At 39.3% G+C, this 72,089-nt stretch overlaps 1 long non-coding RNA gene and 9 other non-coding genes across 10 annotated transcripts; all 10 read left to right on the top strand.

Annotated features, from left to right (window-relative positions):
• Nucleotides 1-684: 684 nt before the first annotated feature.
• Nucleotides 685-803, top strand: LOC145659745 (5S ribosomal RNA). The gene has a single exon (XR_014125868.1). It is a non-coding gene; the product is annotated as a 5S ribosomal RNA (ribosomal RNA).
• A 3,012-nt stretch (nt 804-3,815) lies between these two features.
• LOC145659746 (5S ribosomal RNA) lies at nt 3,816-3,934 on the top strand. Its single transcript, XR_014125869.1, has one exon. It is a non-coding gene; the product is annotated as a 5S ribosomal RNA (ribosomal RNA).
• A 2,992-nt stretch (nt 3,935-6,926) lies between these two features.
• On the top strand, nt 6,927-7,045 carry LOC145659747 (5S ribosomal RNA). Its single transcript, XR_014125871.1, has one exon. It is a non-coding gene; the product is annotated as a 5S ribosomal RNA (ribosomal RNA).
• Nucleotides 7,046-10,065: 3,020 nt separating this feature from the next.
• Nucleotides 10,066-10,184, top strand: LOC145659748 (5S ribosomal RNA). The gene has a single exon (XR_014125873.1). It is a non-coding gene; the product is annotated as a 5S ribosomal RNA (ribosomal RNA).
• Nucleotides 10,185-13,200: 3,016 nt separating this feature from the next.
• LOC145659749 (5S ribosomal RNA) lies at nt 13,201-13,319 on the top strand. The gene has a single exon (XR_014125874.1). It is a non-coding gene; the product is annotated as a 5S ribosomal RNA (ribosomal RNA).
• A 2,984-nt stretch (nt 13,320-16,303) lies between these two features.
• LOC145659750 (5S ribosomal RNA) lies at nt 16,304-16,422 on the top strand. Its single transcript, XR_014125876.1, has one exon. It is a non-coding gene; the product is annotated as a 5S ribosomal RNA (ribosomal RNA).
• Nucleotides 16,423-19,410: 2,988 nt separating this feature from the next.
• On the top strand, nt 19,411-19,529 carry LOC145659754 (5S ribosomal RNA). The gene has a single exon (XR_014125881.1). It is a non-coding gene; the product is annotated as a 5S ribosomal RNA (ribosomal RNA).
• A 3,005-nt stretch (nt 19,530-22,534) lies between these two features.
• On the top strand, nt 22,535-22,653 carry LOC145659775 (5S ribosomal RNA). Its single transcript, XR_014125913.1, has one exon. It is a non-coding gene; the product is annotated as a 5S ribosomal RNA (ribosomal RNA).
• Nucleotides 22,654-25,686: 3,033 nt separating this feature from the next.
• LOC145659756 (5S ribosomal RNA) lies at nt 25,687-25,805 on the top strand. The gene has a single exon (XR_014125884.1). It is a non-coding gene; the product is annotated as a 5S ribosomal RNA (ribosomal RNA).
• Nucleotides 25,806-44,870: 19,065 nt separating this feature from the next.
• Nucleotides 44,871-48,431, top strand: LOC145660282 (uncharacterized). Its single transcript, XR_014126533.1, has 3 exons — nt 44,871-45,021; nt 47,796-47,888; nt 48,349-48,431. It is a non-coding gene; the product is annotated as an uncharacterized LOC145660282 (long non-coding RNA).
• Nucleotides 48,432-72,089: the final 23,658 nt, after the last annotated feature.

Here is a 72,089-nt window from a genome sequence, read left to right on the forward strand (position 1 = left end):
TATTTATGTGACCTACAGGACATTGTTGTGCTGCGCTTAACATTACACAGCACAATATAGCAACTTAGATTTCCAGATGAAATTTTTTTTTTACTAACGGACCTTGAGGGGAGGAGAGTCTGCCAGTCTCTCTCTCTCACATGCACACACACGCACGCAATTTCATTTTTCCATGTTTTTACAGTAAAGGTTCACAGACCCAGTACTGCCGCTTGCCTCGTGATGTTAACAGTGCCAGAACAAAACGCAGCATCACAGCGAGTAGACGGAATTGTCGGGGTACACAAGCTGGCTTGGTATTGTGAAACAGTGCGGTTGTGCACAGCTGGATCTCTTGAGTTGTCGCGTATTTGTTCACTGAACGTATGGATGGACAGGTAGCTAGCTCACGTTAGTTGTAGGAACTAACCACAGCTTAGCTTGCTCTAGCTAGAAGTGTCCAATACAGCGATACGCTGTATAATGATCCCATAAACTAAACTTCATATCATTTTAAGCAACGGATCATCCAGCATATTGCAGAGAGGAAGAGCATGTTAAAGCAATGAAAAAAAGAAAGCAAAAACATGAAGGCATTGTGTAAGGCATTGTTTTATCGCTTCGACAAGAGCTTAATCGGGTGATTGTGTCTGTAGCCACGCTGTCGATGTATTGCATAAAGGCGCATTTTTCGCCGCTTTCATCGCTTACGGCCATACCACTCTGAACACGCCCGATCTCGTCCGATCTCGGAAGCTAAGCAGGGTCGGGCCTGGTTAGTACTTGGATGGGAGACCGCCTGGGAATACCAGGTGCTGTAAGCTTTTCTTCTTAGCTATGTTTCTTTTCATTTTTGCCTCTTTTCACGTACAACGTGGCTTCATTTCTTTAGGGTTTTATTTTATGCTTTCTTTCTTGCTTTTAGGTTTAGAACTGTAGCATTTTGGAACTTAGTAAGTGCACCGGGTTCTCATAAACGTATGTATGTTTGTCTTATCAATTTCACCAAAACAACTCCATGTTTCTTTACTTTTACATCTTTCTCTTACCTTCATGTATTATGCCGTTTGTGTGTGCGAACACTTTCGGAGCAATTATCTAGGTGCGTTGGACCGCACGCCACTCAAAGCTTTTATTAACGGAACTGGAGGTTGGTTGCGTCGAGTTCAACTCCGTCCAATCATTTTGGGATTAGAACATGGTTTTACTCTTGAATCCCTTTCGACATTATTTGTGCTATGTACATTTTAATGGGTGTTGTTTTGGGAAGGGATAGACTAATTTTAGTTACTGCAGCCTTTCTTTCGTTTGCTAACTATATTCATTCTGTTCCTTCTACCAGGGGAGCCAAGTCTGTCTCTCACTCATACATACACACACATACACACACACACATTAACAAGCAATTGATTTTTTACATGTTTATATATCATCACAGGTACAGAGATATTATTTTTTATTTTATGTTTCTTTTGAAAATGTTAGTTTGCTAATCGCAATGTAATGAAATCTTGTATCCTGTGGAAAAGCACAGTGGAAAAAAATATTATTTCTTAATAAAAGTGAATAAAGTCACCACAGTATTCATAAGCATAACCATTTTTCCCATCTTTGAAAAACACTGCAACAGTCTTAAAAACATCTCAACATAAACATCTCATGTCCTATTTGGTTTATTTAAACATTGACTGAAATCAACCTGTTTTTTGACACTAGTAGACCTCCAAAACCATTACCTACACATCAAAAACAGATTAGATGAATGAATGAACCACACAAAATCATATTAAGGTGTTTTTATTTCTATTGTTGGCAGTGACTATTCCCATGCTGTCACTGGTGCAAAACAGCCAAGAGATCCATCACAAATAGTTGAAATGACAATAAAGGTTTAGCCAGCAGGGGGGTTTGTGTGCACATGAAGCCTCCAGATATGAACCTTTTTTTGAACCAATTGGATGGAAAGCTTCAAGGATTCATCTGGCAATCACTACAAAAACAAACAAAAATGTTTTAGAAAATAGAATTTAGCATTTACAAGTTACAAGTTCAATAAAAGAAAATCAGCAATCATAAATTCTCCAAAATAAGTCAACATCAAAACTCCACTCTTGAAATTTCCTTTGGAAACTAATACAAGGAAAAACAGGAAATTGGGTGATGTCACTTCCTGTCTTTAAGCAGGACAATTCCCCATAAAGCTCCCCTTCAAAGACAACATGGAAGACTCTCCACAAAAAAATCACAGGTAAGTTCATTTTTTCTTAATATACTTTTGTTTTACCTACTTTGTTAAAATATACAAACTTTTCTGTGTTAATCCTGTGTTTTAATTTACATACATATATAAATATATATACACACAGCATATGTGCATTTCAAACCCACAGTCCATGAACACACTGTGGTGGAGGGTAACTATCACAAGACATTACACTCATACTGTGTGCATCTGCGCCTGTGTCACTCCACCACACAGAAAACAGCATGAAAAACCTTTCCCAGTTTCCAAAGATTTCCAACTTTAATGTGTTGATTTGTACAGAGACTTCTACATGTGTAACTTGTAGAACAGCGTGTATCATATGTACAGAAATAAACTGCAGCTGAAGAGTCCTTTAGCATCATTTATTGTGCATGTGTTTTTTTGGGGGACTTCTCACTGGTGCTCACAATTTATTATTACATGGGTAGTACACACACACACACACACACACACACACACACACACACACACACACACGCACACACATACTAACAAGCAATTTTTACATGTTTATATGTCATCAAAGGTACAGAGATATTATTGTTTATTTTATGTTTCTTTTGAAAATGTTACTTTGCTAATCGCAATGTCATGAAATCTTGTATCCTGTGTAAAAACCCCAGCTGCTGTGGTTGCTATGGTGACAGCGATGCTTGTTAATGTTAGCGCAGATCTTTTCGACATGTTATTATGTTGTTTTTTGTTGTTGTGATTTTCTATCTTTCATTGGTTAAATGATAGAATATGGGTTTTCTGGTTAAGTTTCACTTTCTAAATGTTTACTCGATTTGTAATCAACTCGTTATTTTTAGTATTTTAACATGCTGTTTGTAGTGGTTGATCATTCCTGTTCATATTTGTTATTATGACATTAGGCTACTTACGTTATTTATGTGACCTACAGGACATTGTTGTGCTGCGCTTAACATTACACAGCACAATATAGCAACTTAGATTTCCAGATGAAATTTTTTTTTTACTAACGGACCTTGAGGGGAGGAGAGTCTGCCAGTCTCTCTCTCTCACATGCACACACACGCACGCAATTTCATTTTTCCATGTTTTTACAGTAAAGGTTCACAGACCCAGTACTGCCGCTTGCCTCGTGATGTTAACAGTGCCAGAACAAAACGCAGCATCACAGCGAGTAGACAGAATTGTCGGGGTACACAAGCTGGCTTGGTATTGTGAAACAGTGCGGTTGTGCACAGCTGGAGCTCTTGAGTTGTCGCGTATTTGTTCACTGAACGTATGGATGGACAGGTAGCTAGCTCACGTTAGTTGTAGGAACTAACCACAGCTTAGCTTGCTCTAGCTAGAAGTGTCCAATACAGCGATACGCTGTATAATGATCCCATAAACTAAACTTCATATCATTTTAAGCAACGGATCATCCAGCATATTGCAGAGAGGAAGAGCATGTTAAAGCAATGAAAAAAAGAAAGCAAAAACATGAAGGCATTGTGTAAGGCATTGTTTTATCGCTTCGACAAGAGCTTAATCGGGTGATTGTGTCTGTAGCCACGCTGTCGATGTATTGCATAAAGGCGCATTTTTCGCCGCTTTCATCGCTTACGGCCATACCACTCTGAACACGCCCGATCTCGTCCGATCTCGGAAGCTAAGCAGGGTCGGGCCTGGTTAGTACTTGGATGGGAGACCGCCTGGGAATACCAGGTGCTGTAAGCTTTTCTTCTTAGCTATGTTTCTTTTCATTTTTGCCTCTTTTCACGTACAACGTGGCTTCATTTCTTTAGGGTTTTATTTTATGCTTTCTTTCTTGCTTTTAGGTTTAGAACTGTAGCATTTTGGAACTTAGTAAGTGCACCGGGTTCTCATAAACGTATGTATGTTTGTCTTATCAATTTCACCAAAACAACTCCATGTTTCTTTACTTTTACATCTTTCTCTTACCTTCATGTATTATGCCGTTTGTGTGTGCGAACACTTTCGGAGCAATTATCTAGGTGCGTTGGACCGCAAGCCACTCAAAGCTTTTATTAACGGAACTGGAGGTTGGTTGCGTCGAGTTCAACTCCGTCCAATCATTTTGGGATTAGAACATGGTTTTACTCTTGAATCCCTTTCGACATTATATGTGCTATGTACATTTTAATGGGTGTTGTTTTGGGAAGGGATAGACTAATTTTAGTTACTGCAGCCTTTCTTTCGTTTGCTAACTATATTCATTCTGTTCCTTCTACCAGGGGAGCCAAGTCTGTCTCTCACTCATACATACACACACATACACACATACACACACACACATTAACAAGCAATTGATTTTTTACATGTTTATATATCATCACAGGTACAGAGATATTATTTTTTATTTTATGTTTCTTTTGAAAATGTTAGTTTGCTAATCGCAATGTAATGAAATCTTGTATCCTGTGGAAAAGCACAGTGGAAAAAAATATTATTTCTTAATAAAAGTGAATAAAGTCACCACAGTATTCATAAGCATAACCATTTTTCCCATCTTTGAAAAACACTGCAACAGTCTTAAAAACATCTCAACATAAACATCTCATGTCCTATTTGGTTTATTTAAACATTGACTGAAATCAACCTGTTTTTTGACACTAGTAGACCTCCAAAACCATTACCTACACATCAAAAACAGATTAGATGAATGAATGAACCACACAAAATCATATTAAGGTGTTTTTATTTCTATTGTTGGCAGTGACTATTCCCATGCTGTCACTGGTGCAAAACAGCCAAGAGATCCATCACAAATAGTTGAAATGACAATAAAGGTTTAGCCAGCAGGGGGGTTTGTGTGCACATGAAGCCTCCAGATATGAACCTTTTTTTGAACCAATTGGATGGAAAGCTTCAAGGATTCATCTGGCAATCACTACAAAAACAAACAAAAATGTTTTAGAAAATAGAATTTAGCATTTACAAGTTACAAGTTCAATAAAAGAAAATCAGCAATCATAAATTCTCCAAAATAAGTCAACATCAAAACTCCACTCTTGAAATTTCCTTTGGAAACTAATACAAGGAAAAACAGGAAATTGGGTGATGTCACTTCCTGTCTTTAAGCAGGACAATTCCCCATAAAGCTCCCCTTCAAAGACAACATGGAAGACTCTCCACAAAAAAATCACAGGTAAGTTCATTTTTTCTTAATATACTTTTGTTTTACCTACTTTGTTAAAATATACAAACTTTTCTGTGTTAATCCTGTGTTTTAATTTACATACATATATAAATATATATACACACAGCATATGTGCATTTCAAACCCACAGTCCATGAACACACTGTGGTGGAGGGTAACTATCACAAGACATTACACTCATACTGTGTGCATCTGCGCCTGTGTCACTCCACCACACAGAAAACAGCATGAAAAACCTTTCCCAGTTTCCAAAGATTTCCAACTTTAATGTGTTGATTTGTACAGAGACTTCTACATGTGTAACTTGTAGAACAGCGTGTATCATATGTACAGAAATAAACTGCAGCTGAAGAGTCCTTTAGCATGATTTATTGTGCATGTGTTTTTTTTGGGGACTTCTCACTGGTGCTCAGAATTTATTATTACATGGGTAGTACACACACACACACACACACACACACACATACTAACAAGCAATTTTTACATGTTTATATGTCATCAAAGGTACAGAGATATTATTGTTTATTTTATGTTTCTTTTGAAAATGTTACTTTGCTAATCGCAATGTCATGAAATCTTGTATCCTGTGTAAAAACCCCAGCTGCTGTGGTTGCTATGGTGACAGCGATGCTTGTTAATGTTAGCGCAGATCTTTTCGACATGTTATTATGTTGTTTTTTGTTGTTGTGATTTTCTATCTTTCATTGGTTAAATGATAGAATATGGGTTTTCTGGTTAAGTTTCACTTTCTAAATGTTTACTCGATTTGTAATCAACTCGTTATTTTTAGTATTTTAACATGCTGTTTGTAGTGGTTGATCATTCCTGTTCATATTTGTTATTATGACATTAGGCTACTTACGTTATTTATGTGACCTACAGGACATTGTTGTGCTGCGCTTAACATTACACAGCACAATATAGCAACTTAGATTTCCAGATGAAATTTTTTTTTTACTAACGGACCTTGAGGGGAGGAGAGTCTGCCAGTCTCTCTCTCTCACATGCACACACACGCACGCAATTTCATTTTTCCATGTTTTTACAGTAAAGGTTCACAGACCCAGTACTGCCGCTTGCCTCGTGATGTTAACAGTGCCAGAACAAAACGCAGCATCACAGCGAGTAGACAGAATTGTCGGGGTACACAAGCTGGCTTGGTATTGTGAAACAGTGCGGTTGTGCACAGCTGGAGCTCTTGAGTTGTCGCGTATTTGTTCACTGAACGTATGGATGGACAGGTAGCTAGCTCACGTTAGTTGTAGGAACTAACCACAGCTTAGCTTGCTCTAGCTAGAAGTGTCCAATACAGCGATACGCTGTATAATGATCCCATAAACTAAACTTCATATCATTTTAAGCAACGGATCATCCAGCATATTGCAGAGAGGAAGAGCATGTTAAAGCAATGAAAAAAAGAAAGCAAAAACATGAAGGCATTGTGTAAGGCATTGTTTTATCGCTTCGACAAGAGCTTAATCGGGTGATTGTGTCTGTAGCCACGCTGTCGATGTATTGCATAAAGGCGCATTTTTCGCCGCTTTCATCGCTTACGGCCATACCACTCTGAACACGCCCGATCTCGTCCGATCTCGGAAGCTAAGCAGGGTCGGGCCTGGTTAGTACTTGGATGGGAGACCGCCTGGGAATACCAGGTGCTGTAAGCTTTTCTTCTTAGCTATGTTTCTTTTCATTTTTGCCTCTTTTCACGTACAACGTGGCTTCATTTCTTTAGGGTTTTATTTTATGCTTTCTTTCTTGCTTTTAGGTTTAGAACTGTAGCATTTTGGAACTTAGTAAGTGCACCGGGTTCTCATAAACGTATGTATGTTTGTCTTATCAATTTCACCAAAACAACTCCATGTTTCTTTACTTTTACATCTTTCTCTTACCTTCATGTATTATGCCGTTTGTGTGTGCGAACACTTTCGGAGCAATTATCTAGGTGCGTTGGACCGCAAGCCACTCAAAGCTTTTATTAACGGAACTGGAGGTTGGTTGCGTCGAGTTCAACTCCGTCCAATCATTTTGGGATTAGAACATGGTTTTACTCTTGAATCCCTTTCGACATTATATGTGCTATGTACATTTTAATGGGTGTTGTTTTGGGAAGGGATAGACTAATTTTAGTTACTGCAGCCTTTCTTTCGTTTGCTAACTATATTCATTCTGTTCCTTCTACCAGGGGAGCCAAGTCTGTCTCTCACTCATACATACACACACATACACACATACACACACACACATTAACAAGCAATTGATTTTTTACATGTTTATATATCATCACAGGTACAGAGATATTATTTTTTATTTTATGTTTCTTTTGAAAATGTTAGTTTGCTAATCGCAATGTAATGAAATCTTGTATCCTGTGGAAAAGCACAGTGGAAAAAAATATTATTTCTTAATAAAAGTGAATAAAGTCACCACAGTATTCATAAGCATAACCATTTTTCCCATCTTTGAAAAACACTGCAACAGTCTTAAAAACATCTCAACATAAACATCTCATGTCCTATTTGGTTTATTTAAACATTGACTGAAATCAACCTGTTTTTTGACACTAGTAGACCTCCAAAACCATTACCTACACATCAAAAACAGATTAGATGAATGAATGAACCACACAAAATCATATTAAGGTGTTTTTATTTCTATTGTTGGCAGTGACTATTCCCATGCTGTCACTGGTGCAAAACAGCCAAGAGATCCATCACAAATAGTTGAAATGACAATAAAGGTTTAGCCAGCAGGGGGGTTTGTGTGCACATGAAGCCTCCAGATATGAACCTTTTTTTGAACCAATTGGATGGAAAGCTTCAAGGATTCATCTGGCAATCACTACAAAAACAAACAAAAATGTTTTAGAAAATAGAATTTAGCATTTACAAGTTACAAGTTCAATAAAAGAAAATCAGCAATCATAAATTCTCCAAAATAAGTCAACATCAAAACTCCACTCTTGAAATTTCCTTTGGAAACTAATACAAGGAAAAACAGGAAATTGGGTGATGTCACTTCCTGTCTTTAAGCAGGACAATTCCCCATAAAGCTCCCCTTCAAAGACAACATGGAAGACTCTCCACAAAAAAATCACAGGTAAGTTCATTTTTTCTTAATATACTTTTGTTTTACCTACTTTGTTAAAATATACAAACTTTTCTGTGTTAATCCTGTGTTTTAATTTACATACATATATAAATATATATACACACAGCATATGTGCATTTCAAACCCACAGTCCATGAACACACTGTGGTGGAGGGTAACTATCACAAGACATTACACTCATACTGTGTGCATCTGCGCCTGTGTCACTCCACCACACAGAAAACAGCATGAAAAACCTTTCCCAGTTTCCAAAGATTTCCAACTTTAATGTGTTGATTTGTACAGAGACTTCTACATGTGTAACTTGTAGAACAGCGTGTATCATATGTACAGAAATAAACTGCAGCTGAAGAGTCCTTTAGCATCATTTATTGTGCATGTGTTTTTTTGGGGGACTTCTCACTGGTGCTCACAATTTATTATTACATGGGTAGTACACACACACACACACACACACACACACACACACACACACACACACACGCACACACATACTAACAAGCAATTTTTACATGTTTATATGTCATCAAAGGTACAGAGATATTATTGTTTATTTTATGTTTCTTTTGAAAATGTTACTTTGCTAATCGCAATGTCATGAAATCTTGTATCCTGTGTAAAAACCCCAGCTGCTGTGGTTGCTATGGTGACAGCGATGCTTGTTAATGTTAGCGCAGATCTTTTCGACATGTTATTATGTTGTTTTTTGTTGTTGTGATTTTCTATCTTTCATTGGTTAAATGATAGAATATGGGTTTTCTGGTTAAGTTTCACTTTCTAAATGTTTACTCGATTTGTAATCAACTCGTTATTTTTAGTATTTTAACATGCTGTTTGTAGTGGTTGATCATTCCTGTTCATATTTGTTATTATGACATTAGGCTACTTACGTTATTTATGTGACCTACAGGACATTGTTGTGCTGCGCTTAACATTACACAGCACAATATAGCAACTTAGATTTCCAGATGAAATTTTTTTTTTACTAACGGACCTTGAGGGGAGGAGAGTCTGCCAGTCTCTCTCTCTCACATGCACACACACGCACGCAATTTCATTTTTCCATGTTTTTACAGTAAAGGTTCACAGACCCAGTACTGCCGCTTGCCTCGTGATGTTAACAGTGCCAGAACAAAACGCAGCATCACAGCGAGTAGACAGAATTGTCGGGGTACACAAGCTGGCTTGGTATTGTGAAACAGTGCGGTTGTGCACAGCTGGAGCTCTTGAGTTGTCGCGTATTTGTTCACTGAACGTATGGATGGACAGGTAGCTAGCTCACGTTAGTTGTAGGAACTAACCACAGCTTAGCTTGCTCTAGCTAGAAGTGTCCAATACAGCGATACGCTGTATAATGATCCCATAAACTAAACTTCATATCATTTTAAGCAACGGATCATCCAGCATATTGCAGAGAGGAAGAGCATGTTAAAGCAATGAAAAAAAGAAAGCAAAAACATGAAGGCATTGTGTAAGGCATTGTTTTATCGCTTCGACAAGAGCTTAATCGGGTGATTGTGTCTGTAGCCACGCTGTCGATGTATTGCATAAAGGCGCATTTTTCGCCGCTTTCATCGCTTACGGCCATACCACTCTGAACACGCCCGATCTCGTCCGATCTCGGAAGCTAAGCAGGGTCGGGCCTGGTTAGTACTTGGATGGGAGACCGCCTGGGAATACCAGGTGCTGTAAGCTTTTCTTCTTAGCTATGTTTCTTTTCATTTTTGCCTCTTTTCACGTACAACGTGGCTTCATTTCTTTAGGGTTTTATTTTATGCTTTCTTTCTTGCTTTTAGGTTTAGAACTGTAGCATTTTGGAACTTAGTAAGTGCACCGGGTTCTCATAAACGTATGTATGTTTGTCTTATCAATTTCACCAAAACAACTCCATGTTTCTTTACTTTTACATCTTTCTCTTACCTTCATGTATTATGCCGTTTGTGTGTGCGAACACTTTCGGAGCAATTATCTAGGTGCGTTGGACCGCAAGCCACTCAAAGCTTTTATTAACGGAACTGGAGGTTGGTTGCGTCGAGTTCAACTCCGTCCAATCATTTTGGGATTAGAACATGGTTTTACTCTTGAATCCCTTTCGACATTATATGTGCTATGTACATTTTAATGGGTGTTGTTTTGGGAAGGGATAGACTAATTTTAGTTACTGCAGCCTTTCTTTCGTTTGCTAACTATATTCATTCTGTTCCTTCTACCAGGGGAGCCAAGTCTGTCTCTCACTCATACATACACACACATACACACATACACACACACACATTAACAAGCAATTGATTTTTTACATGTTTATATATCATCACAGGTACAGAGATATTATTTTTTATTTTATGTTTCTTTTGAAAATGTTAGTTTGCTAATCGCAATGTAATGAAATCTTGTATCCTGTGGAAAAGCACAGTGGAAAAAAATATTATTTCTTAATAAAAGTGAATAAAGTCACCACAGTATTCATAAGCATAACCATTTTTCCCATCTTTGAAAAACACTGCAACAGTCTTAAAAACATCTCAACATAAACATCTCATGTCCTATTTGGTTTATTTAAACATTGACTGAAATCAACCTGTTTTTTGACACTAGTAGACCTCCAAAACCATTACCTACACATCAAAAACAGATTAGATGAATGAATGAACCACACAAAATCATATTAAGGTGTTTTTATTTCTATTGTTGGCAGTGACTATTCCCATGCTGTCACTGGTGCAAAACAGCCAAGAGATCCATCACAAATAGTTGAAATGACAATAAAGGTTTAGCCAGCTGGGGGGTTTGTGTGCACATGAAGCCTCCAGATATGAACCTTTTTTTGAACCAATTGGATGGAAAGCTTCAAGGATTCATCTGGCAATCACTACAAAAACAAACAAAAATGTTTTAGAAAATAGAATTTAGCATTTACAAGTTACAAGTTCAATAAAAGAAAATCAGCAATCATAAATTCTCCAAAATAAGTCAACATCAAAACTCCACTCTTGAAATTTCCTTTGGAAACTAATACAAGGAAAAACAGGAAATTGGGTGATGTCACTTCCTGTCTTTAAGCAGGACAATTCCCCATAAAGCTCCCCTTCAAAGACAACATGGAAGACTCTCCACAAAAAAATCACAGGTAAGTTCATTTTTTCTTAATATACTTTTGTTTTACCTACTTTGTTAAAATATACAAACTTTTCTGTGTTAATCCTGTGTTTTAATTTACATACATATATAAATATATATACACACAGCATATGTGCATTTCAAACCCACAGTCCATGAACACACTGTGGTGGAGGGTAACTATCACAAGACATTACACTCATACTGTGTGCATCTGCGCCTGTGTCACTCCACCACACAGAAAACAGCATGAAAAACCTTTCCCAGTTTCCAAAGATTTCCAACTTTAATGTGTTGATTTGTACAGAGACTTCTACATGTGTAACTTGTAGAACAGCGTGTATCATATGTACAGAAATAAACTGCAGCTGAAGAGTCCTTTAGCATCATTTATTGTGCATGTGTTTTTTTGGGGGACTTCTCACTGGTGCTCACAATTTATTATTACATGGGTAGTACACACACACACACACACACACACACACACACACACACACACACGCACACACATACTAACAAGCAATTTTTACATGTTTATATGTCATCAAAGGTACAGAGATATTATTGTTTATTTTATGTTTCTTTTGAAAATGTTACTTTGCTAATCGCAATGTCATGAAATCTTGTATCCTGTGTAAAAACCCCAGCTGCTGTGGTTGCTATGGTGACAGCGATGCTTGTTAATGTTAGCGCAGATCTTTTCGACATGTTATTATGTTGTTTTTTGTTGTTGTGATTTTCTATCTTTCATTGGTTAAATGATAGAATATGGGTTTTCTGGTTAAGTTTCACTTTCTAAATGTTTACTCGATTTGTAATCAACTCGTTATTTTTAGTATTTTAACATGCTGTTTGTAGTGGTTGATCATTCCTGTTCATATTTGTTATTATGACATTAGGCTACTTACGTTATTTATGTGACCTACAGGACATTGTTGTGCTGCGCTTAACATTACACAGCACAATATAGCAACTTAGATTTCCAGATGAAATTTTTTTTTTACTAACGGACCTTGAGGGGAGGAGAGTCTGCCAGTCTCTCTCTCTCACATGCACACACACGCACGCAATTTCATTTTTCCATGTTTTTACAGTAAAGGTTCACAGACCCAGTACTGCCGCTTGCCTCGTGATGTTAACAGTGCCAGAACAAAACGCAGCATCACAGCGAGTAGACAGAATTGTCGGGGTACACAAGCTGGCTTGGTATTGTGAAACAGTGCGGTTGTGCACAGCTGGAGCTCTTGAGTTGTCGCGTATTTGTTCACTGAACGTATGGATGGACAGGTAGCTAGCTCACGTTAGTTGTAGGAACTAACCACAGCTTAGCTTGCTCTAGCTAGAAGTGTCCAATACAGCGATACGCTGTATAATGATCCCATAAACTAAACTTCATATCATTTTAAGCAACGGATCATCCAGCATATTGCAGAGAGGAAGAGCATGTTAAAGCAATGAAAAAAAGAAAGCAAAAACATGAAGGCATTGTGTAAGGCATTGTTTTATCGCTTCGACAAGAGCTTAATCGGGTGATTGTGTCTGTAGCCACGCTGTCGATGTATTGCATAAAGGCGCATTTTTCGCCGCTTTCATCGCTTACGGCCATACCACTCTGAACACGCCCGATCTCGTCCGATCTCGGAAGCTAAGCAGGGTCGGGCCTGGTTAGTACTTGGATGGGAGACCGCCTGGGAATACCAGGTGCTGTAAGCTTTTCTTCTTAGCTATGTTTCTTTTCATTTTTGCCTCTTTTCACGTACAACGTGGCTTCATTTCTTTAGGGTTTTATTTTATGCTTTCTTTCTTGCTTTTAGGTTTAGAACTGTAGCATTTTGGAACTTAGTAAGTGCACCGGGTTCTCATAAACGTATGTATGTTTGTCTTATCAATTTCACCAAAACAACTCCATGTTTCTTTACTTTTACATCTTTCTCTTACCTTCATGTATTATGCCGTTTGTGTGTGCGAACACTTTCGGAGCAATTATCTAGGTGCGTTGGACCGCACGCCACTCAAAGCTTTTATTAACGGAACTGGAGGTTGGTTGCGTCGAGTTCAACTCCGTCCAATCATTTTGGGATTAGAACATGGTTTTACTCTTGAATCCCTTTCGACATTATTTGTGCTATGTACATTTTAATGGGTGTTGTTTTGGGAAGGGATAGACTAATTTTAGTTACTGCAGCCTTTCTTTCGTTTGCTAACTATATTCATTCTGTTCCTTCTACCAGGGGAGCCAAGTCTGTCTCTCACTCATACATACACACACATACACACACACACATTAACAAGCAATTGATTTTTTACATGTTTATATATCATCACAGGTACAGAGATATTATTTTTTATTTTATGTTTCTTTTGAAAATGTTAGTTTGCTAATCGCAATGTAATGAAATCTTGTATCCTGTGGAAAAGCACAGTGGAAAAAAATATTATTTCTTAATAAAAGTGAATAAAGTCACCACAGTATTCATAAGCATAACCATTTTTCCCATCTTTGAAAAACACTGCAACAGTCTTAAAAACATCTCAACATAAACATCTCATGTCCTATTTGGTTTATTTAAACATTGACTGAAATCAACCTGTTTTTTGACACTAGTAGACCTCCAAAACCATTACCTACACATCAAAAACAGATTAGATGAATGAATGAACCACACAAAATCATATTAAGGTGTTTTTATTTCTATTGTTGGCAGTGACTATTCCCATGCTGTCACTGGTGCAAAACAGCCAAGAGATCCATCACAAATAGTTGAAATGACAATAAAGGTTTAGCCAGCAGGGGGGTTTGTGTGCACATGAAGCCTCCAGATATGAACCTTTTTTTGAACCAATTGGATGGAAAGCTTCAAGGATTCATCTGGCAATCACTACAAAAACAAACAAAAATGTTTTAGAAAATAGAATTTAGCATTTACAAGTTACAAGTTCAATAAAAGAAAATCAGCAATCATAAATTCTCCAAAATAAGTCAACATCAAAACTCCACTCTTGAAATTTCCTTTGGAAACTAATACAAGGAAAAACAGGAAATTGGGTGATGTCACTTCCTGTCTTTAAGCAGGACAATTCCCCATAAAGCTCCCCTTCAAAGACAACATGGAAGACTCTCCACAAAAAAATCACAGGTAAGTTCATTTTTTCTTAATATACTTTTGTTTTACCTACTTTGTTAAAATATACAAACTTTTCTGTGTTAATCCTGTGTTTTAATTTACATACATATATAAATATATATACACACAGCATATGTGCATTTCAAACCCACAGTCCATGAACACACTGTGGTGGAGGGTAACTATCACAAGACATTACACTCATACTGTGTGCATCTGCGCCTGTGTCACTCCACCACACAGAAAACAGCATGAAAAACCTTTCCCAGTTTCCAAAGATTTCCAACTTTAATGTGTTGATTTGTACAGAGACTTCTACATGTGTAACTTGTAGAACAGCGTGTATCATATGTACAGAAATAAACTGCAGCTGAAGAGTCCTTTAGCATGATTTATTGTGCATGTGTTTTTTTTGGGGACTTCTCACTGGTGCTCAGAATTTATTATTACATGGGTAGTACACACACACACACACACACACACACACATACTAACAAGCAATTTTTACATGTTTATATGTCATCAAAGGTACAGAGATATTATTGTTTATTTTATGTTTCTTTTGAAAATGTTACTTTGCTAATCGCAATGTCATGAAATCTTGTATCCTGTGTAAAAACCCCAGCTGCTGTGGTTGCTATGGTGACAGCGATGCTTGTTAATGTTAGCGCAGATCTTTTCGACATGTTATTATGTTGTTTTTTGTTGTTGTGATTTTCTATCTTTCATTGGTTAAATGATAGAATATGGGTTTTCTGGTTAAGTTTCACTCTCTAAATGTTTACTCGATTTGTAATCAACTCGTTATTTTTAGTATTTTAACATGCTGTTTGTAGTGGTTGATCATTCCTGTTCATATTTGTTATTATGACATTAGGCTACTTACGTTATTTATGTGACCTACAGGACATTGTTGTGCTGCGCTTAACATTACACAGCACAATATAGCAACTTAGATTTCCAGATGAAATTTTTTTTTTACTAACGGACCTTGAGGGGAGGAGAGTCTGCCAGTCTCTCTCTCTCACATGCACACACACGCACGCAATTTCATTTTTCCATGTTTTTACAGTAAAGGTTCACAGACCCAGTACTGCCGCTTGCCTCGTGATGTTAACAGTGCCAGAACAAAACGCAGCATCACAGCGAGTAGACAGAATTGTCGGGGTACACAAGCTGGCTTGGTATTGTGAAACAGTGCGGTTGTGCACAGCTGGATCTCTTGAGTTGTCGCGTATTTGTTCACTGAACGTATGGATGGACAGGTAGCTAGCTCACGTTAGTTGTAGGAACTAACCACAGCTTAGCTTGCTCTAGCTAGAAGTGTCCAATACAGCGATACGCTGTATAATGATCCCATAAACTAAACTTCATATCATTTTAAGCAACGGATCATCCAGCATATTGCAGAGAGGAAGAGCATGTTAAAGCAATGAAAAAAAGAAAGCAAAAACATGAAGGCATTGTGTAAGGCATTGTTTTATCGCTTCGACAAGAGCTTAATCGGGTGATTGTGTCTGTAGCCACGCTGTCGATGTATTGCATAAAGGCGCATTTTTCGCCGCTTTCATCGCTTACGGCCATACCACTCTGAACACGCCCGATCTCGTCCGATCTCGGAAGCTAAGCAGGGTCGGGCCTGGTTAGTACTTGGATGGGAGACCGCCTGGGAATACCAGGTGCTGTAAGCTTTTCTTCTTAGCTATGTTTCTTTTCATTTTTGCCTCTTTTCACGTACAACGTGGCTTCATTTCTTTAGGGTTTTATTTTATGCTTTCTTTCTTGCTTTTAGGTTTAGAACTGTAGCATTTTGGAACTTAGTAAGTGCACCGGGTTCTCATAAACGTATGTATGTTTGTCTTATCAATTTCACCAAAACAACTCCATGTTTCTTTACTTTTACATCTTTCTCTTACCTTCATGTATTATGCCGTTTGTGTGTGCGAACACTTTCGGAGCAATTATCTAGGTGCGTTGGACCGCACGCCACTCAAAGCTTTTATTAACGGAACTGGAGGTTGGTTGCGTCGAGTTCAACTCCGTCCAATCATTTTGGGATTAGAACATGGTTTTACTCTTGAATCCCTTTCGACATTATATGTGCTATGTACATTTTAATGGGTGTTGTTTTGGGAAGGGATAGACTAATTTTAGTTACTGCAGCCTTTCTTTCGTTTGCTAACTATATTCATTCTGTTCCTTCTACCAGGGGAGCCAAGTCTGTCTCTCACTCATACATACACACACATACACACATACACACACACACATTAACAAGCAATTGATTTTTTACATGTTTATATATCATCACAGGTACAGAGATATTATTTTTTATTTTATGTTTCTTTTGAAAATGTTAGTTTGCTAATCGCAATGTAATGAAATCTTGTATCCTGTGGAAAAGCACAGTGGAAAAAAATATTATTTCTTAATAAAAGTGAATAAAGTCACCACAGTATTCATAAGCATAACCATTTTTCCCATCTTTGAAAAACACTGCAACAGTCTTAAAAACATCTCAACATAAACATCTCATGTCCTATTTGGTTTATTTAAACATTGACTGAAATCAACCTGTTTTTTGACACTAGTAGACCTCCAAAACCATTACCTACACATCAAAAACAGATTAGATGAATGAATGAACCACACAAAATCATATTAAGGTGTTTTTATTTCTATTGTTGGCAGTGACTATTCCCATGCTGTCACTGGTGCAAAACAGCCAAGAGATCCATCACAAATAGTTGAAATGACAATAAAGGTTTAGCCAGCAGGGGGGTTTGTGTGCACATGAAGCCTCCAGATATGAACCTTTTTTTGAACCAATTGGATGGAAAGCTTCAAGGATTCATCTGGCAATCACTACAAAAACAAACAAAAATGTTTTAGAAAATAGAATTTAGCATTTACAAGTTACAAGTTCAATAAAAGAAAATCAGCAATCATAAATTCTCCAAAATAAGTCAACATCAAAACTCCACTCTTGAAATTTCCTTTGGAAACTAATACAAGGAAAAACAGGAAATTGGGTGATGTCACTTCCTGTCTTTAAGCAGGACAATTCCCCATAAAGCTCCCCTTCAAAGACAACATGGAAGACTCTCCACAAAAAAATCACAGGTAAGTTCATTTTTTCTTAATATACTTTTGTTTTACCTACTTTGTTAAAATATACAAACTTTTCTGTGTTAATCCTGTGTTTTAATTTACATACATATATAAATATATATACACACAGCATATGTGCATTTCAAACCCACAGTCCATGAACACACTGTGGTGGAGGGTAACTATCACAAGACATTACACTCATACTGTGTGCATCTGCGCCTGTGTCACTCCACCACACAGAAAACAGCATGAAAAACCTTTCCCAGTTTCCAAAGATTTCCAACTTTAATGTGTTGATTTGTACAGAGACTTCTACATGTGTAACTTGTAGAACAGCGTGTATCATATGTACAGAAATAAACTGCAGCTAAAGAGTCCTTTAGCATGATTTATTGTGCATGTGTTTTTTTTGGGGACTTCTCACTGGTGCTCAGAATTTATTATTACATGGGTAGTACACACACACACACACACACACACATACTAACAAGCAATTTTTACATGTTTATATGTCATCAAAGGTACAGAGATATTATTGTTTATTTTATGTTTCTTTTGAAAATGTTACTTTGCTAATCGCAATGTCATGAAATCTTGTATCCTGTGTAAAAACCCCAGCTGCTGTGGTTGCTATGGTGACAGCGATGCTTGTTAATGTTAGCGCAGATCTTTTCGACATGTTATTATGTTGTTTTTTGTTGTTGTGATTTTCTATCTTTCATTGGTTAAATGATAGAATATGGGTTTTCTGGTTAAGTTTCACTTTCTAAATGTTTACTCGATTTGTAATCAACTCGTTATTTTTAGTATTTTAACATGCTGTTTGTAGTGGTTGATCATTCCTGTTCATATTTGTTATTATGACATTAGGCTACTTACGTTATTTATGTGACCTACAGGACATTGTTGTGCTGCGCTTAACATTACACAGCACAATATAGCAACTTAGATTTCCAGATGAAATTTTTTTTTTACTAACGGACCTTGAGGGGAGGAGAGTCTGCCAGTCTCTCTCTCTCACATGCACACACACGCACGCAATTTCATTTTTCCATGTTTTTACAGTAAAGGTTCACAGACCCAGTACTGCCGCTTGCCTCGTGATGTTAACAGTGCCAGAACAAAACGCAGCATCACAGCGAGTAGACAGAATTGTCGGGGTACACAAGCTGGCTTGGTATTGTGAAACAGTGCGGTTGTGCACAGCTGGAGCTCTTGAGTTGTCGCGTATTTGTTCACTGAACGTATGGATGGACAGGTAGCTAGCTCACGTTAGTTGTAGGAACTAACCACAGCTTAGCTTGCTCTAGCTAGAAGTGTCCAATACAGCGATACGCTGTATAATGATCCCATAAACTAAACTTCATATCATTTTAAGCAACGGATCATCCAGCATATTGCAGAGAGGAAGAGCATGTTAAAGCAATGAAAAAAAGAAAGCAAAAACATGAAGGCATTGTGTAAGGCATTGTTTTATCGCTTCGACAAGAGCTTAATCGGGTGATTGTGTCTGTAGCCACGCTGTCGATGTATTGCATAAAGGCGCATTTTTCGCCGCTTTCATCGCTTACGGCCATACCACTCTGAACACGCCCGATCTCGTCCGATCTCGGAAGCTAAGCAGGGTCGGGCCTGGTTAGTACTTGGATGGGAGACCGCCTGGGAATACCAGGTGCTGTAAGCTTTTCTTCTTAGCTATGTTTCTTTTCATTTTTGCCTCTTTTCACGTACAACGTGGCTTCATTTCTTTAGGGTTTTATTTTATGCTTTCTTTCTTGCTTTTAGGTTTAGAACTGTAGCATTTTGGAACTTAGTAATTGCACCGGGTTCTCATAAACGTATGTATGTTTGTCTTATCAATTTCACCAAAACAACTCCATGTTTCTTTACTTTTACATCTTTCTCTTACCTTCATGTATTATGCCGTTTGTGTGTGCGAACACTTTCGGAGCAATTATCTAGGTGCGTTGGACCGCACGCCACTCAAAGCTTTTATTAACGGAACTGGAGGTTGGTTGCGTCGAGTTCAACTCCGTCCAATCATTTTGGGATTAGAACATGGTTTTACTCTTGAATCCCTTTCGACATTATTTGTGCTATGTACATTTTAATGGGTGTTGTTTTGGGAAGGGATAGACTAATTTTAGTTACTGCAGCCTTTCTTTCGTTTGCTAACTATATTCATTCTGTTCCTTCTACCAGGGGAGCCAAGTCTGTCTCTCACTCATACATACACACACATACACACATACACACATACACACACACACACACACACACACACACACATTAACAAGCAATTGAATTTTTACATGTTTATATATCATCACAGGTACAGAGATATTATTTTTTATTTTATGTTTCTTTTGAAAATGTTAGTTTGCTAATCGCAATGTAATGAAATCTTGTATCCTGTGGAAAAGCACAGTGGAAAAAATATTATTTCTTAATAAAAGTGAATAAAGTCACCACAGTATTCATAAGCATAACCATTTTTCCCATCTTTGAAAAACACTGCAACAGTCTTAAAAACATCTCAACATAAACATCTCATGTCCTATTTGGTTTATTTAAACATTGACTGAAATCAACCTGTTTTTTGACACTAGTAGACCTCCAAAACCATTACCTACACATCAAAAACAGATTAGATGAATGAATGAACCACACAAAATCATATTAAGGTGTTTTTATTTCTATTGTTGGCAGTGACTATTCCCATGCTGTCACTGGTGCAAAACAGCCAAGAGATCCATCACAAATAGTTGAAATGACAATAAAGGTTTAGCCAGCAGGGGGGTTTGTGTGCACATGAAGCCTCCAGATATGAACCTTTTTTTGAACCAATTGGATGGAAAGCTTCAAGGATTCATCTGGCAATCACTACAAAAACAAACAAAAATGTTTTAGAAAATAGAATTTAGCATTTACAAGTTACAAGTTCAATAAAAGAAAATCAGCAATCATAAATTCTCCAAAATAAGTCAACATCAAAACTCCACTCTTGAAATTTCCTTTGGAAACTAATACAAGGAAAAACAGGAAATTGGGTGATGTCACTTCCTGTCTTTAAGCAGGACAATTCCCCATAAAGCTCCCCTTCAAAGACAACATGGAAGACTCTCCACAAAAAAATCACAGGTAAGTTCATTTTTTCTTAATATACTTTTGTTTTACCTACTTTGTTAAAATATACAAACTTTTCTGTGTTAATCCTGTGTTTTAATTTACATACATATATAAATATATATACACACAGCATATGTGCATTTCAAACCCACAGTCCATGAACACACTGTGGTGGAGGGTAACTATCCCAAGACATTACACTCATACTGTGTGCATCTGCGCCTGTGTCACTCCACCACACAGAAAACAGCATGAAAAACCTTTCCCAGTTTCCAAAGATTTCCAACTTTAATGTGTTGATTTGTACAGAGACTTCTACATGTGTAACTTGTAGAACAGCGTGTATCATATGTACAGAAATAAACTGCAGCTGAAGAGTCCTTTAGCATGATTTATTGTGCATGTGTTTTTTTTGGGGACTTCTCACTGGTGCTCAGAATTTATTATTACATGGGTAGTACACACACACACACACATACTAACAAGCAATTTTTACATGTTTATATGTCATCAAAGGTACAGAGATATTATTGTTTATTTTATGTTTCTTTTGAAAATGTTACTTTGCTAATCGCAATGTCATGAAATCTTGTATCCTGTGTAAAAACCCCAGCTGCTGTGGTTGCTATGGTGACAGCGATGCTTGTTAATGTTAGCGCAGATCTTTTCGACATGTTATTATGTTGTTTTTTGTTGTTGTGATTTTCTATCTTTCATTGGTTAAATGATAGAATATGGGTTTTCTGGTTAAGTTTCACTTTCTAAATGTTTACTCGATTTGTAATCAACTCGTTATTTTTAGTATTTTAACATGCTGTTTGTAGTGGTTGATCATTCCTGTTCATATTTGTTATTATGACATTAGGCTACTTACGTTATTTATGTGACCTACAGGACATTGTTGTGCTGCGCTTAACATTACACAGCACAATATAGCAACTTAGATTTCCAGATGAAATTTTTTTTTTACTAACGGACCTTGAGGGGAGGAGAGTCTGCCAGTCTCTCTCTCTCACATGCACACACACGCACGCAATTTCATTTTTCCATGTTTTTACAGTAAAGGTTCACAGACCCAGTACTGCCGCTTGCCTCGTGATGTTAACAGTGCCAGAACAAAACGCAGCATCACAGCGAGTAGACAGAATTGTCGGGGTACACAAGCTGGCTTGGTATTGTGAAACAGTGCGGTTGTGCACAGCTGGAGCTCTTGAGTTGTCGCGTATTTGTTCACTGAACGTATGGATGGACAGGTAGCTAGCTCACGTTAGTTGTAGGAACTAACCACAGCTTAGCTTGCTCTAGCTAGAAGTGTCCAATACAGCGATACGCTGTATAATGATCCCATAAACTAAACTTCATATCATTTTAAGCAACGGATCATCCAGCATATTGCAGAGAGGAAGAGCATGTTAAAGCAATGAAAAAAAGAAAGCAAAAACATGAAGGCATTGTGTAAGGCATTGTTTTATCGCTTCGACAAGAGCTTAATCGGGTGATTGTGTCTGTAGCCACGCTGTCGATGTATTGCATAAAGGCGCATTTTTCGCCGCTTTCATCGCTTACGGCCATACCACTCTGAACACGCCCGATCTCGTCCGATCTCTGAAGCTAAGCAGGGTCGGGCCTGGTTAGTACTTGGATGGGAGACCGCCTGGGAATACCAGGTGCTGTAAGCTTTTCTTCTTAGCTATGTTTCTTTTCATTTTTGCCTCTTTTCACGTACAACGTGGCTTCATTTCTTTAGGGTTTTATTTTATGCTTTCTTTCTTGCTTTTAGGTTTAGAACTGTAGCATTTTGGAACTTAGTAAGTGCACCGGGTTCTCATAAACGTATGTATGTTTGTCTTATCAATTTCACCAAAACAACTCCATGTTTCTTTACTTTTACATCTTTCTCTTACCTTCATGTATTATGCCGTTTGTGTGTGCGAACACTTTCGGAGCAATTATCTAGGTGCGTTGGACCGCAAGCCACTCAAAGCTTTTATTAACGGAACTGGAGGTTGGTTGCGTCGAGTTCAACTCCGTCCAATCATTTTGGGATTAGAACATGGTTTTACTCTTGAATCCCTTTCGACATTATATGTGCTATGTACATTTTAATGGGTGTTGTTTTGGGAAGGGATAGACTAATTTTAGTTACTGCAGCCTTTCTTTCGTTTGCTAACTATATTCATTCTGTTCCTTCTACCAGGGGAGCCAAGTCTGTCTCTCACTCATACATACACACACATACACACATACACACACACACATTAACAAGCAATTGATTTTTTACATGTTTATATATCATCACAGGTACAGAGATATTATTTTTTATTTTATGTTTCTTTTGAAAATGTTAGTTTGCTAATCGCAATGTAATGAAATCTTGTATCCTGTGGAAAAGCACAGTGGAAAAAAATATTATTTCTTAATAAAAGTGAATAAAGTCACCACAGTATTCATAAGCATAACCATTTTTCCCATCTTTGAAAAACACTGCAACAGTCTTAAAAACATCTCAACATAAACATCTCATGTCCTATTTGGTTTATTTAAACATTGACTGAAATCAACCTGTTTTTTGACACTAGTAGACCTCCAAAACCATTACCTACACATCAAAAACAGATTAGATGAATGAATGAACCACACAAAATCATATTAAGGTGTTTTTATTTCTATTGTTGGCAGTGACTATTCCCATGCTGTCACTGGTGCAAAACAGCCAAGAGATCCATCACAAATAGTTGAAATGACAATAAAGGTTTAGCCAGCAGGGGGGTTTGTGTGCACATGAAGCCTCCAGATATGAACCTTTTTTTGAACCAATTGGATGGAAAGCTTCAAGGATTCATCTGGCAATCACTACAAAAACAAACAAAAATGTTTTAGAAAATAGAATTTAGCATTTACAAGTTACAAGTTCAATAAAAGAAAATCAGCAATCATAAATTCTCCAAAATAAGTCAACATCAAAACTCCACTCTTGAAATTTCCTTTGGAAACTAATACAAGGAAAAACAGGAAATTGGGTGATGTCACTTCCTGTCTTTAAGCAGGACAATTCCCCATAAAGCTCCCCTTCAAAGACAACATGGAAGACTCTCCACAAAAAAATCACAGGTAAGTTCATTTTTTCTTAATATACTTTTGTTTTACCTACTTTGTTAAAATATACAAACTTTTCTGTGTTAATCCTGTGTTTTAATTTACATACATATATAAATATATATACACACAGCATATGTGCATTTCAAACCCACAGTCCATGAACACACTGTGGTGGAGGGTAACTATCACAAGACATTACACTCATACTGTGTGCATCTGCGCCTGTGTCACTCCACCACACAGAAAACAGCATGAAAAACCTTTCCCAGTTTCCAAAGATTTCCAACTTTAATGTGTTGATTTGTACAGAGACTTCTACATGTGTAACTTGTAGAACAGCGTGTATCATATGTACAGAAATAAACTGCAGCTGAAGAGTCCTTTAGCATCATTTATTGTGCATGTGTTTTTTTGGGGGACTTCTCACTGGTGCTCACAATTTATTATTACATGGGTAGTACACACACACACACACACACACACACACACACACACACACACACACACACACACACACACGCACACACATACTAACAAGCAATTTTTACATGTTTATATGTCATCAAAGGTACAGAGATATTATTGTTTATTTTATGTTTCTTTTGAAAATGTTACTTTGCTAATCGCAATGTCATGAAATCTTGTATCCTGTGTAAAAACCCCAGCTGCTGTGGTTGCTATGGTGACAGCGATGCTTGTTAATGTTAGCGCAGATCTTTTCGACATGTTATTATGTTGTTTTTTGTTGTTGTGATTTTCTATCTTTCATTGGTTAAATGATAGAATATGGGTTTTCTGGTTAAGTTTCACTTTCTAAATGTTTACTCGATTTGTAATCAACTCGTTATTTTTAGTATTTTAACATGCTGTTTGTAGTGGTTGATCATTCCTGTTCATATTTGTTATTATGACATTAGGCTACTTACGTTATTTATGTGACCTACAGGACATTGTTGTGCTGCGCTTAACATTACACAGCACAATATAGCAACTTAGATTTCCAGATGAAATTTTTTTTTTTACTAACGGACCTTGAGGGGAGGAGAGTCTGCCAGTCTCTCTCTCTCACATGCACACACACGCACGCAATTTCATTTTTCCATGTTTTTACAGTAAAGGTTCACAGACCCAGTACTGCCGCTTGCCTCGTGATGTTAACAGTGCCAGAACAAAACGCAGCATCACAGCGAGTAGACAGAATTGTCGGGGTACACAAGCTGGCTTGGTATTGTGAAACAGTGCGGTTGTGCACAGCTGGAGCTCTTGAGTTGTCGCGTATTTGTTCACTGAACGTATGGATGGACAGGTAGCTAGCTCACGTTAGTTGTAGGAACTAACCACAGCTTAGCTTGCTCTAGCTAGAAGTGTCCAATACAGCGATACGCTGTATAATGATCCCATAAACTAAACTTCATATCATTTTAAGCAACGGATCATCCAGCATATTGCAGAGAGGAAGAGCATGTTAAAGCAATGAAAAAAAGAAAGCAAAAACATGAAGGCATTGTGTAAGGCATTGTTTTATCGCTTCGACAAGAGCTTAATCGGGTGATTGTGTCTGTAGCCACGCTGTCGATGTATTGCATAAAGGCGCATTTTTCGCCGCTTTCATCGCTTACGGCCATACCACTCTGAACACGCCCGATCTCGTCCGATCTCGGAAGCTAAGCAGGGTCGGGCCTGGTTAGTACTTGGATGGGAGACCGCCTGGGAATACCAGGTGCTGTAAGCTTTTCTTCTTAGCTATGTTTCTTTTCATTTTTGCCTCTTTTCACGTACAACGTGGCTTCATTTCTTTAGGGTTTTATTTTATGCTTTCTTTCTTGCTTTTAGGTTTAGAACTGTAGCATTTTGGAACTTAGTAAGTGCACCGGGTTCTCATAAACGTATGTATGTTTGTCTTATCAATTTCACCAAAACAACTCCATGTTTCTTTACTTTTACATCTTTCTCTTACCTTCATGTATTATGCCGTTTGTGTGTGCGAACACTTTCGGAGCAATTATCTAGGTGCGTTGGACCGCACGCCACTCAAAGCTTTTATTAACGGAACTGGAGGTTGGTTGCGTCGAGTTCAACTCCGTCCAATCATTTTGGGATTAGAACATGGTTTTACTCTTGAATCCCTTTCGACATTATTTGTGCTATGTACATTTTAATGGGTGTTGTTTTGGGAAGGGATAGACTAATTTTAGTTACTGCAGCCTTTCTTTCGTTTGCTAACTATATTCATTCTGTTCCTTCTACCAGGGGAGCCAAGTCTGTCTCTCACTCATACATACACACACATACACACACACACATTAACAAGCAATTGATTTTTTACATGTTTATATATCATCACAGGTACAGAGATATTATTTTTTATTTTATGTTTCTTTTGAAAATGTTAGTTTGCTAATCGCAATGTAATGAAATCTTGTATCCTGTGGAAAAGCACAGTGGAAAAAAATATTATTTCTTAATAAAAGTGAATAAAGTCACCACAGTATTCATAAGCATAACCATTTTTCCCATCTTTGAAAAACACTGCAACAGTCTTAAAAACATCTCAACATAAACATCTCATGTCCTATTTGGTTTATTTAAACATTGACTGAAATCAACCTGTTTTTTGACACTAGTAGACCTCCAAAACCATTACCTACACATCAAAAACAGATTAGATGAATGAATGAACCACACAAAATCATATTAAGGTGTTTTTATTTCTATTGTTGGCAGTGACTATTCCCATGCTGTCACTGGTGCAAAACAGCCAAGAGATCCATCACAAATAGTTGAAATGACAATAAAGGTTTAGCCAGCAGGGGGGTTTGTGTGCACATGAAGCCTCCAGATATGAACCTTTTTTTGAACCAATTGGATGGAAAGCTTCAAGGATTCATCTGGCAATCACTACAAAAACAAACAAAAATGTTTTAGAAAATAGAATTTAGCATTTACAAGTTACAAGTTCAATAAAAGAAAATCAGCAATCATAAATTCTCCAAAATAAGTCAACATCAAAACTCCACTCTTGAAATTTCCTTTGGAAACTAATACAAGGAAAAACAGGAAATTGGGTGATGTCACTTCCTGTCTTTAAGCAGGACAATTCCCCATAAAGCTCCCCTTCAAAGACAACATGGAAGACTCTCCACAAAAAAATCACAGGTAAGTTCATTTTTTCTTAATATACTTTTGTTTTACCTACTTTGTTAAAATATACAAACTTTTCTGTGTTAATCCTGTGTTTTAATTTACATACATATATAAATATATATACACACAGCATATGTGCATTTCAAACCCACAGTCCATGAACACACTGTGGTGGAGGGTAACTATCCCAAGACATTACACTCATACTGTGTGCATCTGCGCCTGTGTCACTCCACCACACAGAAAACAGCATGAAAAACCTTTCCCAGTTTCCAAAGATTTCCAACTTTAATGTGTTGATTTGTACAGAGACTTCTACATGTGTAACTTGTAGAACAGCGTGTATCATATGCACAGAAATAAACTGCAGCTGAAGAGTCCTTTAGCATCATTTATTGTGCATGTGTTTTTTTGGGGGACTTCTCACTGGTGCTCAGAATTTATTATTACATGGGTAGTACACACACACACACACATACTAACAAGCAATTTTTACATGTTTATATGTCATCAAAGGTACAGAGATATTATTGTTTATTTTATGTTTCTTTTGAAAATGTTACTTTGCTAATCGCAATGTCATGAAATCTTGTATCCTGTGTAAAAACCCCAGCTGCTGTGGTTGCTATGGTGACAGCGATGCTTGTTAATGTTAGCGCAGATCTTTTCGACATGTTATTATGTTGTTTTTTGTTGTTGTGATTTTCTATCTTTCATTGGTTAAATGATAGAATATGGGTTTTCTGGTTAAGTTTCACTTTCTAAATGTTTACTCGATTTGTAATCAACTCGTTATTTTTAGTATTTTAACATGCTGTTTGTAGTGGTTGATCATTCCTGTTCATATTTGTTATTATGACATTAGGCTACTTACGTTATTTATGTGACCTACAGGACATTGTTGTGCTGCGCTTAACATTACACAGCACAATATAGCAACTTAGATTTCCAGATGAAATTTTTTTTTTACTAACGGACCTTGAGGGGAGGAGAGTCTGCCAGTCTCTCTCTCTCACATGCACACACACGCACGCAATTTCATTTTTCCATGTTTTTACAGTAAAGGTTCACAGACCCAGTACTGCCGCTTGCCTCGTGATGTTAACAGTGCCAGAACAAAACGCAGCATCACAGCGAGTAGACAGAATTGTCGGGGTACACAAGCTGGCTTGGTATTGTGAAACAGTGCGGTTGTGCACAGCTGGATCTCTTGAGTTGTCGCGTATTTGTTCACTGAACGTATGGATGGACAGGTAGCTAGCTCACATTAGTTGTAGGAACTAAGCACAGCTTAGCTTGCTCTAGCTAGAAGTGTCCAATACAGCGATACGCTGTATAATGATCCCATAAACTAAACTTCATATCATTTTAAGCAACGGATCATCCAGCATATTGCAGAGAGGAAGAGCATGTTAAAGCCATGAAAAAAAGATAAGCAAAAACACCAAAGGAATTGTGTAAGGCATTGCTTTATCACTTCGAGAAGGGCTTAATCAGGTGTCTGTGTCTGTACCGACATATTCTGGAGGAGGAGCGGACTGAATGCCACACCTGCCCTCTATACTAACTTCAACTCTCTATTGCAGCGTGAAACTTTTGAGCATGGCTCCATCCCCCCATGAATATTTCTGCTCCATTCATGATGCTGGGTATGAAACTGTGTAGGGTTATGCCTCCTAACATGACTGATATCAAAAATGGGCAGCTATCACATTTTTCTAGATGGCCCATGTTTTAAACCGTCTGACCGTTTCAATCGGTTATTCTGTCTGCTCTCTGCCTAACCTCATTTGGGAGGCTTACTTTCTCCCTTACAGGTCTGCTCAAGAATCTGAGCTGATGCTGTTGACCAGGGTCTGCCATCTACTCCGGGATCAGGTTGTCACCATCTACACTGATTCTCGTTATGCATTTGGGGTTGCTCATGACTTCAATAAGACTCGTCGCTCCGGGGGTTTTGTATCTTGGAAGGTAAGCCAATTTCTAATCCAGGACTAGTGTCTGCAATTTTGTCTGCATGTACACTACCAGCTTGGCTGGCTATCGTAATGGTCAAGGGTCATGACACAACCTCTGAGTCTGACACGGCCACTGGCAATGCTTTAGCAGATGAGATTCCACGTTGGGCAGCTGTTAATGCCCCCTCATGCCCGTACACTATATCCTCGATGTGTGAAGCTGTCGCCACGTTTTCTCATTGCTTTGTGCCGAATAATATCAATCTGCGTTTCTTACAAACTCAGAGTACACAACAGGACTGCTCTCACTGGGCTGATTAGGGCTGTAGTCCTGATTAAAATGGTCTAATCCGTGACCCGGAGGGGCATGTGACCCAGAGGGGCGTATCACCCTTCCTAAATCTATTTTGCCATTTCTTGTGCGCCATTTTCATGGGATTTCACATATTGCACAAAGGGGGAATGACGGCTAACATTCAAAAACAGTTTTGTATTCCTGCAAAACGTATAACTGTAAAACTCCTCCTAGTTAACCTGTGCCAGAAGCAACCAACACAAGCCAAATATGATGCCTTACTGGCTCAAGAATATTCCTTTCAGTGTCTACAGATAGACTTTATGCACATTCCACCTTGTGGTCAGTTGAAGTACTTGCTAGTGATTGTAGACAGGTTTTCCAAGTGCACTGAGGCGTTTCCTTGTTCTAAGGAAGACTTTTAACAGGCCTGTCATCCCACTGGAACTTACGCTAACTTAATTTAGATTTAAAAAACTGATCAAAATGTTTCCTCTTTCATTTAAATCATCACATCCGTGTTCAGGGAATTCTTGCATCTTTATGGGACTCCCAGGAAGTTCAAGAAACACGTGTAAGAGCCCTGCTGTTCATACTGCCTTGTGTAACCCTAGTCAGATGTTTCTATCAACAAGAATACAAAACAAAAAACAACAAAACTCCCCAAAACTGTGCAAACCATCATAAAACAATAAAACTGTTCTAGGTACAGCTGCAATTTAGCAATTCCTGAAAAATGTATTTTCATCTCGATCAGTTCCACTCCTTGGTCCTCTGTGTTTCTTTGCACCTATAAGGCTTGTCTTGTACATATTGTTTGTTGGTGGAGTTGTTTGTGTTTACACTGCTTGTTTACACTCACCTGCTGTCAGAGGGTATATGTATTTTTTCTGTCATTTAGGCATCTGATAAAGTGACAAAGGAATTAATCTACAAAACCAGAGTCGATCTACTAACAGGTGGTAGTGTTGTAACACTGACAGTGGTAGAAAAGAGAATAATTTTTTAAAACCAGAATTTATTTTTCACGTTACATTCTATATTAAATAAAAATAAATTTACTTCAGATCTCAGGGCAGAGCTGTGTACTGTATGGCAAATAGTAAATTGTTAATACATAGATTTAATTAAGTATTTAATGCAGATCATTCGTATTGACTGAATGAACCTTTCACTCTTCTGTCATGTCTATCTGCCTAACTATTGTGTGTGTGTGTGTGTGTGTGTGTGTGTGTGTGTGTGTGTGTGTGTGTGTGTGTGTGTGTGTGTGTGTGTGTGTGTGTGTGTGTGTGTGTGTGTGTGTGTGTGTGTGTGTGTGTGTGTGTGTGTGTGTGTTTCTCACTCTCTCACACACACACACACACACTCTCTCTCTCTGTCTCTCTCAATGTCACATTCTCTCACTCTCACTCTTGCATGCTGGCCTTTGGTAACATTGCCCTCCACCACCTGCACCTCCCGTTCTCCACCTGTACCTTGTGGCCTCTGCCCCCTGCCTTGCCCTGCACTGCCCTTCCACCCCACCTGGCTGACTGAGTGAGTACTTGGCCATTCCAGCCAATCCGAGCATCAGGGTCAGCTGTTACAGAGGACAGACGAGTGTCACACAGTACACTGTTCTAAGCCCTCTATTCACCCCTACACTGTTCTAAGCCCTCTATTCACGCCTACACTGATTTAAGCCCTCTATTCACCCCTACACTGATTTAAACCCTCTATTCACCAGTACACTGTAATGATACATTGCAAACTGCCCTGACTGCCTCTGTCTCAAATGCAGAGCTCCAGTGTAAGATCTGTCATCAACTCCACTAGTCAGCAGTCTGGCAGGAATGATCCACAAAGCATCAGCTATTATGGATCTCTGTATGGACCTCCATTCTCAGATGAGGACCATGGCAAGACTTTAAGGCCCATGCAGTCAAGAGTTTGCCAGTCTAAGACCACATCCTGTTTTATTAATGGACTAAACAAGGTACAGTTTGTTTGAGTCAAAACATCTGGTTTATGAAGCTCATGTGATACACCCATCATCTTTAACCCAAACTGGATCAACTGCACCAGTCGTTGAAGCTATGGTGGCATTCACGACAAATAAACAAAGAAGGATATATGACTGGAGGAGAGCGGCTCAAAGTGGTGTGTGTTCTACTGCTTGCGGTGAGCTAGGAGAGTGGTGGATGTTGTATAAAGGCTTCGTCCTAGAGGGCCTTTATGGTGTTTTTTTGCTAGCCATTCATACCATTCTATTACCATCCAGTGATCCTTTAACAGCTCCTCTGTGCAGTTGCTTCTAAACTTCCAAACAGTTTCCTTGTATGTTCTCCAGGCCCTCTCTATATGCTGGGTGTGAGCCCCTGTAGGAGCATCCATGTATGATATACTGTGGTTAACTGTGTAATGTCTATAGCCAAGCTGAGACAGAGCCTGCTGATAGACATGTCACTCACCACTGAGGATTGTGGATCCCCTCTTTACATGCTGAATGATAAGTGGCACTAGTTCCCTTCTGGACCTTCTCTGAACTAGGTGAAGAACTGGCTCTCTTTGTTTAGTGTGGACAGCATTTTCACCCAGCATCCCAGAGACCCACTGCCTCCTCCACAACGCCCCAGCCATCCGCCCTCTTCCATACTGTGTAACATAAAACGTAAAGCTTTATTACATTAATTAAGAACTATTAACAAGATGAAAGAATTAAAGGTATGAAGCATGAAGACTTGTATGTCCATTATACATTATTAAGACTATACAAAATTCTATACCCACATAAAAGATGCACCTGCATTTCTTCTATGCCTGAAGATACTCTCATCTATGACAGTGAACTGTCTGCATCCTCCTTTCCTTCTTCTGAGTTCTTCCATCGCCACCACACAAGCCTCTCTCACTTTCTTAGACATTTTTGACAAGAAACTTGAGAAAATCTGAAGGGACATAATAGTGCTAAATTTATTAAATAATTTAATAACTGTATTTAACACTTCCTTACTTAGATATTGAATGTACTCAGTAAACTTGTGAAGTTTATTCGTTAATTAAGTTAATTTGTTCATGTGAACTGTTCTGGTTATTTTGCTTCTTTTAATCAAACAATTGACTTGATTTGAATAAAACCAATTAACCTGCTTGTTACACATGGATGTTTGAGATTGCAACATTAAAATATTTTTACACTACAGAAAGTGTCTAGATGTGCTAACAAAAATCTGTTTGATTACAGTTCAAATGGCCACTCAGTTCACACTTGTATAAAGTAAGACACATAAGCCTGTGTGTGTTAGCTGCTCCCACCTGAACACAGATGTCATCCCTTTGAAGAGACACTTCAGAACACTAAACACAGAGTTGTGTCTGATTGATCTCCTCGTCTGCCTTCCCCTGAGCACAGCACGTTGACACCTCCTGTATGAAAACAATAATATGTACCAGGATAGCGATCTGTACAGAGAGTCTAACAATCTAGACCCAACGTTACATATGTTCTGCCTATTTAACACTGTTAAATTACTATTTGATGTTAGAATGTGCGAAAATCACAATGAAAAATGCTTGTAATTAATCTCTGCATTCTTTAAGGGACAACGTTATTTGATAAAGTCTACGTTAGCTAGAAAGTTTAATTTAAGATAAAGTTACAGTAAAACATCTAAGTAAACTCGTTAGCCTACCATTCATAGCAGTCCCAGCAGTCGCTGTTGTGTAGTTTCATTTTGTGGTGACAAAGATCGCGTTTCATCTTTCTTTGTAGTACTATTTTGCAGCCACTTTATTAATTTCAAATGTTTTCTTTTTGATTTCTTGCCCTCCATCAGCTTCCTCAATTTCTTCGGCATTTTGGCTCAATTAAAACCGGATGCCTCCCCTTTACATTTGTTATACTGGAATTTATGGCATTCCAGATTATCATCAAGCTTTTAAACTTAACAATACAATGAATAATACATATAAATGTTTTTTATATTGTACATGTTTATATTCAGCAGACCCATTAATATTTTCTGGACAAACAGCTCTTTGTGAATTTCATATAAACCATGAACAGTAAAGGTGGAGCGTTCGTGGACGTTGGAGTTCATTCAGGTCTGCGCCTCTAATGAGACGCCGGTACAGGTGTGTTTGGAGTCGGATGACAGTGGAGATCAGCACAGCACCTGACACTCCTCCACACAATACACAAAGAAGAAGAGAGTTCACAGTTCAGAGAGAAAACCAGGGCAAAAATCATCAAAAAACAAAACAAAACAGCCAAGACACTGGAGAGAAATAAAGATGGAGAGGCTGGAACAGGTCAATGCTGTACTGTACTGTAGCTACAGTGCAGCTAAACTAGCGTTAGCTAGAAATCAACATTAGCAGATGTGTTTTCAGTAGTTTTCTTGAATACTAACATTAGTGGGTTATGCTTGAACAACGCCATGGTAGTTCACCGTCTTTATGACCTTTAGTACATTTTATTCAGTATGAGTGGAATCTGAACACATCCGCTTTGTTAGATTACTCTGAAAGAAAGCTGTCGTACGTTAGCCAACTAGCTAGTAAACTAGCGCGACTGGAAAAGGTGCTGAACACCAGCTGACTGTCTCCGGATTACAGTGGAGATCAGCACAGCCGGTTTCTCCTGTTGTCTGAAGTTTAGCCCTTCGATCCGTTTTCGGTAGGTTTTACGGTCTGGTTCTTTACCTGGCTTTTATTCCCCGTCTACGTACGTCAAGAATGTAAAAATGAGATTTAATGGGCGAAATTAGCAGGCACAACCGACCGACCGAGCTAGCTCGCTAAATCGGTCGCTCGTCTCGGTCATTTCTGTGTAAAATTCAGAGTGTCTGACTATTTGGCTAGATGACATTAAAATGGATGATTAAATGCACCCAGTTAGCTTGCATGCGCGTCCGAAGTGGTGCTTCACAACTCGAGATCGACCGTATTGCTGTATTGTCTGTATTGTCTGTATTGCAGACGTGCAGCGGTGTACCGCGTTCATTGTACGTGTTCACTAAGCAAATCGCGACCGTATCGGTACTATTCTATATGTGGCACTGATGTGTGTGTTCTTCTTTCTACAGTTTGGGTATCGACTAGGGATTCAAGTAAGTAGCCTGTCAAAGATTTATGCGTGCGCATGTCGTATTTTGTCTCCACTTATATATCAGCCCTTATTTATCTCTGACCATCTTTCAGACTGGGTCACAATCATACTTCCTTTTGTTGAGTTTTAGCCAATTGAGCCACAAAAAGTGAAGCTAAACAAAACAGAAAAAAGACCAGTTTGTTTCATACTGTTGAAAAGTTCACAGATCAGGTGCAATGTCTACAACCAGCTTAAAACGTTTGACAACTGCAGAAAAACCTATGTTGTCAAGCTCAGTGAGGCCCACAACCGAAATGCATATAGAGATATGTGTGACGTGAATAACAGTACACAAAGGCTGATTTTTGTGAATTTTCATTGGAAGATACTGTACATAACATGTGACTGACAGATTCCCTAAAGAATGATTAGAACATTATTTGATGCCAGTTCTGTCGCCCCTTGTCTGGTATTCTCTGCCTTACTTCATTGTTCTCACATGTTTTTCTCATTTGTAATTGTGTATATATACCTTGTGTTTGTGTATATGCATATATATACTGTGTTCATATTGTGTATATACACAACCTATGTATATACTGAGGTAATAAAAAGAGTGTTTACAGGGAAAAGAGGTTTAACATTGAATTAGGCATATTAATAACATAAAACATAAGGGAGTATAGAGATTCTGTGTCCTCTCAGTGTAACGCGAGTGCCGAAGGGTGTGGAGCAGGATCCACAGACTCTCTCGACGTAGACAAACATTTATTTACATAAAATATAAAGACTATAGTGGCACTCCCATATAACACAAACAGTGAACATAGAGACACTTAACACTAACAATTTTTAACATTAATACAAGCTAGACAAACACGGTTATGAATGTTACATTTAGACATTAACTCACGAACAACACGCTACATCAACAATGACCAACAACACTGCACACACTGACGCAGGTTTAAATACACAAAGACAAACAAGGTGCAGGTGTGTGCAGGCATGGATACAAACAAAGATCCTCTCACTGCACGTGGCGGGCCAAACCACGTGACTCGCGAGAGGCGAGCATTCTGCTACAGAACCCCCTCCTAAGAGGCGCGGCTCCCAACACATCCTTCCAGTGAACGCGAGTCTCAGGACGCCGTGAACATGTACACACAAGCAGCCGCCTGGGAGAAAGGCAGCTTCTCTGTCTCTCTCAGGGCAGTCCGGTACGCCCCCAACAACGTTACGCCTGTAGATGTACAAAAGTTGTAAACACAAACAAACAATAGCACCCACACACAAACATATAAGGTGCTGTGACATGGTGCCCGCTGTCTGCGCAGGCACCTTGTACGTGTCCGTGGCCTCAATGGACATGCAGGGGTGCACGTCCGCCCCGGTTCCAGACGTGCTACCTCCCCCAGCGGTCCTCCACTCGCCTGCCACTCTAGGAGTATCCCAGCGACGGTTTGCTTCTGGGGCTTTGGGCAGACCCCTCCAGTCTCGCTGGTGAGCCTGCTGAAGGGAAGGGACACGGGCTTCAGCTCTGCCCCACTGGAGATCCCGATGGGTCCACCCAACCGCCCTCTTTCTGGTTGTTGTGGTGCACTTCGGTCTTCCTCGGCCCAGGCTCAAGGCCCGCACCCCCAAGAAATTCTTGGGGGTGTTCCCCTCCACTTCCGGGGTGGACACAGACACCAGTCACGGTCCTCTCCCCAATCTCCTGGGATCCAGGCAGCAGGGCGGGGGTGCCTACGCATCTCCCGCTAGGAAGTCTGTCTTTAGCTGAGGTGGTTGGTCATTCTGTAACGTGTTGGCCCGAGTGCTGAAGTACGTAGAGCAGGATGCACAGACTCTCTCGACGTGGACAAACATTTATTTACATAAAACATAAAGACTATAGTGGCACTCCCGTGTAACACAAACAGTGAACATAGAGACACTTAGCACTAACGATTTTTAACATTAACACAAGGTAGACAAAAATGGTTACGAATGTTACATTTAGACATTAACTCACACACCTCCTGCTAGGAAGTCCATCATTTGCCGAGGGAGCAAGTGTCCTGTGGTGGTTGGTCATTCTGTAATGTTGCTGCTGGCCTGAGCGCCATAAGGCGTGGGCCAGGACACACAGACTCCCTTGACTTTGTGAAACATTTATTAACATTAAACACAGAAAACACAGGTGGCAATCACATACAACTATAACAGTGAACATTATTAAACATTTAACACTAACGATCTACACATAATACAAAAACAGTGAAAACAAACACAGATGTTACTTGCTATGGGTTTTTTTTTACACAAGAGACTCAAGAGACTAAGCTAGAGACAATGACCAACAACGGTGCACACACTGACAGGGGTTTAAGTAGACAGACAGTAAACCCTGTGCAGGTGTGTGCAATCCTGGAAGCGTGGCTACAAAACAAACATACAAGATCCCCCCACTGCACGCGGTAAGCCAAACCACTTGACTTGTGACAGGCGAGCATTCTGTGACGTTCGGCTTGTGTTGGCCCATAAATTAATCTATGAGCCCAACCCCCTTCCATCTTATAAATTAAAGAAGATCTCCATTTTTGAGATTTTTTGCTTCAGCATTACAGAGTATAAAATAAAAACATTTTAACTCTTCATCAAAGTAACATGCTGTTTTACAAGATTGAATATTTGTCCTGGAGATTCCTGAACCTTTCTCATGTTGATTATCCTGCTGCTGGACATTGCTTCCCTCTGGTTGTTTGCACAGACCTGAAGGTTGCTCAATGGAATGAGTATCTAAATAAAGCAGGAAGTCTGTCTGCATTCAAGATGTCAGGGGAAAAAGTGAAAGAAGTAAATGGATGAAATAAAGCCCCACCAGAGAGAGTGTCTGGACTTGCCACAAGTGAGCTGCTGGACTTTGTTGTTTCTGTTCAACAGATGGGTTGTGGGGTAAAAGGAAACGAGCAGCAGCTTTAGAGAAATTGTTCAGCTATTTTGTAATTCAACAAAACAACAATAAAGAATCTTGAAAACCTCTAAGCCTCATCCTACTCTTTGAACAGCTGCCCAGATTCACAACACAACAGCAACTGCAAAGCAAAAATTATGAAATTAGAGAAGACATCATTAAGTGACAACACACATTAGTGTTAAGCCACAACAAAAATGTGGCACATTGACAATGTTTAATTTTGGTTGATGTGTTTGTGCTGTGGCTGAATTAATGAATTTCCAGTGAAAAACAAGGATTTGAATCTGTCCAAATGTGTTGCTAGCTAACCTATCTAGTTAACTAGCAAGATTCCAACTAGATCATAAAGATAAGCATGAAGAGTAACTGTTAAGACAAAATTTGGAAACTATAACAATTTCCTGCCCAGCAAAATATTATAAAACACTTGTATAACTTTTATATAACATTAATCTTTCCTGTCACTAGCCATTTTAGAGGTCTGCAGAAGTGAAGATGAGAAAGTTTGTACTCAGAGGCTCCTCAGTGCAATGAGGAGTGGCTCATGGGTTCAAGGAGGACTCAGAAGCTGAAGTGAGCATTCGAGTGCAGCATGTTATGCTTGTGAACTGAACATGGCCATGATCAGAACAGAGTCTGAACACAATCTTCAAAACCAATTTCACACTGGCTTGCAGCAAGCAGTATTCAATTTAAAGTTAGGCCTGCACTGGTTTTGCACCAAGTAGATGCAGAAACCGATTTACACACCGCAAGGCTTTAGTGAACCATTCAATCCCAAACAAGAGTCACAAACAACTGGAGGATAACATCAGAAAAAGCACCTGATGTTTTATTCTACCAGGGAAGCTGCGTCGTCCAGAGGAACTTAGTGGCCCCTACCGGCAAGACAACCTAGAACAGATGTCGGCTGAGCAGTGTGACAACCATTAGCATTGCTCAAGGGAGGGCTTTTTGTCCTCTCTTGGATAGCAAAGCATTCCTGATGGAGAAAACAGGATGACTTTCTATTTTCCTTCACTGTGCTCTAAAAAATAAAGAGGGTGTTACAATCAAGTCAACGCAGGAGGGCAGCTCAACAGCACACCAGTATGCTGCCAAGATGAAGACCAAAATGGCTGCCTCTGAAGGAAGGGCTGTAAGATGTGAAGTATGCTTCCCTCTTCAGAGGTCCACAGCATCAATATCAGAAGCCATAGTTTATTAATACTAAGCCCTCTTTAAGAATGAGTTGTAGATGATGTGAACTAGCACTGCAAATGCTTCTTTGTGGGATTGACATGCCATGGTCAGGATAACTTTTTACTGCTGGTTTTGTTTTGTATTTTTTGACATGCAAAATAATTTAGAAGCAGGAAGAGAGGTTTCTGGATTGGTTACTAAAAACCCTGATGAAGCCAAAGTTTTTAACTGCTTATCCTAGAGCCCAGGACAGGTACAGAGACTTTTTTCCTCAGAGCATCTATATTTGTGATCACTATGAGGATTTAGAGATAATTTATTCAGTGTTCTTAAATGAACATTTCTTACAATGGCTATTAGAAATTATTATAATTTAGTACAAAAGGTTATGTGCTACTTCTATGCTACATATTATTTCAAGCATTACCTATAAGTATTTTTAAGGATACATATTTATAATATTGCATATGGTATACATCATTCTTATTAGATTTTTACAGACCTTTGGCATATGTGGGGGAAGCAGTGTGCATGTAGAAGGCATGGTGGGCCATTTATATGAACATGATAAGAGCTTGCACATGATTTGCTCTGCTTGTTACTGTTAATGTGGTCAGGATTTAAAACATAACTTGTGTAACTTGTGGATGACGCATGCTATACTCTAACTCCCCATACTTTTTTGAACACGTAAATTGTTAGGTATTCATTTTTCTAGGAAGTGATTGTCCATAGTGCTGGTTTCTAATGACTTGTTCTCTTAGTACAGCAACATTTAATTCTTTGCAGGTGATATAGAGAAACAGATGGAATCACCAGAGGGCTGAGAGGGTAGTTGCAAAAACAAACTGAAAGTGCAGGTGACATTTTATAAATTGTAATCACCATGTTCAGATAAAGAATAGTACCAACTTGTAGCCTATTTCAATCAGTGTTTCCACTGACATCACTGAGCACCATGGACAGTTACACTGTCATAGTGGACCTCCAACAAACTGAAAAAAGACAGAAAGAGAAAGAGAGAGATGCTCTCATGTCACTGCTGCATGACCAGTACTCCTCAAAAAGCACAATGCTGCCTCTATATACATTCAACTTGGAGCACCCTGCTTATTGCAGTGATAGCAGGAGCTAGCTTTTTGATAGCATGTGACTCAGGAATGGAGCTGGTAGAGATGTGGTCTACAACCGAGAGATCGATGCTGGACCCTGCCCGTAAGATAATGAGCTTCAACATGTCAACAAATAGGACAGAACAAAACATTATCTTTATGCTATGGTCAACACAGCACTATTTTCAAATATAACAGTGTACTGTTTTTATTTTAGTTCTGCACAAAGAGCATACAGCATGTTTGTGTATATACGTGTACACGTGTGTGTTCAACTGTGTTATACACAATGCTGCAGTGGCCTGCTCTGCTTCAGCTTGCTCTTTACTGTGCTACACTTGACAGAGAGCTTTTCATGCTGCCTCTTGAGAATGTCTATTTGGCTCTGCAGGTCCTCGCATGCATCCTTCACCTTCTCAAAATCCTGGAGCAGCTTCTTGTTTCTCAGCAGGCTGCAGCGCTGGTACAGGCGCAGATTGTCTGCACGCAGCTTGTCTTTAGTTATCATTACCCCTGCCAGAGCTTTCCACTTGTTGCCGATCATTGCCTTTATCTTGGCCAGATTGGCTAGTTTGGCCTGGATCTCCAGCTCCACAAAGTTGATCGTTTCTTTGAGATGTCACTGGAACTGAGAGTGGAGGTACACAATACTGAGATTATTTTCTATGCCTTCAAGACTCTACTACTGTACAATACATCTTCCCATCCTACTCCGTGGCAATACATTTACTGCATTTTCAGTTTTAAATGGGGGCTCGAAATTTCCAAGTTTTGTGATGGGATTTATGGGATGGGTCTTGTTATGTTTTCAAGTCTACTTGACAGTACCATGGCTATCTAAAAAATCAACAGAATTTGCACCCACATTAGTCTTAATCTACTGAGTTTAATAGGACGTCATACCTCTCTAGTGCTGGTAATTCCTTTCTTTATTCCTTTCTTTGTACAGACAATTTTATTCCCTGGAAAGTAACATATACACACACAGACAGACACACAAAATGTGTGCTGTCTCTAGTTTCTGGACTGTGCACACCCACATCAAGAGCCAGATGAGAAGGCTCAGTTTAAAAATATCTTCTGACTCTTCATATGAAACCATGTGTTAAAAACCAACAGGTATTAATTGCCATGTAATTTTCTCTAGAATGTATAGACTTTATAGTTCTTTACCTTTTTTTCTCTGAAATGGTAGTGGATGGCTACCATTGATTGGAGGTAGAACACATGGAGCAAAATGTGTGCTATCTCTAGTTTCTGGACTGCGCACAGCCACATCAAGAGCCTAAACAAAGTATACAAGGTATTTTTCACACAAGAATTTACATACTGACACACAAGCACACATAACCATACACAACCTTCCATCATAGCCAAACAACCTTTTATTAAAATGTACTAAAAATGTATTTCTATTTGTTTCATTCTAGAGGCACCAGTACAAACATTTTTAAGGTATACCATACAATTTAAAGATTCAAAAACACATGCTCCTTCATTTCAGCGTTTAAATAAAATGTGTATACACATACCTGAACGTTGTTTGCTTTCTGAGCACTGTGGTTTGGTCTTATTGGTGGCAGCTTTGTGCAGCCACCTTTCCTCTTTTCCAAATCTACTGACACCTCTCATCTTTTGATGTGAATTCTAAAGGTCAGTAAGCCTAACAACTGATTATAATTGGAGTGTGGACAAACACTAGCTAGCTACAAATCACTTACACAGTAGCGTGTGATTGACTGCGCCAGTACCCGCTCCTATTGTGTTAACAGCTTTATGAATATTAATGAACTTTCCGCCGCTCTCTCCACCCCCGGTATGAAAGCTTCCTTCCTATTGGCTGTGCCAGTTCTCTGTATGACGCAGAGGTCTTTTGAACATTCCTAGTGGTTTTAGAAGAAACCCTCTGATACACATAGAAATAGAAATAGAAACAATTTACTGCTGTGTATACACTCTCACAGCACTATAGTCTAAATACCTACTGCTGTGCAGAGTGTAACGGGCAATAATTTGTCTGCTGTCCCTTTAAGTTGTGTTTCACGGAAAATGCATGTGCATGAATGCCACACAGGAGAAGACTTTTTTTTGTTCTGTACATGACGGACCTTACTGGACCCAGCGATTCTTTTGTCCTTAATTTCATTTCTCTGTTAATGTGTTTATGAGCTTTGGACATTTCTACATTTCATGTATGCACTGTCAACAGGATTCCAAGAGCAAGCCGCTGTCACGTAGTGAATAAACCGGCAAGATTATTGCATAACTGAGTTGAGTCTGACTCGCGTCTGCTCCACATGCTTCACAGGCTTCTCTCTACCAGTGCCAAAGCTCTTTGCTAATCTGGGTTGGAGCATAATTTAAATAGGACTAACTCCAAGCGTTACAAGAGGCACCTTGTGGTTGCATAGTTAGAGTCCATGGTCCATTCTGCCACCATCCACATTTCTACACATTTTCTAGCCCTTTATCAGTGGTTTGCTTCTGACCAAACGACTGCAATTGCCAAGATATTTTGGGTGGCTGACCACTCTGCAGTGACAGTGACATGCAGGAAAACTCCAGCCACCCTGCTGGGCACGACACACTTGCAACACTCACTATCTCAGTGCCTCCACTGTGCCGATGCTTTGAAAGTATATGTTCCATGCTAATAACCCTGAAAAATGTACAACTTATTTAATTAATCTACTATTGCATATTGAAGATTACACAGTGCATGGGTATGCTCAAATGAAATGTGGCCAGAGTTCCTCAGTGTGTTTTTGATTTATGAAGATTCATGAAGAGTAACATTGACATCTCAGGAAATGTTTGAGATATCATGCTTGTCCCTGGTCTAATTCTCTCACAAGCAAATATATTAATAAAGCAGAACTAAAGCAAAGGCAGAATTTTTGGAACTGTTACTGAAAGACAACAGAGTAGCATAGAAGGATAGAAGAACATCACAGAAAAAATAATGCACATATCACTAGCCTAAGACCCTTTAAACACAAGAAATGCTGAGAGCTAAAACTAATATTTCCATATTTTGTTCATTTATTGCCTCATCGAGAAACAGTCCAAGACATACATTATCCTACAACACCATGCATTATTCTCCATGACAAAGGATTTTCAGGCACATGGCCATATTAACAAGGCAAAATGATGGCCAAACAGGACTGAAACAACAGCAAATTATGAATATTGTTCAGCTTGCGCATATGGGACTATAAAATGCTTCTGGCACTAGGCATTTGTTTATGACTCAGAGGCTTCTGATTTGTTTAACTAATCAGCAGATTTTTGTGTCACATGACACTTGATGAAATACAAAGTCATTGCTTCAATTATGCATTTACACACCAGTAAAAATGATTTTATATATATATATATATATATATATATATATATATATATATATATATATATATATATATATATATATATGAGAGAGAGAGAGAGAGAGAGAGAACACTGCAAACGTCAAAGAAGACCTCCACTTTTATTCAGTACAAGAACGTTTTTGTTTTTTTGTTTTTTGTAAAATCCATTTTATTAAACTTAGTGGTGGACATCTCAGCATTCACAACTCCTCATAAATACTAAACGTTAAAGTACTTAATCTTTGTCATTGTTAAAGTATTTCCACACTTTTTGCCTCTACAGTTGAATGTCATGCTATTTAAAAAACAAAATAAACATTAGAAGATAGTTCTTCTTGAACGTACTGAGTAGAGCTTAAGTCAGCAATCACCAACATTATTTCGTGTAACGTTGCTGCTGGCCCGAGTGCCGCAGGGCGCGGGGCAGGACGCACAGACTCCCTTGTGTTTGTGAAACATTTATTAACATTAAACACGGACAACACAAGTGCCACTCACATACAAATATAGCAGTGAACACTATTAAACATTTAACATAATACGAAAACGGTGTCACATCCATAACTCGGATTACCGACAGGAGACATTAGATTTGGGACGGGACTGGTAGGACATACTGCAGTGGGGAGCCAAAGGCACTTTTATCCAAGCAGAAACGGTCTTTGCTATGATTGAACCGTACACAACACACAAACAGCGGCACAAACGTAAGTACACAAAGTAGCAATCTGCAGAATTCTAGCTGTTAGCTGGTTAGCTCTTTGTAAAATTTGAAAGTAGTTGTAACTGGATATTTGAACATTTTTAGGGAGGTTTTTCAAAGGCTTGAACGAGCTGTGTGTAGGTTATGTTAGCGATACAGCAATGCTAGCGGGCTAAACCATCTGGCTAACCTTAGCTAACCTAGCTAGCTAGTTGGGATAACACTTTTGTTAATTGACTGCCTAATCCAGTGGTCACCAACCTTTTCATCGATAAACATAATATCATATTCTGAATTATGAGCAAATTAGACATGTGAGATCGACTTGATAGATAGACTGGCTGGCGACCAGCGAGCTAAACCATCGATAAGGGTGCTGTAGCTAGCTAACATTATTTCTTCCATCAGTGCAGCTTGATTTTCATTACGGTTCTTTGTAAAATTGCTAAACCTTTATTTACTAGTTAGGTGTCCAAGTTCAACACACGCAAAGGCTGGGACACTTCTAAGAATGTGGAAGAGCGCAGGGAGCAGGTCAGCAGCTTCTTTTAGAAGGAACTCCTTTAGAATTGATTTATCCTGACTACAAAAACAACTGCTCCCCATGTCTGTGTAATTTCAGTCTAGTTGGTTGGGTTTATTATTTAGCCAAGAGTGAAATAATAATGAAATTTACAGTATACTTTTACATCACCATATTGTTTTTTATAAACAGTGAACACTATACATGCAAATACAACACTATACATGCAAATACAAGAAGTATTCAGATTTCTTTTCAACAGGAGTTTATAGTGCTTAGTGCTATGTTTATTTATGAGGGATATGGGGACCCTAGCTGGGATTTTCAATATATGAAGAATTCTTGGCAGACCTGGAATAAGGCCAAGCCGGTGTGGGACAAGGCACATGGTGTAAAACTCAATAAGACTCCTGGGACTGAAATAGCTGTTTTTGCTGCCACACAGCTGAAAGGATCCTCCTCCACTTGTGAAGCATGCACTGATAAGACAGGCCACTGCTCAGGCAGATGTTTCTGTTTCGAAGGCCACACACACATCTGAGCTGAAGCAGGAAAGTGAGAGGGGGACTTCTGGAGGAAGATTGGACGACAAGCCACACCCACCCTCTCTACTAACCTCGCCTCTCTACAGTAGGTTGAGACTTCGGAGCACGGCTCCAGCCACCCCGTGAATATTTCTGCTCTATTCATGATGCTGGGTGAGAAACTGTGTAGAGTTATGCCTCCTAACATGACTGATATTAAAAATAGGCGTTTATCACATTTTTGTAGATGGCCCATGTTTTAAACCGTCTGACTCTGAATTTCCCTGTGGTTATTGTCTGCTCTCTGCCTAACCTCATTTGGGAGGCTTACTCTCTACCTTATAGGTCTGCTCAAGCAGTTGAGCTGATGGCGTTGACCAGGGTCTGCCATCTACTCCGGGATCAGGTTTTCACCATCTACACTGATTCCCATTATGCGTTTGGGGTTGCTCATAACTTTGTTAAGATTTGGCACTCCAGGGGGTTCCGCACCTCGGACGGCAAGACCATTTCTAATCCAGGACTAGTGTCTGTACCTTTGTCTGCATGTACACTACCAGCTCGGCTGGCTATCGTTAAAGGTCAAGGGTCATGACTCAACCTCTGAGTCTGACACGGCCGCTGGCAATGCTTCAGCAGATGAGATCCCACGTTGGTCAGCTGTGAATGCTCCCTCATGCCCGTACACTATATCCTTGATGTGTGAAGCGATCGCAATGTTTTCTCATTGCTTTGTGCCGAATAATATCAATCTGTGTTTCTTACAAACTCAGGGTACACAACAGGACTGCTCTCACTGGGTTGATTAGGGCTGTAGTCCTGATTAAAGTGGTCTAATCTGTGACCTGGAGGGGCATGTCACCGTTCCTAAATGTATTTTGCCATTTCTTGTGCATCATTTTCATGGGATTTCACATCGCACAAAGGGGGTGACGGCTAACATTTAAAAACAGTTTTGTATACCTGCAACACACATAACTGTAAAACTCCTCCTAGATTGCTGTTTAACCTGTGCCAGAAGCAACCAAGGTAAAACACAAGCCAAATATGATACCTTACCGGCTCCTGAATATCCCTTTCAGTCAGTTGAAAGTACTTGCTAGCGATTGTAGACAGGTTTTCCAAGTGGACTGATGTGTTTCCTTGTTCTAAGGAAGACGCCCGCACTGTGGTTAAAATCCTAGCCAAGGAGATAATATCGAGGTATGGTGTGCTTCGGGTAATAACATTCAGATCAGGGACCCATGTTTCATTTCTAAGGTAACTCAGAAACTATGCACCTACCTAACTATTGACTGGAAGTTTCACATCTCATGATGGAAACAGGAAAGAAGTAGATAGATCTACTGCCAGCAGTGTTGTGTGAGATCAGAATGACACCCATTGCCGCCACCAAATTTTCTCCATTTGAGGTCATTTTTGATAGACTCCGTCTCTGCTTATCAGCCATAATGTAACTGCTTGACCGAGAGCTCCTCACCCGAGGTCATCTGCTCCCTCTTCTTGCATACTTTACCCCTCCCTTTCTCTTTCGCTCTCCCTATCTCTCTACGCACGCAAGCAGCTCATGGCTGGGTCATGCTGACTGCATCTAATCTTTACTAACCTGCTTGTTTCCTGTCTATGTAGACCCTTAGAACATTCTTCATTTTTCCCCATCATCCTGTAGATTTAGATAGTAGATATAGGACACATATATACTCTGTGCTTTCCTCAGTAAAGTGGAACTCTTGATTCACTTCATCCTAATCCAGATTACAGAATAATTCACACAGTCATAGCCATTTCACCTATTGATATCCAAAGAGCAGAAGTTAGAATTCAATACGCCTGTCATCCCACTGGAACTTATGCTAACTGCATTTAGATTTAAAAAATTGATCAAAATGATTCCTCTTTCATTAAAATAGTCACATCCGTGTTCAGGGAATTCTTGCATCCCTACAGGACTCCCTGGAAGTTCAGGAAACACGTGTAAGATCCCTGCTGTTCACACTGCCTTGTGTAACCCTAGTCATATATTTCTATCAACAAAAATACAAAACAAAACTCCCCAAAACTGCAAACCATCCTAAAACAATAAAAATGTTCTAGGTACAGCTGCAATTTAGCGATTCAAGATCGATCAGTTCCACTCCTTGGTTCTGTGTTTTTTTGCACCTATAAGGCTTGTCTTGTACATATTTGTTTGTTGGTGGAGTTTTGTGTTTACATTGCTTGTTTTACACTCACCTCCTGTCAGAGGGTATATGTATTTTTCTGTCATTTAGACATCTGATAAAGTGAAAAAAATTATTTGCTCATGATAATAATTTAGATTATTCTAGAGTTCTAGCCAGAATACGTGTTTGGCTGTTGTTAGTACACAGTGTTTATTCTTTAAGCAGGGTATTTGGAGTTACCCGAGTTAGCTGAGGATGTGCGTTATACCCTGCACAGATCACTGGCCTGCTTCCACACACCGGAGTGAGGTGTGAAGGGCTTGGTAATTACCTGATGAGTTTTGGAAGGTGTGTTGGCCTAGATGAAGTACAGTCATATGCAGACCAGGGGTCATGTGGCCTGGACCTGGAACCTGCTGGTGTGGCTTCGCCTGGGGTGCCCTTGCCCGGTGTAAGCAGTTGCATAGTTCCACATGTCCTTCAAATGTAGTGGGATTGCCTCCCTGTTGTGATGTGACCAGTTGTCTGATGTGATACACTTGTGATTGCTTTGAAATACCTGATAGATTCAAATTCATACATATCAACATTATAATGAATATTGTAGTAATTGGTGACATAAATGTTGATTAGTAATTGATTTGATTCCTTTTTTTTATAAAAGGGAATATTAAAAACAATAAGTGATGTGAACGTTGTAATTGGCTGCTTCTTCCAGAGGGAGGTGGCAGACTGTTATACTCAGAATGCAAAAGTCATCGAGAAACAACTAGAGAGGAAAGGAATGAGTAAGAAAAGACTGCAGGAACTGGTGAGACCCCACACACATACATACACACACACCCCTACACACACACGCGCGCACACACACACACGAAAGAAAAGAGCTGGTGAGAACACACACTTTCTGACAGTCATGCTCACAAAGATAACCAAATAAATATACCCACTCTCTCCCTCACACGGTGGAACACACCTGACTGTCAGGCGAGGGTAAAAGCTCTCGTGTAGAACCGAGGGGGAAATTTGTCTGATCAGGTGAACAGCACAGGTTGTGTGTTCCACATGAGACTGCGTTCACACGGCATGTTCAGTGTGTTATATATATATAATGAAAAACACCTTTGTGGTGTGTTAAATATAATGAAGTGTGTAAATATTCAATGCATGTTAGTGTTTGGCACAGTGTGTGTTTTAATGTGTACATGTTCTGTGTGTGTGTGTGTGTGTGTGTGTGTGTGTAACTGCTCTGCTGTTTTTCTTTTTTTCAGCCTGAACTAGAAGCTAAGAAGGCAAAGATGAAGGGAACCCTTATTGATAACCAGTTCAAATAGTGTGTGTGTGTGTGTGTGTGTGTGTGTGTGTGTGTGTGTGTGTGTGTGTGTGTGTGTCCTGGACACGTCAGGCCAGCTTTGTGTTCTGATGAGACACATGATCAGAAACAGAAATGACAAATTAGTAATATGTGTAAATATCCGCCCCTTAACTATGTGTCAGAGGTGGGAACCGTCTTTTACTGCAGTGCGTTTGATGTTTGTCCTAAATGTGCAGCCTGTGTTTTTGTGTGTCATAACATGAGAGAGGAGGAATTTTTCTAAGCCAGCTGGAATTTATTTTGTACATGGTTTTTTTTTTTTTTTTTTACATTTGTTTTTCCTTTTAATAAAGCTTTACAGAGACTACTCTACCTCCTGATGGCTGACATCATGATGTTTTACTTACCTGTCCATCTACCTTACCTGTCCATCTACTGGTCTGCTCTTAATACCATAGAAACATTGTTGCTGAGCCTGTCACTGGTTCAGACCCCAGACTGGGCGGAGCTGCTGGTGAGGAGGATGGGAGATTACGGGATTTCACATCCCCAGTGCCAGAGTCCTGTCCGAGAAACGAGGAGCTTCTGGAAGGTTCCGCCATCAGTATCTTGGCCCCATTAATCTGGAACCCTGGGAATCCCACCTGCTAGTCAGGCATAATCAGAGGGGAATTATATTCAAAGTGGAAAAAAATAGCCATTGATCTGGTTTTAGTAGTTTATGAATATTTCAGGATTATTAGGCTATTAGATTAAGCAAATATTATAGTCATAATAAGGGAATATTATTATTATATTGAATTATTACATCAGAAATCCCTGTGCTTTGACTTCCCTGATCTTCAGTGGGAATAACAATCTTTACATTACCAACAGGACCACACTCGATAAAACCAAGGCTCTGATGATTGTGTACGTGCTTGTGTGTGTGTGTGTGTGTGTGTGTGTGTGTGTGTGTGTGTGTGTGTGTGTGTGTGTGTGTGTGTGTGTGTGTGTGTGTGTGTGTGTGTGTGTGTGTGTGTGCGCATGCACATGCACCGCCAATATTGTATAGCATAGTAAGTCCACTTAAACACTGCATGAGGCATTTATGAGGTCAGTAAATGCGTTTATTATTCAAAACAGTGAGTTTCACTATATTTTTATTGTCTTAATACTGAAGTATATAGTTCAAACTATATACCTCAGTATTAAGAAGCCTTCACAAATACTTGATGAAGTTGTCAATGCCTTGTCTGTCATCTTTGGACTGAAGAATCTACATGTCATCAGCAGACAGCTTGATAAATCAGAGACTACACATTACTGTGGTGACCCGCTTCAGGTAAGCGGTGTAACGGAATTAAACAGGAATGACAGACGGAGAAGTTCGCACGGTAAACACACACGACTGCAGCCCTGAGAAGCGGCGGCTTTGGAGACTACATTTTCATTCATCTTAGGGCCAAGTCACTTTATTCCATTTTTTAAGTAAGTGAGAAGTCAACAAAGCTTGGTCTTGTTCCTCCATGGACTGTCATGCTACTAAATTCATTAAGAACATAAATATATAAAATAGACCACTACTTTACCTTCCTGACAGTTCTTGAGATTCTCCCCATTAGGCGATGTATCCAGTGTGTCTGCCTGGTCTTAGCTTCAGCCACACCAGATACAGTGGTCCTTACTGTTGTTGGCTTTGCAGATCCGGGGCCGTCTATGGAGGGACAGTAGAGGAACTGGGCCAGATCTTTCCTCTGAATAACCTTAACAAATGATAAAGCCACCACTGATGAATGCTTGGGTCACATTCACATTTTTCCTGGCCTTAATTCTTCTGATGAGCTCATCATACACAGCTTCAATGACTGAACTGTGGAACTCCTCAGGGAGGTCCATCCTATCCTCCATACGCACTCCAGTTGCACTGAACAAAAGTCCATGCACACATTCAGCTGCAGAGGTAAAATGGCCACTCCATGGTTGTGTCACCTGTGACCCAGCAACACCTGTACAGAATTCCTTTTGTACCTTCAGGAAAACTGTACAAAGACAGTGGTGTACTGCACAAAGTGAGACAGTAGGGACCCCAAAGTGTGTTGTGCTCGTTTGGGGTTCTGAGCCATATGAGGTTCTTTCATTGGTGGAAGCCGTTGATTATTTTACATCAATGTTCTGTAACTCAGCATTACAAACACCAGTGTAAACAGAATAGTTTCAAGTCAAAAGGCTGAAAAATCGACTGCCGAAAATGGGCGGGGCTACATAATGAAAATACAGTGTCAATACAGGAGGCTAAACTAACTCTAGCCACATGTTTGGGATAATGTTAGCTAGCTAGCTAATATTAGATATAAAATGCCTAAACCCTACCGTTAGTTAACAAGCCAGTTAGCATATATATTTGTGTGTCCTATATCTACTATATAAATATACAGGATGACAGGGAAAAGTGAGGAATTTTCTAAGGCTCTACGTAGAAAGGAAAGAAGCAGGTTAGTAAAGATTAGATACAGTCAGCATGACCCAACCATGAGCTGCTCGTGTACGTAGAGAGAGATGGGGAGAGCAAAAGAGAAAGAGAGGGGTAAAGTATACAAGAAGAGGGAGCGGATGCAGTTACATTATGGCTGATAAGCAGAGACGTTGCGTTGGCGTCTACCAAAAATTACTTCAAATGGAGACAATTTGGTGGTGGCACTGGGTGTCATTCTGATCTCACACAACACTGCTGGCAGTAGATCTATCCACTTCTTTCCTGTTTCCATCATGACCTTTGTTAACCTTTCTTTCAGGGTATGATTCATTCTCTCAACAATGCCAGATGACTGAGGATGATAAGAGATGTGAAACTTCCAGTCAATAGTTAGGTAGGTGCATAGTTTCTGAATTACCTTAGAAATAAAACAGGGTCCCTGATCCGAATCTATTACCTGAGATAATAATCTCCTTGGCCAGGATTTTAACCACAGTGCAGGTGTCTTCCTTAGAACAAGTAAACGCCTGAGTCCACGTGGAAAACCTGTCTACAATCGCTAGCAAGTACTGGCAAAATAGATTTAGGAAGGGTGATACGCCCATTCGGGTCACGGATTAGACCATTTTTATCAGGACTACAGCCCTAATCAACCCAGTGAGAGCAGACCTGTTGTGTACCCTGAGTTTGTAAGAAACACAGATCGATATCATTCAGCACCAAGCAATGAGAAACCATGGAGACAGCTTCACACATCAAGGACATAGCGTATGTGCATGAAGGGGCATTAACATGAATCATCTACAAAAATGTGATAGCCACCTATTTTTAATATCAGTCATGCTAGGAGGCATAACTCTACACAGTTTCTCACCCAGTATCATGAATGGAGTAGAAATATTCACAGGGTGGCTGGAGCCGTGCGCCGAAGTCTCACTCTGCTGTAAAGAGGCGAGGTTAGTATAGAGGGTGGGTGCGGCTTGCCATCCGCTCCTCCTCCAGAAGTCCCCCTCTCAGCTTCCTGATTCAGCTCAGATGTGTGTGTGGCCTTCGACACAGAAACATCTGCCTGAGCGGCAGCCTCTCTTATCAGTGCATGCTTCACAAGTGGAGGAGGAGATACTTTCAGCTGTGTGGCAGCAAAAATGACTATTTCAGTCCCAGGAGTCTTTTTGGGTTTTACACCATGCGCCTTGTCCCACACTGGCTTGGCCTTACTCCAGGTCTGCCAAGAATTCTTCATATATTGAAAATCCCAGCTAGGCTCCCCATATCCCTCATGAATAAACATAGCACTAAGCACTATAAACCCTCTTTCAAACGAGCCTGTACATGGATAGTGTCTAAACCCAGCACATTCAGTCCAACCAGCCAGACTATCAATGTACAGCTCACAAACCACACCGAAACATCCAATCCTTTGGGGTTTCCCCTTTTTTGGGTTTTACATAACCAACAACGGAACCCATGGGTCACCCAACAAAATAACAACCAGTATACAACTATACAAAGAGCTCTCAAATAGGTACAGAGGAGGGAGGGTTCACCAATAAACAGTAAATTGTGTTTCAATAAGTCTCAGGCAGGATAACAAATCTTTACACAGTGTACACAGAATTCAACTCGTGCCAATAGACGAGACTTCCTCCACCTTTTCAACAGACAGGCTAATAAATACAAAATTCAACATTCAGCTCGTACTAATGGACAAGACTTCTTCCACCTTATTTGAGATAAAAACGCACCTAAACTAAATTTAAACAAAATTTAAACACAGAGATATTGAGCAGGAAGAAGACACATTAAATACTAGGTTGTCACTTACCTGCACAGTATCCCACTTCTGACCAACACTGTTAGAAACTGGTTCAAAGTGACCATTCCTTCAGGTCTGATCTCTTCCAAGTTACCCTATGCCCTCCATCCTCTGTAGTCAGATCGATCTGGGGAAGTCAAGCGACACTGACACCAGGGTAGTGAATCAAGAGTTCCACTTTATTGAGGGAAGCACAGAGTATATATGTGTCCTATATCTACTATCTAAATCTACAGGATGACGGGGAAAAGTGAGGCATGTTCTAAGGGTCTACGTAAAAACGAAAAAGACAAGGTTAGTAAAGATTAGATGTTCTCTGCATGAACGAGCCACAAGCTGCTCGCATGCCAGCTACGAGCCACTCCTGTGTTTAGAGAGAGACAGGGAAAGAGAGATCAGAAAGGGAGGGGTAAAGGAGACAGGAAGAGGGAGTGGATGACCTCGGGTGACCAGCTCGCGGTCAAGCAGTCATGTCATGGCTGATAGGCAGAGAGCTTGTGTTGGGTGCCTGAAGACAGAAAGGCTCCAGTATCTAACAATGATCTAAGTCACAATTATAGACAAACACAGTCTACCTTGATAGATAAACACACACAAATGCACAGTTGTACTGATCATGTCTGTTATTAAGCGCAGTGAGTAAACATCCACAGTGTTGGCCAGAAAAGGTCAGTGCACATTTAGATTTAAAAATGTACGCCCAGGGGCCTGTTTCAGAAAGTGGGTTTAGTGAAAACTGTGAAAATTGCACAGAATATGGAGCAGTCCCCATTTATTGGATGTAAAAGTAAAAGATGTCAAAAACAGATGTCTGTCTTAGAAAAGCAATGTTAATCACCTCAAAAATGATGGACGTGCTAATAGCAGTTTTCCTGCACGCACTGCCTTTAGCAGAATGTGTGCCAACAGTTTGGAGTTACTCATCCACAGTCTGAACTTCACATGTGGATTTGCTATCCAAATGCATCATTTTTTTTCTTTCTTTTTTCCATTTTCATTCGATAAAGCTGTGATTGCATATGAGGTAATGTAAGCCAACAAAATGTGTAATTTCCAGGACATCCTCGGCCAATAGAATGTTTGCTGAGCGAATATCTGACAACAGTTAACCAGGCTTGAATATTTCTACAGTTAACCCGGTCTTCATTGCACTTGGTCAGCTTCTCTAACTGCACAGTATTGGCTTTCAAAGTGTTCTTCCAGTATATCATATAACAAATTGCACATTAATGTTTATTTTGTGTGTGTGGTTCCTTCTTCAGTGTCCAGGCTGTCCTGTTTTAAGAAGTCTGCTTATTTCAGTGACATCGTTAAGGTTTTACACACTGGAAAATTTGTACAGCATATTTTTTATTCATATACAGTATAAGTAACATCTATTTAACTCATATCTGCACCAAATACACCCCCCCACCACCACCAACACCACCACTGCTAAAAAAAAAAAAAGAAAAACCTGCACTTCCTCTTACCCTTCTCTCTCTCTAGCATGCCCTGCTTACTGGACAAATGGGTCTTTCTAGTAAAATTGATCAGTCGGGGACAGGTGTCCCAACCGCAGCTTCAGTTTGAGCAGTGGCTCAGTGTTTACTGCTGGTTCAAGGATGCGCTAACATAAATATGCGCCACAACCTGCAGTCCCACAGAGCCACGTTCAACAACACCGACAGACACGTGTGTGCACACTCAATGAGTCAAAACGTACTTTCACCTTTGGCCTGAAGATGAATCCCTGCGGTCAAGAACAAAATCTAAAACTCAAACAAGACGCTATGACTAACAATGATGGCGTAATTTCATTTGAATAGCAAAATACTATTATTGTATAAATGCATAAATGTGGCACTTTTCTATCTACGGATGAGCGACAGGTAAAATGACATCTGTGAGATTAATTTCAAATGAACTTAAGTTAACCTAAGGTAATGGAGTACCTTATTTCAAATCTTTGCCATCTAAGACTGCTGAAAGTGCAAAGAATAGTCTCTTCCACATAGCTCTAACTGGTGTTTCTGATCTTTCTTCCGAGTCGGGTCGGCCAACAACAGGCTGTGTAAACATTGTTTTTTTCTTTTGTTTTGTTTATAATTCCACTCATAATGTTACATCCTATTTTAACAGAAATTATTCAAGAGAAATAAAACCTAGTATATTTCATGTATTCAATTCTTGTATGCACTCTCAAAGGTTCTAAAGTTGCCTGAGATACCGAGTTTTTGTGTAACTGATCATTATTACGTAGTAAAAAGTCACGCAACTATATGATATGTGCTAAGCATTTAAACCAAAACACTAAACAATCTTCATTCTTGTCGGTGGCTTTATCGATAACAAACCCAGCTGAAAGCTACAGTGAAAGGTACGTGCACTAAAAAGTACTGCACTAAATGTGTTCAGATTGTATACATTTTAAATCCTTCATCACAAATATTGAATCCAATACATTTTGACGTGTAATTTGGCTACCACCCATACCGAATGTTCTATAAAGTAAACAGAGTCATAATGCAATTACTTTGAAATTCAAAATATTCCTGCCCCTACAAGAAAGAAAAATGAGTTTAGATTCTGTAAACCTTTGCATGTGCAGTTCCTTTATACTCCACCGTTAGGGAGCGAGCATTATTAGATTAAGCGCGTTAATGTCGTGCCAGTCTGATCATTTAAAAACAAGCAAATGCGACGCAAAAGGAGGAGTTTTTGGCAACTGTCAAACCCCATCCTGGACAGCTATCGCCTTTTCATCTGCCTCTGCACGCACATTACTTTTGTTCAAAGGCTGCGTCTTTTAATTAATCTATTTCGCTGTGCAAAATAAGTCGGTTAGATAATTATTTGTTGTTGATGCGGAGAAACTTTGGAACAATGCTGTGCTGCTATCTGCACTTTGTTAGCTAGCTAGCTATAGCGGGCGGTAGATTCACCATTATTTGTTATTATTATTTATTGTCACTTTGCTAGCTAGCTAGCTATAGCGGGCGGTAGATTCACCATTATTTGTTATTATTATTTATTGTCACTTTGTTAGCTAGCTAGCTATAGCGGGCGGTAGATTCTCTGTTATTTGTTATCATTATTTATTTTTATTTTGTTAGCTAGATAGCGATAGCAGGTGGTAGATTCTCGATTATTTGTTGTTATTATTATTTATTGTAATTGTGTTAGCTAGTTAGCTATAGCGGGCGGTAGATTCTCTATTATTTGTTATTATTATTTATTGTAATTGTGTTAGCTAGTTAGCTATAGTGGACGGTAGATTCTCTATTATTTGTTATTATTATTTATTGTCACTTTGTTAGCTAGCTAGCTATAGCGGGCGGTAGATTCTCTGTTATTTGTTATCATTATTTATTTTTATTTTGTTAGCTAGATAGCGATAGCAGGTGGTAGATTCTCGATTATTTGTTGTTATTATTATTTATTGTAATTGTGTTAGCTAGTTAGCTATAGCGGGCGGTAGATTCTCTATTATTTGTTATTATTATTTATTGTAATTGTGTTAGCTAGTTGGCTATAGTGGACGGTAGATTCTCTATTATTTGACTGAATGCCTTCCTGTGAAACCAAAATTGAATGACGTGAGTAGCAAACTAAGTGCATGTAAAGCTTTCATCTACCCCCAGAACTGCCCCCACCAGCACCCGCTCCTCCCCTTCACCACAAGCACTACCACCTCCCACCCTCCACCACCATTAGCCACTCCCCCATCACTACCACCCGCTACCGCAACACTTCAGAGATGGCACTACTGTTTAGTTCTGGATTAGGCCAGGACTAGATTCTTATCTAGGAAAACTACGCTTATTCAGCCTGCAGAGAAGCCATTCATGAATCGCAGCAAAGGACGATTCTGAGTCTGACTCCCATGCTATTTAAATAAAATTGAATTATTTAGTAAGTACATTTTAGTGTATGTCCTATTCATTAATGTAACGTTCAGATGGAACTTCATGCCTATATTCCTGGAAAGCCTATATGAATAAATGAAAACATTAGATCCTTTTAACTGACTGATTGGTTGACTGATTAATTAATTATCTCTTCATGCAGAGATGTCAAGGCACAGTGCACGTTTACTAACAAGTGGGTACTACCCCCACGATGATGACACTGCAGGAGCCTGTTCTAATGGATCTACTCGACCCATCTCTTACAAAGAGACCCCCTTCAGGTGTGTGTGCATACACGTGTGTGTGTGTGTGTGTGTGTGTTTATGTGTGTGTGTGTAGGAGTGCACGTGTATTTGGTGTACATCAGCCTCTTTCTCACCCTCCCTATTTCTCTGCCTCTGCCTATTCCTCTTTCTCTGTTTCTGTCTCTGTTTCTCTGCAGGGTCTTTAAGAGGAAGGCAGGCAACCGCAGGCTGGTCAAGTCCTCCCACACCTCAAGCCATGATGGCAGCCTCAGCCAATCACATGGCCCATACTCCAGTGAGCTCATCACGGAGGCCGAATTTACAGGTCAATGCTGATTTCATATTCAACTGTTTATAACCAGTTTATGAGAAGCTATAATCAGTGTTTCTTCTTACCCACACACACACACACACACACACACACACACACACACACACACACACATTCATGGAAGTCTGTATGTATTATAGCCATGTATGTACTAAATTAGTATTACTGTAATAAACTTTTTAAACAGATTGTCAATACATCAATTAATTTACTTAATACTCACCATATACCTAATACTCATCATATACCTCTTGTGCACCAGATACTTAAATTCCATCTCCAACTCCCCTAGTCAGATTGAATTTGCTTCATTGTACTTCATTGAACTGTTACTAAAGCAGTGTTAAAGCGGCACTAACGCTATTCTAAAGCTATTCTAAAACTATAGTATAGTTATACTAAAACAATGCTAAAGCAGTAGTAAATTAGTTCTGCAGTAGCATCAGCTTGTCCCATGTTTTCATGAAACGTTTACCTTCTGCTGTATTTTGTGGTTATTGTGGAAAAAGCATCATTATCACTTGTTTTAATGATGTATTGTTTGTTTGTTTAGCTCGTGCCTTTGTATTGCTCTACCGGTGGCTGGGAACAGCATGGTACAGTCTGACCTCTGAAATCTCTCCGCTTAATGTTTTTCTGCTCAGCAGGTAAGTTTGTGTGTGCATGTGAATGTGTATATGTGTGTACACGAGTGTGTATGTGCATGTTTGTGTTTGTATAGACAACTCTGTACTCTGCATTGCTATGTTCTCCCTCTGTCTCTCCACAGACACACTGCAGGTGTGAGGAAGGCTATCCTCCTCCTCCTCCTCTTCCTCCTCTTGCTGCTTTTTGGTGAGTGCTTTTCTGAGTCACTACATTTCAAATCATCTCATGTCCGAGCTCCTGTGTGGTGAAAAAAATTTACATGCAGCACACAAAAAGCACAAAGACAGAAACACACATGTACCGATGCAGTGTAAGATAACAGGTGTGCTGGAACAGTTAGTAAACGACGGCAGGTGTATTCATAACAGATGATTTGATGACTACAGCGTTAGTGACGTGTGTAGCTGACAGGTGCTTTAGTGACAGGTGTGTTATTTTTTACAGGAGCATGGTACTGGTACCCTTTTGTCAGTACTCAAATGTTAGACACTGAAGAAAAGACCACAGTTGATCCCACGCAGCTCAACACACCTGTCCAAGCCCCTCTGGATGTGAGTACTCTCATTGGTTGAAGAGTCACTGGAGGACTGACACCACACACGTTTATTGGATGCCTCCTATGTCCTAGAACAAATACTGTTTTATACTACTCACAGGTAATAAATCCACTATTTCAACATTCTTCTCTCTCTTGCTTTCTCTCTCTCTCTCTCTCTCTCTCTCTCTCTCTCTCTCTCTCTCTCTGGTGCTGCTTGCAGAATCATGTGCTCAGTGTGAAGTTGTCAGCTATTAGGGACGAGATGATGAAGTGGTCTGAGGATAGAGCGAGAAACATGGAGGCCATGCTGGTGAGAAAATGAGAGAGAGAGAGACAGAGAGAGAGAGAGGAAAAGAGTGAGAGAAAGAATATGAGAGTCAGAGAGGGAGAGAGTCATAATAATTCAGTGGAGCACAAAGGATTATTTTTCAAATGAATGGTGTGGACTGTCAGGTGTACAATATAATAAAATCACTCTACAGTATCATCCAGCAGAATACAGAATACAAAACAAATGAGTAAAGCAAGATATCCTGAAATAAAAAATAATGTATCACTTAGATGACAATACCAGCCAGAGAATTACTTTCAGTACTTGTAAAATACTGTAATGAATTGGCACTTGAACTAAAAATGTAAAAAAATGCAAATAAGGGTGTGACAGCACCAATATCAGATATAATTCTCTGAAATGACTGTGTGTGTATTTGTGTTTTTGTGTGTGCAGACACTTCAAAGAAATATGCAGGCACTGCGAGTTAAAGTGAAGAAGTAAGAGGGCCTTTTCTCTTCCTTTATCTCAGCTCACTCATTAAACCACTTATTGCGCGAATGTTTAGGACTTTTTGCATTTTGTCCCCCCAGTATCAACTCTCAGCACCAGCGTCAGATTTTCCATCTGAGATCCAGCCTCCAGGCAGCTTTGGAACAGCTAAAGGCATCGTCTCCTCCCCACCTTGTCACAGAGCCAGCAAACTTCTCCTCAGGAAAATCCTCATCAGAGGATGGCGACTACCCACAGAGCACACAGTCCAGTGAGTGTGTGTGTGCGTGTGTGTGTGTGAGAGAGAGAGAGAGAGAGAGAGAGAGAGAGAGAGAGAGAGAGAGAGAGAGAGAGAGACAGACAGTTAGACAGAGAATCTAACTTCTCTCAGGTTCTGTTCAGGCTTCAGCTGAGGCAGAGTTTGGGTTCTGAAAAGCGCTCACTCCTCACCATATTAAACAGACCTTATCATCATCATTATCACCTGTTTGAATGATGTATTGTTTGTTTGTTTAGCTCGTGCCTTTGCAGTGCTCTACTTGTTGATGGGAACAGCATGGTACAGTCTGACCTCTGGAATCTCTCTGCTTGATGTTTTTCTGTTCAGCAGGTACATTTGTGTGTGGACATGCGTGTGTGTGCATGTGAACGTGTATATGTGCGTGTCTGTACGTGAGTGTATATGAGCATGTTTGTGTATGCAACTCTGCACTCTGCATAGCCATGTTCTCTCTCTGTCTCTCCACAGACGCAGTGCAGGTGTGAGGAAGGCTCTCCTTCTCCTCCTTTTCCTCCTCTTGCTGGGTTTTAGTGAGTCTGCATTCCTGAGTCACTACATCTCAAATCATCTCATGTCCGAGCTCCCGTGTGGAGAAAGAAATTTGCACTCAACACACAAAAGGCACAATGACAGAAACGCACATGTACTGATGCAGTGTAAGCTGACAGGTCTGCTGGTAGCAGTTAGGAAATGACAGCAGGTGTACTGGTAACAGATTTTTTGATGACTGGCATGTTAATGATGTGTGTAGCTGACAGGGGCTTTAGTGACAGGTGTGTTATTTTTTACAGGAGCATGGGACTGGTATCTCTTACTCACTGCACAACTGTTGCACAATGATTGATCCCACGCACCTTCACACATCTGTCTGAGCCCCTCTGGATGTGAGTACTCTCACTGGCTGAAGAGTCACTGCAGGATCGAAACCACACACGTTTATTGGATGCCTCCTATGTCCTAGAACACATACTGATAATAAACCTACTGTTTCAAAATTCTTCTCTCTCTCTCTCTCTCTCTCTCTCTCTCTCTCTCTCTCTCTCTCTCTGGCTCGCTCTCTCTCTCCAGCCTGAGGTCTACGCTGTTAACTGCCGGGCAGTCCGTGGTTCCCAAAGTTTCCTGGTTATCGCTCTGTCCTACCCCGTCCAGATTACCCACGTTACCTTGGAACACATCCCTCGTAACGTGTCACCCACTGGACACATAAACAGCACTCCAAAGGACATCACCGTTCATGTGAGTCATGAAAAACACACACATACCCGCACACACACAACACCAATGTTGCCTGAGGCTGCTGTAATGATTTTGTTATGCATGTGCATCTAATTTTATGCATTATGGGGTTTTTAAAATAGTGTATTTTAACCAATGATAAATACATGTAGCCAATGAAAGCACAATAATAGTTTTAATTAATAGTTTTAATTAATAATGTCATCTCGTGATAGAGCTGCTCCTGTTTAAGGGGTTCCAGGGTGTAATGTGACACAGCCTAATTCTTATACACTCCTGCACTTCCCTTGAACTGACACATGAAAACGAGGAAGGAAAACCTCTTGGAACATTTACCTATGACCAAGATGGAGAAACCATCCAGATCTACCAACTTCCTGTAAGAAAGTTGTACAGTCACTCACCAAAACACAGAAAGATGGAAAATGTACACATCACTTTTTATTCCAATAATGTTAGCACTGTTGTAATGCTAGTAGTGTTAATATTATTAATACTGTATTATTGGTATTAGTGTATTTAATGTATTTATATATACTTTACATATTCACACACACACACACACACACACACACACACACACACACACACACACACACACACACACACTACTATAAGTAATATCTGCTGTACATATAACTGAGTAGGTATGTGTGCAGTATTTGTATGATAAGTACAATACTTATGTGTTTTATATTATGCTGTAAAATATGGATTTTATGATGATAAAATATTGACAAAGCATTTACTGCTGCTCTTTCTGTCCTCCAGAAAATATGTAAAGAACAATGCATTACAGTGTGTGTTTGTGTGCAAGCACATGTGTGTGTATGTGTGTGTTTGTGAAGGGATTATGTGTGATGTTTTATAGTGTGTAGTCCATGTTATAATGTTATATAATATTGTAGTATGTAGTGATATATTAGAGTAGGATGTGTTGTTTGCAGGAGTCTCCCAGTGAGGTGTACTGCCTGGTGGAACAACTGGTCCACAGTAACTGGGTTCACCCAGAGTACATCCGTCTCTATCGCTTCTGGGTCCACGGCCTACCCTGCAGCATCTGACAGGCAGAACACAGAACATGAGAATTAATAAATAAATTAATAAATAAGCCCCCTTTCATTCTGTTTACCATCACATGACAAGTTCAGGTCATGACTGGGTGTCACTCTTTTGTACTCAAGTTGATAACATTCATTGACACGCTGGCCCATTATAACATCTACAGTAATACATCCCCCCTCTAGTGGACAAATTAATGTACCACATCCCAAATGCATGTCAAAAGAACAAGTTCATCCTTGTTTCACTGATCTTAGGCCAGTTTTGCTGTTGCTCCACTTAAGAATAAAAGAATTATGGACAAAAATTTGTACAACACTCAAAAAAAAAAATAGAACATAAATGGTGCCACACTAAGCTTGTAGTCTTCCAGCTTGCATGGAAGGAGAGCTTTCTCAAGTACAGAAAAGCACTTATGAACACTCCAACCGCTTATCTCTTGACCCTAATAGAAAATAACCAAAATAATCCTATATTTCTTTTTAGTACAAATGCACATCTACTTAGAAATAAAAGTCACACCAATACTCAGATTACAACATCACATAGTAGTAATGAGTTCATGAATTTCTTTAATGAGAAAAGTAAGCACATTAGAGATAACATTAATAGTATTAAGATGACATCGAGCAGCTACTTAGAGATCAGAACAACCAAGCCAAAACGACTCTAGAATCCTTTACACCAATCCAAGACCCAGAACCTACATCTCTGATCTCGTGCTCAAAATCCTCCACTTGCTTACTAGAGTCACTGCCCTCACACTTCCTTAAGGAAATCCTACCTGAAGTAACTGAACCTTTACTAAATTTAATAAACTCCTCCTTGAACATTGGCTATGTTCCTAAACCATTCAAATTATCAGTAATTAGACCATTTATCAAAAGAATGTGAGCTGTCAAACTACTGGCCAATCTTAAACCTTTCATTTATTTCCAAGATCCTAGAAAAAGCTGTAGCTCAGCAGCTAAGGTCATATCTGAATCTGAATCAGATAAATTAAGCCTTTCAGTCAGGGTTTAGGCCTAATCATAGTACAGAGACAGCACTAATTAAAGTAGTCAATAACCTGTTGTTGGCTTCTGACCAGGGTTATGTCTCTTTGCTTATATTATTTGACACTAGATCACATCATTTTACTACATAGACTCAAAAATGTTGTTGGGATTAGGGGAATAGCCCTTTCCTTATTTAAATATTATCTAGCCAGTCGCTACCATTTTGTTAACATAACTGGAGACTTCTACATTAATGATGTAGAACCTTTGTTTTTTTCTTTATATATGCTACCTCTTGGTGACATTATACGTAAACACTTCTACTTTTCACTGCTATGCAGATGATACTCAGCTATATGTCTCAGCCAAACCACAGGACCTATTTCATCTTAGCATTATTGACATATACATAAAAGATATCAGACGCTGAATGTTGAGGTACTTTCTCTTACTTTATCCTGACAAAACAGAGGTGCATTTATTAGGCCCAGAGACAGCTAGGTCCTTGCTCTCTAATTACTCAGTGAACTTCAATGATCTCCCAATCACATCTTCTCTGTTAAAGATCTTAAAGTTATTATGGATCCCAGTCTCTCGTTCAAAGCTCATGTAAATAATATTTTTAGGACCACCTTTCTTCACCTCAGGAACATGTCAAAGATTAGGAACATGCTCTCCTCACATTGGACTACTGTAATGGTTTACTATCTGACTGTACCATTAAGTGCCTAAACAAGCTTCATCTAGTTCAAAATGCAGCAGCCAGAGTTCTTACTAGAACTAGAAAATTTGATCACATCACTCCTATTTTAGCTACTTTATATTGGCTCCCAGTAAAATTTCATGTTGATTATAAAATACTTCTAATGAACTACAAAGCACTGAATGGTTATGCCACACAGTACCTAGAGAACTCCTAGTGCATTACGATGCACCACATCTGCTTAGATCAAAAGGTGCAGGCTCTTTACTAATACCAAGAATAAGAAAATCTACCACAGGCGGCAGAGCCTTTTCCAATAAAGCTCCCACACAAGGCAAAAGTGATAAGTCCTAAAAAAGGGTCAACACTCTAAATGTTAAGTCTTTGCTTAAACCAATAAAAAGTTAAAAAATAAAAAAATTAAAATTATGAAATGTTTATAATTGTACTTCACTGTACCATATAAACATCTGACAAAAGGATCTAAAAACTTGTGAAACCCAACATTTGTCAATCTCACAATTTTTGGCCACGACTATTCACATACTCACACCTAGTGTACGTGTATATAATGCATAGTAACATACCTCAATCACACACGCTATGGTTTTTACCAATGAAGGATGTGCAAAATGTCTGCTATTGTCGAGACTGCAGAATTGACCAACCATAACAGGATCTGCAGTTCCCAGATATGAAGTAATGGATGTAACTTCATCCCCAAAGTAAAACATCCAGATGAATCTTTCTCCTGTTTTCTGCATTTGTAGGTGGGTGGGTTTGATGGTGCCGATCACTTGCGTAGAGGGCTATGGCCTATGTCCCCATGACCAACATGTGGAGAGACATCCCCACGGTGCTCAACCCATGAAGCAGACACTCTCTCACCAACACACACACACTCACTCACAGAGGTGATGATGGTGATTGTTTGGGGTTTTTTGTCACATAAAACAGTCTCACAAAGAGGACTGTATACAGGTGTATGCAGGCACAATAAAGGAAGACAACAGTCTTCCCCATTTCATTAAAAACAGTGGATACACTGTCACACTTAAAATACACTACAGTTAACAGTTTTAATAAAGGTTTAATGGAGGACAAACCTGGAGAGACCTGTAGCTCATCTAAGTGCAGGTTGTGTTGGCTACACTCTTGGTTGGATTTGATTGGCCTGACTAATGATTTAAATGAACTGAAAAGCTACTAAAAGTCTTTACATTTTTTATATATCAGCTGTTCTTAGTGACACATACTCAGAAGATGATTTGAAAAAAATATTATCTGGCATATTAATACAAGCACAAATACTGGCTTTAACTGTTTATCAACAGTTTTCACTCATCAAAACATTTTGTCATCTGACATTTTGGAAATATATGAAGAGGTTTCTTTGAGAGGTAATTTAATTTATTGAAAAAGTGTAAAGAAAATCACATTCACAAATCCAAAGAAATAACATGGACTGGGATTGGTGGGGGACAGTTAGGTGTGTTAGATCAGGGTCAGAGTGAATGACAGTGTTAGGTGGACAACTTGTATCTAGGTGTCGTGTGGGAGAAGTGTGGCGTGGGGTACTAGTGTCGGAGACATGTGGCATGGGGTACTGATATCAGGGAGTCATGTGGCGTGGGGTACTGATATCAGGCAGTCGTGTGGCGTGGGGTACTGATATCGGAGTCGTGTGGCGTGGGGTACTGATATCAGGGAGTCGTGTGGCGTGGGGTACTGATATCAGGCAGTCGTGTGGCGTGGGGTACTGATATCAGGCAGTCGTGTGGCGTGGGGTACTGATATCAGGGAGTCGTGTGGCGTGGGGTACTGATATCAGGCAGTCGTGTGGCGTGGGGTACTGATATCAGGCAGTCGTGTGGCGTGGGGTACTGATATCAGGGATTTGTGTGGCGTGGGGTACTGATATCAGGCAGTCGTGTGGCGTGGGGCACTTCAATGTAGGAAAGTGGCTGCTGCAGACATTTTAATGGCAGGATTGGCGCTCTGATGTCGAGCTGTATGTGTGCTGTTGTGACCACAGTGAAGACCCTGTTTCAGTCTCTCTGCTTTAGTGCATCCATGGAGACAGTCACCATCACCCGTCCTTGGCCCTTTTCCTACCACCAATGCCGGGAACCTCTATGTCCTCATGGCTATGGACAGATTCATGAAGGTTCAACACCTTTAACATTATTTGAATCTTTTGTTACAGGCATTGTTAATTGGTTACTTACTTCAGATCATTTGAAATGGAATGTATAGATTGGAGTTTTTGTATAATGATCATTCTTCAATTGGGAAAAAACTGACAATGTTTAATGACCCGTTATGTCATGGGACTGATTGCTGAGTGACTTTAAATGAACTGCAGTGAACTGAAAATGAAATGAAATGCATATTTACCATATATTAGTACTAAAAAGACGTTTCCAAAACATCATATAGTCCAGAGAGCATGTATCTGACCACAATGGTCAAGCCTTTAATGGTAGCCCATGGACTAATGGGAGTGATGTATAGCTCCATTATTTTGTTCCTTTCATTAGTAAAAATATATCTTCATATATTTTTACTGTTCATGTGCAAGTGCAGTAGATCAAATCCAGCTTGTGCAAGAGAAACATGGTGAGGTCCAAATGCACCAGCTAACTGACAAATTTATTATATGGAGGTTTGTTATTTTGTAGAGGTCCATTTAGTTTAAAGTATATTGATTGAAAAAAAAAGTTTAATCTTTGGTGGCTGTAACTTTCACCTGGTGCTGAATTTCACTCGGGCATTTATTCGTCTGGTTTAAAAGACTTATTTTTTTCTTTGTGTTTTTCCCTTTATCTCAACACAGATTTGTATAGACATGTTTTACACTGTCGGGATCCTACCCTTTAATGGCAATGCATTTTATACTGTAGCTAATTCTGTACAATGAAATTTAGGAGTATAGGTCTTACTTTGAGGACACTAGGCTAATTTGAAATTTGTCTGTATGTCATTTTCAGTAGGAATAACCTGCTTCTCAGGGAACATCAGCAGAGATGAGATGGCCAGTGGCAGAGGGGAGATTAATGAGACCTTCCCAGCACTACCTTGGGAGGGACCAGAGAGTTCAGGCAAGAAAAAAAAAAGATTATTTGGTCCAAAACAAACCATTCACCAACATGTTTACTGTTGCAGGTTTTTAATGAAAAAATATCAGATCAGTATTGATATTGGGTGACATTAAAACACAGGATGTTGACATTGGAATGGTACAGAAAAACTGGTATCATGCCATCGCTATTATTTACAGCTGTGTGATAACAGGCTGAAATCGTGAAGAGCTGATAATGTCCTCGGGCATCAGATTCAGTGATGATGACACCTACTATTACAACGTCCTTCTAATGACCTACAAAGCACAATGGTCTTGCTCTATAGTACCTTAGCAAATTCATGAGAACAGGAGAGAATATACAGCAGTGCCATGAGTTCTATATGGCATCAGGTAAAATTGACTTTTTTGGGTATTAAAAGCAAAAAACAAAAAACAAACTCTATTCCTGATGCTACTTCATTATGTGTGTGTGTGTGTGTGTGTGTGTGTTTGTGTGTGTGTGTGTGTGTGTGTGTGTGTGCGGGTGCGCGTGCGTGTGTGCGTTTGTGCGTGTTTGTGTATAATACAACATTTAAGCTACCTTGGTCTTTCCTTGTGTTTCCCTTCCTTCTACTTTCACTTCTGTTTGCTGGTTTTCTCATCACTCTTTTACAGCTTTGTTGCCTAGCCAAAGCTGTTATAGTGGTCTGATGAGCTAAGTCACAATTATAGACAAACACAGTCTAACAATAATTAAAAACACACAAATTCACAGTTGTACTCATCATGTCTGTTAGTAAGCATATTGAGTAAACATCCACATTGTTGGCCAAAAAAGGTCAGTGAACACTTAGAACACTTAAAAATGTACAACCAGGGGCCTGTATCAGAAAGCAGGTTTAGTGAAAATTCAGTTAGTTGGCTTAGAGTTGAAACAAACTTGAGGTTTTCTGTTTCACAAAGAGGGTTTGGCTGACTGGGCTCACTGCACAACACCGGGTATTTGCTATTTATTTGATGAGCTATTTATTTTTATCTGATGGATGAGCAGCCAAGACAAAATGATGCTGTACCTGTAATCCTTAATCAAAACCTGCACAAAGGAAAATGTTTTTAAGGTCCAGATTTAAATAAAATGGAGCAGTCACCATTTATAGGATTTAAAAGTAAAAGATGTCCAAAACAGATGTCTGTCTTAGAAAAGCAATGTTAATCACCTCAAAAACGATGGACGTGCTAACAGCAGTTTTCCTGCACGCACTGCCTTTAGCAGAATTATTTTTTCTTTCTTTTTCAATTTTCATTTGATAAAGCTGTGATTGCATATGAGGTCATTTAAACCTAAACGTTTGTAATTTACAGGACAACCTCGGCCAATTGAATGTTTCCTGTCTAACACTGAAGCTTGAATATCTGACAACAGTTTACCAGGCTTGAATATCTATCTCTACAGTTAACCGGACATTGAGAGCGCTTCCAAATGCACACGGCCTTGACAGACACACATGCCTGCTCCCTGCTTTCATAGATCCAGTCAGTGCAAACACAAGGAAATAAAGGTAGAGGCATATCAGAATAGCACCAAATGAATAAGAACAACAGGTGTCTTTGTAACACATTTCAAGTAGAAACTAGTACTATGTAAATTATCATATGTCAGGTTTGTGTTGGTGAAGAGCATGTGCCATAATCGGTTTGTCCGTCTGCTTATGCTGTGGTATCTAGAATGTCTCACAGTCATTATAAAAATAAGTACCAGAATCCTTTATTGTTTTATTTGAAAGTATGTGATCTGAAATAAATAATCTAATTGTAGGTATTTAGCTCAAAACTAAAGTTGTATTATATAGAATGTCATTAGATTGAATGGGGATGTAAAATAGTAGCTAGTGGGACCTCTGTGTTCCGTCCCACTCAATGATGCACACCAGGTTGTGGATAAAAGGGGTTTCCTTTTATTTTCCACACTATAACAAGTTCAGCAACCACATTTAATTTCACTGAGGGGTCAGCTAGCAAGGCCACAGGAGGTATGTCTCGCTCTGCCATGCACCTCCCAGTAAATGTTACAACTTCTTCCATAATAACAATATAATAAAATATTTAAATTAAAGGAAGCTGTTGTCATATAGTGTAGTCGTTTGATTATAAATAATGATCTCATAATAATCTTATCTACATATTCTTATACATTTACAGAGTAACATTCACTGATATACTCAAATTTCATATCATACATAGAAAACGTCCATCTCATCCATTGTAGTTTTTTTTTCCTGATCAATAATACAAAAAAAAAAAAAAGAACAGCACCCAGCGATGAACCTGAGTTATTTCAAGCTAACTATAAAACAGCTTAAGTCAGTGTTAGCTTGCAGCTAGAACATAAAATGTTCAGATTAATGCATCTGAGTTAAAAAATTAATTAAATCAAATTAAATTGACTCACCTGCAACAAGTTCAGCAATTACATTTAATTTTACTGAGTGGTCAGCTAGCCAGCCTATACAAAACAGGCTATTGTTAGAAATTCTGCACATGTAATTCACTTAGCTTCACATCTCACACTGCTTATAATTATAAGATAATGTGTCCACATTTGTAATAATGTGATGAAATCTGCTAACAATAGTGAGACTGAGCATATTAAATAATAAGACAAACTGATCACTTAGTCCACATATTTCTAAATGAGAAGAAAAGTTCTTACAAACAATATAAAGCATACAATTATATATGGGAAACAGTTACATTTGTCATTAAGAGAAGCACTACTTTATAGATAGAAAGCACTACGTATTACACAAATGTCATAACTGTCCTAATATTAATAGTTCAACAGTCTTCCTCTGTCTATTATGCACACTGTACACATGTTAAATATCTGCCTTGCTGTTACAATGAAATGACTTCCGGCACCCTGAAAATTGTTTTACACACACGCAGCTGTAACGAGGTGGCCTGAGTACCGAGGGCGGGGAGCAGGATGCACAGACTCAATCGACATGGACAAACATTTATTACATACAACATAACGGCACTCACATATAACATGAACATGAATACGTTTAACAATAACGAGACTAATCTTGACATCCACAGGCTACACCAACAATGATCAACAATGCTGTACACACTAACAAGGGTTTAAATACACAAACAAGATGAGCTACAGGTGTGTGCAGGCATGGCCATAAACATATACTCCCAAGTCACGTGGCGGGCCAAACCCTGTGCCTCGCGGGAGGCGAACGTTCTGTGACAGCAGCCACGCTCATACACACACAAGCACAGTGCAACTCTGTGTTTAAGCATCAGTGATTGAATGTGCAAGTGCATGTATATGCAAGTTTAAATTATTATGCACAAATGTAAGTAGTAGGCTATTTATGTGAAAATGTTTCATATGTATGTGCAAGTACAGTTTCCCTGATTTCTCTTTAAACAGGCCCTCATAGTTCAGCAGTAATGAGGCTAGTTAGATTTTGCTCAGAATTACACTTTGGAATGTTATATGTATCACAGTCTCCGGTGGTGAGCCATACATGGTTAATCAATCCAGGTTTAGGAACCTGTTAGAGTCGCTGCATTAATGACATATCTGTTTGCATTGTCAGTTGTTGCTATGGCAGCAATTAAATTAGGAAATTCAAAGAAAAACAACTCATCTCCACCCTTGGAACTTTAGAACCCCATATGTCCCGTGTCATAATGTCACACATGAGGGGAATCCCATGAACACCTTTACAGATCAGTCTGTGGAAAGACACTGAAGAAGACAGATCGAACAATGAGGCGTTTCTGGAGCTGGTGTGCTGGAGGTATCGAGAATGAATATATTGATACAAAGGAGGTGGAATCCAGGAGAGACCTAATAAAGAAAACCAAAAGAGGAAAGCAGAAGTGGAATCTGAAAAAATTGAAGATAGAGTGGAAAAAACGTCCTACAGTTGGTATGGATATTTGATTATTTTTTCTGCTTTTTGGCCTTGTCTTTCTAAAAGGATTAATCTAAATCTCATGTATAAAAAAACACAGTAAACTAAATAATTTTTACAATAAGGGACAAAAACTGACTTATTGAAAATGCTTTTATCCTCTGATCAGTGATGACTAAAACTCTCATTTAAAATATGCAACACCACTTGAAGTATTAGTGCATTATTAATCTATTACAAGGTTTTAGGCTCATCAGGCTGTATGTAGTACATACAATATGTGTTCTATATATATCCAGAAGTAATGATACTTGCTCCGGCAGATTTGAAGATGGCCCATGAACGAACTGAAAGGACTGTGGCAGCATGTCTGAGTGAAGTGACTGATGGATATGACTTGTACAGATCAGCCAGGACCAAGCAGAGGCACTCTGTGGCACCTGCTTCACCAGCCCTGATAAGGGTCAACAAAGACACCAAACCAGGTGTGGATGCAAAGCAGTCAGTCATCTTCCCTCTAGGGCCAAGAGAACATGAGTGGCTTGTGAAGTGTGCTGCAGGACAGCAGGATCAAATCTGCGAGCTTCTGCTCCAGGACATCAAGCTGGCAGAGAAGAGAAATTTCATTTCTGGCTTCACAGTACTTCACTGGGCTGCTAAACAAGGAAACAGTGAAATGGTGCGCAAGATCTTTCTTCTTTCACAGCAAGGTGGGTCAGGGGTTGACGTTAACACAAAGAGCTACGACGGCTACACCCCACTACACTTGGCTGCTATTCACAGCCATGAATCAGTCCTGAGTGTTCTGGTGCATGATTATGGTGCCAACTGCAACATACGTGACAACAGTGGCAAAAAGCCCTATCACTACTTACACAAGGACGCCTCACCCAAGGTGAGAGAGATGCTCGGAGACCCTCACGCTGCGGATTACAAGCCCTCAGGCCATAAGCAGCACTTTTCAGATCCGCCCAAAGGGTTCAGCACTTGGAGTAAACTATTTCAGTCCAAGCACAGAAAAATACTTAGATGCGGATCAAGATTCCACTCAGCCTTGAAGCAGCTTCACCAGCCTTGACCAAGATGAGGACAGGATAGACTACATTAATTTCCAGAATGTTTCCCTACAATGAACTTCCCAAATTAAATAGCATATCCTCAAATAAACATTTTCTCTAACTTGTCTTTCACTCCTGATTTCTGTGATCAAAACCTTAAGCTTTGAAATAAATCATTTACACATACATGTTTGAAATATTGCATAGTCATCTCTGCCTTGAACCATTGTCTGTTTTCCTTGAATATTCTCTAATGTTTTGTCTTTGAGTAATGAAATGTTTTTGAGGTCTTTCATCAGCTGTGTAAGCAAAGTGCTTCTGAATTAGTAGTAGGAGAAGCCAGTTTATATATGAAAAATTAGTAGTGTGCTTTATATTGTTTGTAAGAACTCTTTCTTTGTATTTATAAATGTGTAGACTAAGTGCTGAGGTGAAATTAGTATGACAAAAATGTTCCAACCTATTATGGCTTAAAAGACAATTATCACCTATCCCCAAATATCAGTATTTAAATTTGCTCTTGTGTTCCAGTTGTTTTGTTTCCCTCTTTCTGTTCTTTTAATGTACTATATTGAATTAATTTATGTTTTGTAAGGTAACTCGAGGTAAATGCCTGACACAATCAAAGCCTAAGACTGAGACAAAGAAGCTATAAATTTGCATGAACACATC

Source organism: Electrophorus electricus, chromosome 1 (genome assembly GCF_041902795.1).
Source record: "Electrophorus electricus isolate QZ-2024a chromosome 1, ASM4190279v1, whole genome shotgun sequence".
In the NCBI taxonomy this organism is placed as follows: domain Eukaryota; kingdom Metazoa; phylum Chordata; class Actinopteri; order Gymnotiformes; family Gymnotidae; genus Electrophorus; species Electrophorus electricus.